A 72,089-nucleotide genomic window follows, 5' to 3' on the forward strand; every position below is an offset into this window, starting at 1 on the left:
GGCAAAGCTGCTAAACAAGTCATCTTAACAGAAACATAAGAAACATCAAACATTACTTCATCCTTGAAGTCCTTTGATATATACATGTATAAGCCAGCTTGTTATGATTACATCCTACCTCCTTGTTTCAGGCTTCTTCCACTGGCCTGCTGGAAGCATCATCAGCTCTCACCTTGAAGATGATGGTGCATGAGTCGCACCTCTTGAGGAACACGTAGATTATGAAAGCAAGTAGAAAGAGGAGGCTCCCGGCAGCTCCTCCTTTAAGAGCCAAAGATTGGCCTCCGATGGTGGAGTCCTGGGCAGGCGGGTGATTGTTGTAGCCGTCCATAACTCAACTAGTTAAAACAATAAAAAGGAAACGATTAAAAGACAATTAGTAATGTTCAAAGTGAGATCAGAAATCGATAGGATGCATTACCTAATTGAGGCAAAAGCAGACCGGTTAGTAGAAGCAAAGAGTATAGACCAGAGAGGGTGGCACAGAAGAGAGGTCATAAGGTCTATCTATATTTATAAGCCTTGGGTTAGACTCGGCAATAACCTGTAAAAATTGCAAGCTTATGTGCGAATATTTTATTTTATTTTTTTTAAGGGGGAGACGGTCTCCCATGAATAACAACGAAACTTCCGCTGAAACTGGACTGATGATATGGAAGTTTTTTTAAAAAAAATATTAAATAAGTTAAGAGGATTTTAAAAAAAATATTAAAAAAAGTAGTGTAAATTCAAAGTTAAATAAAATAATTATAGGATAAATTTATATAGAATTTAAACTTGGAAGCATAATTATATTTTTAAGATGATAATTTAATTTAATTATATGTCAAATTAAAAAATTAATTGTATTTAAAAGTCAATTTTGATCAAATCAAATGATTTAATTATATTTTAAATAAGTTAAATTAATTTTATTAGAGATTTAATCAATAAACAATTAAGTTTGAAAACCCAATTTAAACTTAATTTAAAAAATTAAAATGTTAGAAAAACAGTTTTAGCTTTTATAAAGTTAATTAGTTGGAATTAAAAATAAAATTATAAGAAAATTAAAATTTAAAGTTAATTAGATATTAAATATAAGAAATTTATAGGGAAGAATTTTGTTGAAAAAACATTGATTGAGATTGGGAATAAAATTAAAAATTCAATAGTTAAGAATTAATTTATATAAATTCAAGATTAGGGTTGAAAAAGACGTAGAAATTTAGAAATTTAGCAACTTTTCCCATGATGGAGATAGAGAAAAGAGGAAGGCCCCATTAAACTTGGAAGCATTGCTATCATGTCGTTTTTGCATCTTTTTGCTCATTGCATATGAACGTCTCTGTTCTGCGCGTCAAATCCTACATTTTTACTTACATGTCTCTATATCATCCTACCATTGTGTTCGGTATTTTATTTAAAAAAAAAATTATGTTTTTTAAAACATTTTAAAAAATAATTGTTATCACTGACATTGTTTTTTCAATGCTTTTCTCTGGTTATCAAAAAGCAAATTCCAAGAACAACCTTGACTCCTGCTGGCAAGGGAAAAAGGATTATACTGTTGCATTTAATTTGAACAAGAATAAAGATTACATTATGTTTTTTTTTTCTTTGAGAAAATATGTATTTCTTCAAAATGAATGGAAACTTTCCTCCCTGGTAAAAATACAATATATCCACGATAAAAACAAAAAACAAAAACAAAAACTACCATACATTTGCATTCTTTTTTCTCTAAAAATTTATTCATTTTTGCCTCTGAAATGCTCTTTTATTTTTTTTATTAAATTACAATAAATTAAGAAGAATTTTATACTGTTGGGGCCATTCCTCATGGGCCCTCTCACTCAAAGGAGCCCGATGTAATTCTCCTAGGACAGACTGAGCATGGACTTGTGTGAAGAGAGCCCAAAGGTGATCAGTTGAGGGATTGGACCATCTCAATGGCCTGTGTAAAGGAAATTCTATTGATAAAATTATTAAAGTCTTAAATCTCTATAAAAATTTTCGGATTTAAAATATAAAAATCATCCAAAAGAATTCATTTCTTGTTTCTATAAAGAAGAAGAATTTTCAATCCTTTAATTATTAAACTTAGATTGAATTAATGGATTAACTAACTTGATTTGAATTGATTTTACAATTAAATTAGATAAAATTTAACCTGGTTAAATTTATTTAATTTAAAAAATCAATCCATAAAAAATTAAAATTTATTTTATTTTAAAAAAAATTTAATTTATTGCAACTTTCCACTACAACAAGAATAAAGATTACATTATTTTTTTTTTCTTTGAGAAAATATGTATTTCTTCAAAATGAATGGAAACTTTCCTCCCTGGTAAAAATACAATATATCCACGATAAAAACAAAAAACAAAAACAAAAACTACCATACATTTGCATTCCTTTTTTTTTTTCCAAAACAGATTGGATCTACTGGTCTCATGATCCAGTAAATTTAGGTTCTGTTTTGGTATTGTAGTTAGTGTTTGGTTTTGTCCAAACATAATTTATACCTATTTTGTTAAGAATTTAATGTGTGATTTAGAGATAAACCTACTAAAAAATAAAATTAAATCATATATTTTGTTAAAGCTAAAAATTATTACTTCTTATTACTTTATCCAGTATTCCACGAGACAAACTCATTTTTTATTGTTGATAAAGTTATGGCTCGATAAAAATAACCCCACCTTTCTACACTAACAAGTAATAATTTTAAAAGTGGTTACTGAAGATTTATATAGTTATTAATTTTAGAATCCATATAACTAATTGTGATATATATAAACTAACCTGAATATTCATGTTAATCTATAAAAAAATAACGATTTCAAATATATCTCATACTTGTTCTTAGAGTATGTTTTGGTCTCCTAGTATATATATATATATATATATATAGTTATAGTTATAGTTATGTAATTTAACATCATAAAAAAAATGTTTTTTTAATTATTTTACTATCAACAATAAATTTAATTAAATATCTTTTAATTTCACTGTAATTTTAATTTTAATTTTAATTTTAACTAAATATATATTTTAATTTAACTAACAATAAATAAAAATAAATTTTTAATCTATTTTTTAAAAATATAATTATAAAAATTACTATAATATCAAACATTAACTTAATAATTACACCAAGTATTAGTGACACGTAAGGCTACTCGTCGTCTAGCGAGTCAAAAACATTAAAAATCTCTCTTGCCCACTTTCTTTCTACTTTATCCAATCTTCATATACACGTGTTTATTATATAAATGACTACCATCCATATACACGTGTTTATTACATGTGAGATTGAGGTCCATTACATGTGAGATTGAGGTTCGATTGTCAGTGTGATTCAGCACTTTTCAGAAATTTTTGAAAGTATTTTTAAATTTTTAATTATTTTTAAAAATTTTAATTTTTTTTAATTTTTTAATATTAAAAATAAATTTTTAAAAATTAAAACAACCTTTACAACACTTAAAAGTCTCTTGACTGTCAAATTATCCAATACACATGTTTATCCGCTGCATCAAAATTTTAGAGGCTATTCAACTGTAAATATGGAATTGGTGTTCTATTAATTATTTTATGAATTTCACTCTTAAAAAATAAATACACATAAAAAATAAAGTAAAATATATAATTTACTAAAAATGATAAAAATATATCTCCCCTAAGAATTTTATTTATTTTTATTAAGTGGACTCTAAGATATAAATAATAAGATTACTTTAGTTACTAAAGATTATAAAATTTATTTGGATCAATGTGTGATGCCCAAAGATTTTTTAATTTTTTATATTTTCTTTATAGAAACAAAATTAAAAAGAAAAAATTTAAGAATTATTTAAAAAAATTTGTTCAAAAACAACTGTGATTTTTAATTAAATATTAATGGTAATTAGTTTAACTTTGATATTATCAACTCATAAAAAAACTCAAAATTTCTATTTTTATATTTTGAAGTAATGAACTCCCAAGATATACTGAAGAACCAAGCCGATCCACGCGAAAGAGCCTCGGCCCCTAAGGATTGCTGCGGCTGGCTTGTATATGGACGGAAACATCTAGAATTTGGAATTTTTGATGGGCATGTTGTGCTCCATTGACGGCGTTGCTCTGTTAATTTCTTTCATTCTTTCTTGGGGAAATGGTCTTGATTTCCCACTACTGGGGGTTGCGATTGGAGGCTATGCCTTTTGACTCAGTCTGGCCGACTTTTGCCTCGTTTTCGTTCTTTTCTTTGCTTTTTCAGCTGGCATTCAACGTTAAGAATCGGCACCAGTACTCATAAATTTTGTTTTGTTCTCTGCATGTGTTCTTATATTATTGTTCTGGGGAGTGAGAGTGATGATCATCTGGTTCAGCTGATTTTCCCCCCTTTTTTTATCTTTGAATTTTCTTAATGTTTTATTAATAAGAAAAACCACAAGCCCTTTGCCACCGGAAAAACCCAAATCAAGAATTGATACAGGACAGAATATTTAAAAAGAGAGACAGAGAAGGGACGACGGGAACATACCTTAGGGTTGCAAATATATGTAAATAAAGACAAAAGGATATTGCATAAAATCTTTTTATTTGATGGCTGTGAACATTTCTATTCTAGTAGTGTTCAAAGGAGTGCGTGAGTTCTTTTATCTTGCCACATTTATTGATTCTCTATGGCCTATTTTACATTAAAAATGAGTTTTGTTAGTAAGTGCATAAAGTCATTCCCAAAGATAAACAAGCCTCCTCCTATGCTCAAATATCATATTAAGCATCCATTCGTTATACTTTTTCAAATAAGCTTAGTCAAACTCTCTCTCTCTTTTGTGAGATAGTTCAGGTAAACTTTTTTATATATATAAAAGGCATCACTTTAAGATTACCATGTACTTCTTTACCATTCACTGTAGATTAGAACAAGATTTTATTTTTTAATATTTTCACTTTGGCTATTGAATTTTTATTTTATATGATTTGACTTTTTTTAGCTTAAATTAACTCTTAATTGTGTATTATTTTAGGGGGAGAATTCAATTAAAAGCTAAAGGACTGAAGTGAAAATCTTAATTAATATCAGGGGCAATTTAAAAGTTTTATTGAAGCATTCATTTTAATCCTTTATATTTTTTAGGTATAAGGTGACTAGTCCCTTGAATTTTAAGACAATACATTTTGATATTTAACTTCTTCTTTTTTCAATCCTTTTATGTTAGGAAGAAAAATAGAAAATTATTAAATTCCAGCCTAAAGAGAGAAAATAATCATTGAGGAAGACTCTAACTATCAAAATGATTGATTTTTGTGTCAAAATATTTCATATGATGAAGAGGCTTATGTTTATATTTTTTTTTTACCTTGAAAACACCTAAAACAATAAATTTGAGTTCAGGAAGAATTTTTGTTTAGGGTGAATTTCAAGTTTTTGGCTTTTTGGTGGTCATGGACTAATTTAACAAGGTTTATAGGGTGTTTTTTAGGTGTTTTGAGTCAAAAATTAGTTGAAAATGAGATTTTTTATATAAAAAAACAACGAAATGTTTTTTATAGCTACCATAGTAGTTAGATTTTGGATTAGACCAAGCAACGCATCAAAATTATTAATTTTTTTTGCGATATTTGGGGTAAACAACGCGTTATCTATCTTATTAACCTTTAAAAAGAAAAGGCTTGCACTTGCATTTGGTGTTGTAGGCTTGAGCATGGGCTATTGCATCATTAGGTTAGGCACTAGGCTTGACTTACTAAGCTCATGGCCTGTCCTAGTTCTTTTTTTTTGTTTTTTTATTTTTTAAAATATAATGCATTATTTATGTATATTTTTTCAAATAAATTTCCTGTTTATGTTTTAATCAGATTATGATTATTTTTAAATGATATTGAGTATTTTTAATTTTTAGAGATATGGGTATGATTCATCTTTGATTTTTTCTTGATTTTATATAGATTAAATATTTTTTTAATATTGATTTTTTATAAGATTTTTCATATGTGCAATCTTGCATTATTTTTTTTTAATTATTTTTCCATAAATTTTATATCTTATGTGCAGCCGTGCAGCCTTATATTTTTTTATATAATTATTGTTCAATAAATTTTATGTGTGTTTCAGTTTCTGTTACAAAGTTTATGTGTTTTTTATTACAAATTTATTTTGATAGAGAAATTTATTAAACATGACCAGATAAATTACATGTGTTGTGATATGAGATATTTGAATCTTTATTTTTCTCTTGGTTTTCTCAATTTAATTTTTATTTATTATGGATGAATTTTTTTAATTACTTTACACAATAGTTATTAAGTTGTTTAATTAAATGCGTGCATAAGTTTTTCAATTTTGTTATATATATATATATATATAAACTTATGTATATATACATAATCTAGTGGAGAAAACTATTTAGTCAATATTTGCTCAAGAACATTTAAAGGTTTTAGGTGCTCTTAGGTTGCTTTCTCTTAGAAAAAAAAATTTACCTTCTAAAACGAGTGTTTGGGACATATATCATACTTATTTTATATATTAAGTCTAGACACACAGATGAATACATAAAATATCTTTGCAAATATTTAACTATGTTTTTTAGATCATTACAGTAATAATAAGTTGACAAGTATTTGTTACTCTGTACTTGCTAACATGTTTTAGATTTTAATTCTTACTTGAAAGTCAGGCTTTTATACTCCTTTTGTTCATCATGCCACTTTTTATTTTGAGTTGCTCGAATAATATTTACATTAAATTGTTGTCTTTTTACATTTTACAATTTCATTCTTACATGAAATTTAAGACACTTTAAGCAATTTTTTTGCATGTTTCTTATTTGTTGCTTAAAAGCTAAATCATATACTTTTAATGTTATCAGTTCTTAATTGCATAGTTATCATATTCAACTTAGTTCAAAAAATAAACCCAGGACCCGGGTGACTTGAAGCCTTGACCGGGTCTATTTTATTAAAAAATCAGGCGTGTAATTAGCATGGAGAAAACCATTCTACCCATCGAATCAATTCAAAACTCGGATAACCCTGCAAAACCCGATTTATTTTTTAAATGTGTTTTTTTCATAGCTAGAGATCTTTTTTTCACTTTTTTAGCTAGTTACTAACTCATATTAAAATTTGCTATATAAATACTAAAAGAATGTTTTATTTTTTTAATGTTAGATTTGAAGCCCATTAATATATATACTTTATGTTTACAAGAAAAAAATTAGGATAAAAATTTTTTTGGTTTAAATATTTCAAATTAAAAGAATAAAATAATATATTCAATGTAAAATAAAATAAATCTTTTGAAATAGTTTTTAACTTATATCCATATAAATTATTTTTTAATTTTTTATATAAAATATTAAAATCTCATATTTTAACTTTTCTAAAATGACCTAAGCTAACTAATGTGACCTAAGATCCGGTCCTTTGATTGGATTAATTCTCGAATTAAATTTGACAATTATGTTTAATTACATACTTGAAAAACATTTTTTTTTAATTATATTGTAATTAAAAACAGCATATGTTTCTAGAAATATCCCTTGACCACACACAGACAATATATCTAGTTGCATTGTTAATTTGGTATCATGCATCATCAACTCTATATCAGTTATGATATTTTGCACATTTCTCTAGGATTATTGTAAATATAACAGGGCAAAATTGACCATGCATGAGTCCAACTACATTCAACTGTTTGGGTCAGGCTGGACAGTTGGAAAAATCTTTTAATTAGGTTTTTTTAAGTTTTCGTGTGATTTCAAAAACCTAGATTTCATTTTATTTATTTTCATTTAACATCAACAAATATCAAGACTGTTATCAATTTCATCGCTATATCAACATCTTTTATGAAGTTTTTTTTAATTTATTTATATGGATGTCCGGATCAACTTATGCGTATTATGACTAATCCCACGACTCACTAAATATCTTGCAAGTCCAATGAGCATGTAAGGTACCATAGGATAACAGGCATGTACAATGAGATTTGAACCTGGATACAGAGAAAAAGAACAAGTTCTTCGCACCATTAGACTAACAACTCAACCACCTTTTTTTTAATGATAAATATGCCTCTCTCTCTCTCTAGGGAAAAACTACTTTTTTTTCCTTGTATTTACATGTTTTAAGCATAATTGGTCTAAGATTTTTTTAAGAAATTAATTTATTTTTTGCTTAAAATTTATTTTCTTGTTTCAAATTAATCTTTTTTAGTATTTTCAAATATTCTTTAATATCAAAAATAAATTTTAAAAATTAAAATAATATTATTTTAATATATTTTTAAATAAAAATATTTTAAAATACAACCGTTTTTATAATATGAAATGAGATTTCACATGCCACCATCCCAGATTCCCAATATCCAAGTATATATTGTCAAAGAAACTTTTGGGTTGCAATCATAAAAGAAAGAAACTAATTCTTAATTTCCGTTTATCTTAGTCTTCGAAATTAGTGGCTTCTTTTTTATTGATGACTATATTGTGGATTTTTCCGCTCGAGCAATTTAGAATTGTTGTGGGTTTTTTCACTTAGCAATTTAGAATTGTAACCGTAGGAGAGAAAAGGAAGAGAGAATGTGAAGACATGGGACATTTCAGTTATCTATTTATCCAGATGATAATTTAAGTCGGCTTTCTTTACCGATATATATATTAAAAGCTAAACAAATCATACTTGAGTGATTTAATAAATCAATTTATAATGAGGTGAAACTTTGCTAAATTAACTATAAGATTTTTATTAATTTTATTTAAAATAATATTATTTGAGAATTTTTTTCAATTTAAACAATTTTAATTTAGGATAGATATACGTTGATTAGATAACCATGAATTCAAGAGAGAGTTTCAAACATAAATCAAATCAAATCAAATCAATTAATAAGAGAAATATAGATATTTTATTGCAACCATGAAATACAAGTTTGAAGAATCTCCAGCAAACTGTCAAATCCCAACTGTCCATGCAGCCATGCTGCTAGAAGAAAAAAAAAAAAAAAGATCATGACAGACAATTGAAGAAGCACAGCTTCATAGACACACACACAACTGTCTGTGCATTTCAGGCTTCTTCCACCGGCCTGCTGGAAGCATCACCAGCTTTCATATCGCAATTCATGGAGCAATTACGGCTCTTGAGGAACACATAAATTATGAAAGCAAGAAGCAGAAAGAGGAGCCCCCCAGCAACTCCTCCTTTAACAGCCAAGGATTGGCCTCCGGTGGCGAAGTCTTGGGCAGGCGGGTAAAGGTTGTAGCCGTCCATAACTCAACTAAGTATAAAAAAGAGCGATTAAAAGACAATTAATAATTAATGTTCAAAGAGAGATTACAAGTAGATAGGATTCATAACATTATATCATTACCTGATTCAGAAAAAAATGCATGAGTTTAGCAGAAGCAAAGAGTTGGAGGGATTGTGACTATTGTATGGTAGGGAAAGTTGGCCAATTGAGGGGTTATAAATAGCCATTGCTTGACTGTATATCACGCGCTATTATATCTTCAAAAAGCTAAAGTGCCTAACTTTTCGATCGGAATAACGTTTTCATTTTTATATATTTATAAGTAAAGAACAACGAGGTGTTTGTGGCACTCCTCAATAAATACTTCCTCGATTTTGTACGACACAGAACAGAAACACTTAAAAATTAAGCCAATCCACACGAAAGCATAACAAATAGCTGCTGCGGCTCCCTTACATATGGATAGAAACATCTATATTTTGGAATATTCGTCGGCATGATTAGCTAGCTGTAGTGGCAGTTTTGCTCTCTTTCTGTCTCTTTCTTTACGGCTCCCTTGCGCGTGAATGGGTAACCTCTAGATTTCCCACTTGACTGGTCTGAGCGATTTTGTTTCGGACGAGTGGAAAATTTGGAGATTTTTGCTTGAGGTTGTTGGACTGCCTTTTGATTCAGTTTGACTGGTTTCCGCTGTCGTTTTCGTTCTCTTCTTTGCTGGTTCAGGTGACTTTCAACGTTAAGAATCGGTGTATATCAGTGCTCATCGCCATTGTTTTTCTTCTCTGCATGTGTTTTTTTATTACTTTTCTGGAGAGTGAGGTTGATGATTATCTGGCTAGAGAATTTTAATTATTTTTTAATTGGATTTGTGAGGATTTGTCGGCTCTTTCATTTTGGTTGGTGTTGCTGGCTGGCTATTTGTCTTGCTGTTTCTTGTCTGGTCTTCCTAGTGCTTACTAATAATTTATTCTTTGGCCCCTTTTTTCTAGAAGATTTCAATTCAGTCCTTGCAAACTGAATATTTTTACCATTTTTTTTCTCCTTCTGAAATATATCTTTTCAATGAATTTCACTTGCTTGTGAATTGAGATCTTCATCCAGTTTCTTTTCTCCAAAATGTTCTACACGGAAAACAATTATTCATTTTTATCCCTGTAAAGACAAATTATTTACCTTTCATCCGGTCAACTTAGTATAAAATTCAATTTTTTAAAAGAAAAATTATATCATTCTAACTTTTTTAAAAAAATATTAAAACTATATGTTTTATATTTACTCAAACCAACATTTATCAACTAAGTGATTCATTCAAGACTTGGTCTGGTGATGTGCGGACCAGGTGGAATAACTTTGTCTCCAAGTGTTGGTGCAATAAGGCTATCTGTCGCCTAGCAAGTCAAAAACATACCCTCACCCAGTCGCCCTCGAGTTCTTGGCCCCATGATTGATTTATCCGTCAAACTACTGTGTACACGTGTTTATTATGGGATATTTAAAAGAGCTGATAATAATATTTTATTTAAAAAAATTATTTTCAACATTCATATATCAAGATAATTCAAAAAATAAAAAAATAATTTAAAATTTAAAACTTAAAATTTAAAAAAACATCATTTTAAATGCATTTTATTTTTTCATTTCAAAAATACTTTTGAAAAAATTAAAATTTATTTTTTTCTTTTGCTTCGAATTTAAAAAAAATATTATTTTAATATAATAATATTAAAAATAATTTTTAAATAAAAAATATTTTAAAAAATAATAACAATTTTAAATTTAACCGTCAAACTACCAAATACATTTACTGTTATATATAAGATCTAACTGTCAAACCACTGTATTCACCGCAAAAGAAGAATTAAATGCCTTTACATACATTACGAGCATGGGGTTGTAGATTCGGTCCACACATTCATCAACTTCATTTAACTTTCAATCAGTTTGTAGTGTGATTTTGAGTATTTTTTAATGTTAATATATATATTAATAATATTTTTTATTTTTTAAAAAATATTTTTAATATCAGCATATTAAAATAATAAAAAACATATAAAATATATTTAATTTTAATAAAAAAATTAAAATTTTTATAAATGCAATTTGCACCACGTTCCTAAACATGCTTTTCATCATATTTACAAAGTATTTTATCAGATATATCAAATGACATGAGACTACCTATATTTAATAATAAATATACCTTTAATCAAGCAATTTTGAGTATTTACAGTTTTTTTAAAAAATTTTAAATAAACTATATATATATATATATTCAAACTTGCCATGATTTACAAAATTTATTTTTTAATAATTTTTTAATTCAAACCATAAGTTGTTTCACTGATAACAATGTAAAAAATAAAATCATTAATTATTTACATGGTATTGTTTAATTTTTTTTAACATATGTGTTTAGATTAGCTTATGCATGTCTTAACTAATTTCATGGATCCTAAAGTTAATAACTATGTAAACTTTCAACAACTCTGAAATTTATGAGACTCGAATCGATAATTTTTAGATAACAAATTTAAAACTTGACTAATTATTATTTATATTATAGATGACATGTAGTTTCATAAAAAAAAATATTATGTAATTTTACTTCTCCTTGTAATTTAATCTCCCTATTTTGTTTTTCATATGAAGTATTTTTGGATTGGAAACATTTTGAGATAATAGTCTCAGTGAAATTGTTTGAGAAATTAAACCATGCCTAGCAAAAAAGTTTCTTATATGCCTAAATATTTCATTTTTGTTTCATCTCATTTTTGTACATATATTAGCAAATTTTTTTCTTCACTTGAACAATGTCAATATTTTTATTTTATTATATATAATATTCTTGAATTAATTTATACATGAATAGTAAGTGAGCTACTAACTCAGCTGACAATAATCAAGTGGTAAAGATTTAATTAAAATTTGAACCATATGACTAATATTTTTTTAATCTATATGTAAATATACAATCATTCTCTTAAAAATGATTACTTGTCCATTAGATGGATATTCATGATATTAAAAAAATGCTCTTGAACAGAGAATATTTTTTTTTATCGGGGGTAGTATAATGACTGAAATGATATTAATTAAATCTGTTATGCTTAGTTTTATGGACTTTCACTAATTTTTACTCACTAATTTTCAGGAGTAGTATATGAGTAGAGAATATTCCGGTAAATAGTACTTTCACTCACAAGCAGCTATGGTAAAAATCTTTATTGTTTTAGCTGCGGTTAATGTAATTTTTTCCTTTATCCATGTCAAGCACTGATATTAATATTTTATCAGATATAATAATAATTAAAAAAAACTATAAAACATGTGACGCGCTCGCCAGTGCATGGAAGGTGCCCTCGCTCTTCAGGCGACGGGTACATTGTTTTCTGATAATTAAAAATATTCTTCCATGATATTTTTAAAAGAATTGTCATGTTTTTTTCTTAGTTGTGTCAAGCTTGTTAGTGATGATAGTTCTATTTGTCATCAATAAGGTTTTTTTTTTTCCTCTTGAATTCCTCAAATATTACAGTTTAATGTTTTTTATTATTAATATTTTAACTTTAATTTTAATTTTTTCTTATTAACCCCTTTCCTCCCTTATTTTTCATCATATTCCATCATTTTTTTGTTTAATTAATTTTTATTTTCAATATGATTCTTTAATAAAAAATAAAATTTATTTTAGTTTTAATTTTGATCAACAAATTTTTAATTGATATTTTTTTATTTTAAATTAATTTGTATAATTATTTTTTTTTTCCAAATTAATCTTTCAACATTTCATTAGATGATAATTGAGTTTGTGGTTTTTTTAAATAAAATGCTTCAAAGGGTCACATGTCTGGAAAGCTAACACAAGTTTAATTTTTTTTTTTTACTTATGGTGTTTTCAACTGAATAATTTTTTATTTTTTATTTTTTACTAAGTTATTTAAATTTTATGACTTGAATCCAGAACTAGCTCAAGTTGATACATTTTTTATTCTCTAAATTATAAGTTTGTTATGCTAAATCGTATTAGCTTAATTTTTTTTCTTTATCTTATCTTATTTTATTTTTCTATATTTAATAATAACTGAGTTGTATTATTTATTCTTTTTATAAATTTTTTTTCCTAAGTTGTCGTTGACATTTTTTTTAATATCATCTATTTGATATCATTATTTATTTTTTATCACTCGATTAAAAAATCAATTTATCTATCTTTTATCTCTAACATGAATCGCAATTTTTTTTCCTTTTTAAAATGCTTGTGGGCTCCTTCAATATTATTTTTAACATAATAGAACTTGCGGCTAGTTTATATCCACTCGCTTAACTATTAACTATTAAAAATTGAAGCGCTCTCGTGGTGCATGGACAAGAAAAATTGAGAGATTTAAAGCAATAAATTATATATATTAGACCATATCATGTTCCAGCTGGGTTTAAATTATGCTTCAAAGCCCACGTACACTTTCACTGTAGGCCAGGACATTATATTGTTTTTTAAATTAATATTTCGTAGATATATTAATTCATTAAAAAGGTAGAGAGTCAACGATATAACTTTTGGAAATGAATGTGAAATCTTGTTTTTTTTGTTTTAATGTACTGATATTAAATATTTTTTTAAAAAAATTAAAAAATATTATATATATATATATGTATATATATTTAAATATTTTTAAAAATAATCACTACTACATTTCTAAACATCTTCTTAATAATTAATATTAAATAATTTTTTTAATTATTTTGAAAATATTTCATAAAATATTAATTTATAAACTTGTAGTGTAATCATTTGGGGTAAAGAAACTTTCAATTTTTCATATTTAGAGGTGTGAATTTGGATAGCATGTTTAAAACGTAAATCTTAGTTAATTTTAAAACAGTCTAGGTGCTTAAAATTTATTAACAGTTCAAATTAAATTAGTAAATAAGAGAGCTTTTTATATGATCTTTAAAATAAACTTTAACCATTTCAATTCTAATTTTAATGAAATTCATAGTTCAATGGTAAAATTAATCTTGTCATTGAAAACGTAATTATTCCAGTGTTTTTTAGGAAATTAATTTTCTAATAAGAAATTAATTTTTTATATTTTAAATTATTTTAATATATTAATTTAAAAATAATTTTTTAAAATAAAAATATTATTTTAATACATTTTAATATACAACATATTTCAAAAAGAAATCGAAACCACACTTAAATTTTAATTTAAACAAAATCTTCGCACGACCGTGTTTCCTACCCTGCATCAAAATTTATCGTGACTCTCTTACCCTTCTATTCCAATCATATTACTCTTGTAGTGCCTCGTACTCTCATCTAAAGAGCTTAATACCGACCCGTCGGCAGAAATAGAAAAATCATCTGCATAAGGTTGTGCATCGATTTTTCTCTCTGCGAAGCCCTAAATAAAAATAATCGCAAAGTCAATAATTACGCTCTGTGAGTTTTCTGAGGTATTTCACTGCTAATATTCTTCAATTTGTTGTTGTTGCTGTTGTAGTTGCTGTTTCGTAATTGCAACAAACTACGCACAATCTTTTAATGAAAAAAATATATAATCGCGGAATCTCTTTCTTTATTATTGGTTGAATCCCAATTATGTTAATGTGATTTTGTGTGTTAACTATTTGTTTTATGAATTAAACTTGCTTTCTTTTTTATGGATATTTTTCAATTCTGTTTATTCTTCAAGTTTTCACTGAGACAGGCACTGCCTTTTGTTACAAATTCGTCGAAGTTTTATTTTTTGACATCCTTCCCTAGGGGAAGATAAAAACTATGTTAATTTCATCCTGGGCGTAAATCCCTGTTTTGTTATGTACTTTTTATAATGAAAATTGATGTTTTTTATGGAGAAATTTATGTTCTGATATGGGGTTTTGTATTGCATTGTTGGAGGGAATACAGATTATTGAAGTGTAGTGTCTGTTGGGAGAATAATGTCATCTGTATCGAGTCAGCCGCAATTCCGTCTTACCCAACCGCCATCTAAGGTGTTGCATTTGAGAAACTTGCCATGGGAGTGCACTGAAGAAGAGTTGGTTGAGCTTGGGAAGCCGTTTGGTAATGTTGTTAATACCAAGTGTAATGTTGGACCGAATAGAAATCAAGCTTTCATTGAATTTGTGAGTGTAATTGGTTTTCGTTTCTTGTTGGTTCTTGAGAATTTTTTTGTTATTCTTAATATTGTTTGGTGGTGTTCTTTTAGGCGGATCTGAATCAAGCTATTGCGATGATATCGTATTATGCATCATCCTCAGAGCCTGCTCAAGTTCGAGGGAAGACAGTTTACTTGCAGTATTCTAATAGGCAAGAAATAGTGAACAACAAAACGACAGCTGATGCTGGTGGAAATGTGTTGTTGATTACCATTGAAGGGGCAGATGCACGCCTGGTCAGCATTGATGTCTTGCACCTGGTAAGAAATTTGTAGTTAGAAGAGGTAAAAACGCATTCTCCTGAGGATGTTGTCGATTCTGTTCTTAGGTTGTAGTTTGTCATGCTTTGGATAGCTTTTGTTTGACATGAATTGAATGGATCAGCAGGCCCATGTCAAGGGAATATCTTCGATGGCAGCTTAGTGCTTTGGGAGAAAGAGCGCATGTGTGTTTGTCTCCTTTCTCCTTTCCTTAACACTGCCTCTTTCTTCCCTACTTTTCATCCTCAACTTCCTATTCCTACCATTAAAATAGTTTAGGATGTTGCATATCTTTTCTCCTTTTCCTCCCCACCCTCTACCTTAAATATCTGCATGATCTGTGCTGGTTTAGAGTGTTTTTTTCTGGTTAATGATGCATAGTAGTTTATATTTTTGTGTATTCAGGGGGCGAGTCTTTGATTTATTCATGACTTCTTAAAATCATTTTTGAAAAATTAGGATTTTGTATCAAGTTTTATGCAAGATTCACATTGTTGATTTGTTATCATCAGATGCTAACTATTTATTTTTGTCAAATGGAGGATAATATCACAACTTTTCATAATCTAAGAGAAAGATGCATAGAATGCTAAGTTTTTGTTTATGCTGGCCGATAGAAGCAACAGTTAGTTTCCTTGGATGAAGATTCATAGATCATATGCAAGCATTTTTTTTTTTCTTTTGCATTCAAAGTTATGTGGTACTGGTTTATGGAATGTAGTTATTAATTTGATCCCTTGAACTGTATATTAGTTTGATATTCTGAAGTAAAGCAATTCATTCTTCAAAATGTTGGCACAAAGTGAAGTGGCCAACAACCATGCAAGTTTGCACTTTGTTTTCTATGTACATTTGGTCTTTTACTTTTCTACGTCATTGGTTATTCTTGGGCTTTATTGAGATGGGTATTACTGAGTTTCACAGTAACAGCGCCTGTAGGATTTCCTTAACTTCTCCTTGGAAGTTCTAAAGAATTCTTAGATTCTAATTTTAATTATGATCTCAATGTTATGTAATGCATGCATACATGGCAAAATTGCTGCTTTTCCTGTTTCTATTGTAGAATTTTTATTGTTATTCTTGATATTTTTTTATTGCCAGACAGATTTTGGGTCTTAGTAGCCTTCTTAGCTCGAAGAGTGTTTTGTGCTAATCTAATTCTTAAAAGAAAATTTTCATTTATGCAGGTATTTTCTGCTTTTGGGTTTGTTCATAAGATTACCACCTTTGAGAAGACAGCTGGGTTCCAGGTCTGTATTCTCAAGCTTATAACCAAATTATCATTGTCTTTTGGTTTCAACACAAGCTCATTCTGTGTGTGATCTTTGCAGGCGTTGGTGCAATTCTCTGATGCTGAAACTGCCTCTTCTGCAAAAAATGCCCTGGATGGAAGAAACATCCCTAGGTGACAGTTGTTTAATTGTTGACATGGTATTTAGTCTAACTATTATCGGTGCAAATGAATTAAAAAAAAATAGACACCTGTTCTGCAATTTTAGGTTACTCTCTCCTGGTCTATGTTTACAGAATACTTTAGATGTATTGTCAACTTTTATTAACCTATTTATCTTTGACACACCATTATATCCCCGAGAACAACGTTTCCACTTAAAAGTTGTCAACTTGGGCCAGGAGTGAACATTAAAATGCTTTGTAGATATACCTGTCCTTGTTATATATGCTTTATTTTTGCTTAATGTTTCTCTTAGTTTGAACTGTCAGTGGCTGATGATCTAGTAACTTCTCTCATCCTACGTTTCAGCTATCTGCTTCCTGAACATCTTGGGCCATGTACTCTTAGGATCACATATTCTGCGCATACAGATTTGAGTGTAAAATTCCAGAGCCATCGAAGCAGGTACTTCCTGGGCCTTTTTTCAGTATCTTGGCAGGTGCAATTATTTTACATGCAAGGAGTTTTGCTTCATAAGCAATGTCTTGTTAGTTGCTTCATGTTGTTGTGTAGTTCTTTTTGTCCTCAACACTAAAATTTCATCTCATATTTAATCTGTTCGAAGCTTGTATTCTTCATTATCATCACTGTTTTCCTAATTTTCTGCATTTGAAATTTTGTTGATTCAGGGACTACACCAATGCAAACCTTCCTGTTGCACCATCAGCTATAGATGCAAATGGAATGGTAAGGCACTGTAAATTTCACTTAACACATTCTAAGAAGTGGCAGTCAGTTAATTCCATATAATTGCTAGCCTTGTGAATCTCTCTAAATGTACTTGTGATTTACTTTTGGTGAATTTACGAAGGTTGCAGTGGCACCATTTCCTTATTTTAGCCCAGCCACCCTGTTGCATACCATGGGATTTTACATTTGTGGTTAATCATTTATTGTCCTACTCTTGACATTTCCTTAACATGAGCCCTCTGTCATTGTTTTTATTAAATTCATCCTTGTACTCTAGAACCATTAGGAATCTAGTCTCTCTGTCTACCCCCGTTAGTAAAGGCATCACTTTTCTGTTATCTGAGACCAGTGTCACATAGAGGAAGCACTAAAATAACTAATACCGTCATGATAAATAAATTATATATTTAACGAGGGGAAAAAAGCAAAAAGCAATGCTTTTCAAAAAAAAATTAGACTGCATAAAAAGAATCGTTATAAGAAACAACTGCACGAAAACAAAAAAGACTTGTTTATCCTCATAAACACATACCTTGTTGTTGTCTCTCTACCTCAAATTGCCATCACTGCCTTCTCTCACCTCACTTGATGTGGTCTTTTCATCTTATTGTGCCTATAAGAGATGCCCTCTCCTGGATGCCCTGTTATTTTATTTTTTTACAGCCCTTAGAATCCTAATTCCATGGTATTATAGTACTGTTTTATGCCCTTTGTACATATGGTGTAAGTGATTTTTGAGTCCAAAGTTTTCTTGGGCCAAATTTCTCTTTTACCATGCCTCATATTTCTCTTTTTTCAAACCTATCTGCAAATGCTGTCACATAACTCTCCCTTGATTCTTTTTTTCTCATTTGATTCCAACCCCCCCCCCCCCAAAAAAACAAAAATACCGAGAGAGAAGAAAGGAAGAGAAAAAGAAAGCAAACTAATCAACCTCCCACCCACATGCACAAAAAATTACAGCCACACCTAGGTCAAAATTCAATACAATTATGATATGAGACAATATATACACTCCAAACAAATATGACCACAAGCACTCCCGGTAAACAATGCCTAAGAGTTTTCTCTTTTCAAGCAATGTGGTAGAGCCAAAAATATACAGTTGATTGTAAGCCGTTGACATATATCTACATTTTTTTTTCATTGTTTGTAATAAGCACAGGTTCTTCTTTCTAGTGAAAAAGGGCACTGCAACTTCTGAATAGCACTTGTCACCTATTTTACTTATATTTACATTTAGGCTAACAGGATTCTTATAGCACAGTTCCCACATGAAATGCATTAGGAAAAACAAAAGTTCAAATCTGCTGAGCGAGTAAATGTGGCATCTTGGACAGTGAGTCTAGAAAATAAAATGATGCTGAATTAGACAGAGAGAGAAAAAAAATGAAAAGCAATTTTTTAAGCTGTCAACAACGTTGATTCTAAATTAAAAACAAATTCTCAACCAGTACCAATTCATTTTGGTACGAAAAGTGTTTATTAGAAAGCATAATGAATACCGGATACAAATTATGTCTGCATTAACTGCAAAAGAGAATGAAGCACCCTCAAGCAGTATCCCAGGGTTGGGTAGTCAAGACTCAAGAGCTCAATCATTTTAAGTGATGTAAGTGATAAAAAGAAGCCAAGCAACAATGTTTTTGTGGTGTTTTGATGGCCTAGATTCTGTGGGAACTACTGATAGGGATGGCTGTGGTGTGTACGACAGCAGGCGGTTTATTTTGGGCTGCAATGGTGGTTATTTAGGTTGGGCTGAGGTGGTACACTGGTAGTTGAGGATCTTCGTGTATTTCTATTTACTGAATACATGTTTTAGTTTCTGTCTTATCAACTTACTAAATTTATCTGATTTAATTTCTTTTATTTGGTTATGTTTTCTTTTCTAAATGTATAACTTCTTGTTTCTTTATTTTCCTCTTACTTTATATGTATATATTTTTTTTGTCATTGCTTATCTTTTGATACCTGCCTTAAAACTAACAGAAAGGTAACACTGTTAATAACCAGGGTCGACTGAGGGACTCAATTTCTAACATCCCTTGGGCGGTGTTTTGCTTATTGTCTTGGGATAGAAAAGATGGAGACAATGGAGGCAAAAACTTTTTTGGTTGAAGAGGCAGAGGCAAAATAATTCTGTCTTTGTGATAATTTTAGAGTGAATTCCTGTATTTTCAAAACAAGAAGTATAAGGATACATGTCTTATCTACCCTCACTGTCTCCGTCTTATATCTTTTGATACAGTAACCAAACGCTACCTTGAGTACAAGGATGAAGCTGATAAAAAAAAAATTACGGATCACTTCAAGAAAATTTCAATGAGTCCAAGGATGAAATACACAATTATAAACATCAGATGGCCTTATTTTCATCGTAAGATGCTTGTGTACAACTTTTTCTCTATGCACAGAAGCATATAGTGACAATTTAACCTTGCCATGGTTTTCAGATATAAATATGTTTTTTCAATTCCATGTACTTCTGTTAGCACATGCAGGCGTTGATATCAAAGTTGAAAACTTCAGTTTGACTTTTTTTTTCCACTGCAGTTCAGCATGGGCCTTGATGGGAAAAAACTAGAACCTGAGAGCAATGTTCTTCTTGCATCAATCGAGAACATGCAGTATGCTGTCACATTGGATGTTTTACACATGGTATAAACACTCCTTATAACAGTTGTGGAAATTCCTAGTTCACCAAGCCATCCTCAGTGCTGATATTTTTTTCCTTCAATGCTGTGCTAGGTCTTTTCTTCTTTTGGTCCTGTCCAGAAGATTGCCATGTTTGATAAAAACAGTGGACTTCAGGCTTTAATTCAATATCCTGGTATTGTTCAAATATCTAAATACTTTCGTTAACAGATAAGAGTAATTATCAAGATGTCAAAAAGTGTAATTATCAGGATGTCCCAAATCTTTTTGCTCTTGAAACACCTGTTTATACATGCCTGGGATTTAACAGTTGCATTTCAGAATTTGTTCAGGGAATGTTTCCAACAGCTAACTTTGAGAGTATTTGAGGTTGTGGCTGTGTAGTCATAAAGTAGGTTTGAAGTCACAAAACTGCAATTTTTAAGGTGGTTTGATCACCTTTCTGTAACATGGCATAAATTTGTACCACTATTTTTGAAAACCCAATTTCAAAACATTTTTTTTTCAAGGACATGGTAAATAGTAGAGGTAAGACTTGATGAGTTTCCATGGACGAAACTCAGGTGTTTACCATAATTTTTTTCCCATTACATATTTTTACTAAATATGGATGAAGATTATAGGGAAGAATTGGCATTGGACTATCCCTTCTCTTTTTTGCTAGAGTTGGGGGAAACTGTTCTTCCTTTTCTTCATGATTTTTTTCCAGATTTTGGAATCCAGTATGAGTAGTAAGTTAATAATCTTGAATGCTGCCTTAACGAAGTTGACTTGCAGATTTATTGTTACTCTACACGTAATTCTGAAGATACTAAATTGCTGTTGCCATGGGCTGCAGATGTCCAGACAGCTGTTGTTGCCAAGGAAGCACTGGAAGGACACTGCATCTATGATGGAGGATTTTGCAAACTTCACCTTTCATACTCACGCCATAATGATCTTAGTATTAAGGTAACCAGCTATGCCTTGGGAATATAATTTCGTTTTTGTGCTCGCTATAATAGTGAGCACATTCTTATAAACTCACAGTGCTCTTTTGTCTAATTGTTTTAATCCTTTTGAAAGAGCTGGGAGAAAATCTGATTCTAGACATACACGGAGATGTTTCTTTAAGTCTTTAGTTTAAACAGCACGGGCTGTATTATTCAAAACTTGGTACATTGATTACAGGTCAATAATGATAGGAGCAGAGACTACACCATTCCCAACAATGTAATGGTGAACCCCCAGCCTTCAATTCTAGGGCAGCAGCCAGTTGCAACACATGGTCCTCCTTCTCATCTATACACTGGAGCTCAGTTTGCTCCAACTACAGAGCATTCAATGATTCCTCAGCCGTTTCACTCACTCGCTCACGTCGGACGTGATCACTCTTTTTGTTTGGAGGATCATTCGTTCTTCACTCTCTTGCTCCGCAGGGAGCGCAGCAAGGTAGGTGCATATTATCATATAGAAACAAGCGAAGCGTAGCGATTCGTACTACCGTCAAAGTTTCGCTAACCGGCAGGCAATAGAGCCCGCCGATAGGCGCAAGCAAGCGTAGCGAATCACATAGATAAGCCCCTACCTGCCAGCTCGCGGATAGATAGGGCGAGCGAAGCGCGAAGGGGATGGATGTCTGAGCGGTTGAAAGAGTCGGTCTTGAAAACCGAAGTATTTTTAGGGATACCGGGGGTTCGAATCCCTCTCCATCCGCGAAGTCATCAGTTCTCTCTTGCGTTATCTATAGATAAGAACGAATCGGATCGACTCGACTGATATGATAGATGGAATGGGGAGCTTGTCTTATGATTTAGTTAGAAGTCTCCCTTTCGTTATCTTCTGCTCCCCTTGGGTTTGGGTTGGAGAGGGGGATTTGCTCTTCTAACTGAACACGTTATTAAAGATGAAAAGGAACGAAGTAGCTCAGTTCTTACGCTTTGAAGATTCGATAGGTAGAGTAAAGCATAACGCTAGCCTTCCGTGATCCCAGTCGCATTCGATCTTTCAGAATATCGTAAGGACTCCACTAAGCCCAGGCTATGATCACTTCACACCAAGCCGGCAGCTAGAGGGATAGGGTACGGGTCTTTCTAATGAATTTACATAAATAAGAGAGAGAATAGCTAAGCCTTCTGATGAGCCAAGATCAAAAACTAGAAAGGGCATTTTGGTAGTAAAGAGAGAGCCCCGATCAGTAGATAGAGATGGCCTTTAGCAAGAGGCGTGACCGATAGTCCAAGGCACGGAGTTGCTCGTATAGGGGTTTACGACAGACCTCGAAGAGTAGTGGGTTGTAAACAGATTAGAAAGAGTCTGGGTCTTTGAGACTGACCTTGTCAGGAGAGGGGCGAAGCAGCTCGACCATAGGGGGAGGGGTGGTCACTCGTATAAGTCACAGCCCTCCCTTGGGTCGCCTTCTAAGATCAAAAGCTGGAGAATCCTATGTAGTTCGTTCCCTTACGGCTGAGACTCTGGAATTCAAAACCCTCGCCTGTTGGCTTTCGCTCCCGGCTTCCCTATCGGAAATAGTATTCCAACTCGTTTTCGTACGAACGTGATTTAGTTGCCCAAGCCCTCTTTCTGCTACGAAAAAAAGGCACCTTCTTAAAGGAAAGTCAGTCGAGACCCACCTCTGGACTACGGACGAGCTGCTTTCAGAACCGCTTAAGCAATAGATTTACCACCAAAGTGACAACTGAATTGGGCGACTCGAAACCTGTCTCCAACCCTCATTAAACATTATCCGTCTTTCTATCACTAGTAGGTCCTGGCGAACCTGCTTTTGAAATAGCTCGACCGATAGGGAAAGGGTTACATCCGCGAGAGGGTAAGCGTGTAGGGGGGAAATCACGAAGACGGGCCACACATACTTGGCTTTACGCGATAGGGCACTTTTTTAAGACTTTCACCTTTTGAAGCTCACTTGACAGAGGGGTAGCAGGGGCTTTGGAATCACGCTCTAAAGATAAGGTAATAGTTCCATACAAGGAGCGATAGATAGCTCGACTAGAAGGAAAGGATCTTTGGAATTTCATAATGGATACGAATCAGGTCTTCTTCCCCTCTTATCTTATAAGTAGCTATCCTTATGATGAGCCAAGGAATAGAATGGATCGGTAGGAATGATCAGTTGAAAATGACGCATAAGATAAGTCAAGTTCACCGGCTTTCAAGCCTCTTTGCATGATTCCATGTAACTGATTCGTACGAGGCCTCAAACAGGGGAAAAAGATCTTCGTATATATGTCACTGAAACAATCTGTTCTGTCTCTGTTTTATTTTCGGATTCCGAAGATGAGCCGGCCAATCCTAACATCTTTATCTGAGGAGCCGGTCGACGCAGGGGGACCCAACCTCAGATAAAGATGTCTCCGACGCGACTTTCTCGGCAAGAACAACTTTTTCTATTGTGATTTTTTTGGCAAGAGACAAAAGAGAGATTTTATATCAGTCAAAAGCGGATACCGCCCCCCATGCTCCCACGGTCCGCTTACCGAGGTGCGGAGCGGGCCGGGGCCAGAGCAAGTCACGTTGGGGTATAGAGCCGTAAGCGCGATGGGGGGTTTCAGAGGACGTGCTCGTACGGTTCATAGAAGGGTATGATAGTTGATTGTTGGGAACTTTCACTCCTCTATATTCGAAATATGCCTTTCTAGGAGCATTACGATCTGCAGCTCAAATGGTCTCTTATGAAGTCTCTATTGGTCTTATTCTTATTGTGCGCCTTGTGAGCGCGTTTGGATCCGCGAAGGCAATCGCTCGGATGTTCCCCTAACCCAACCCGGGAACGAACCGGAGGGAACCGCAGCATGGGGAATGTCCGCGTCTCGTCGCAAGGCGTGTTTTGAGTTGTGGGTCATAGGGCGGGCAGCTTTTTCTGATCAAGGGCCGGGGCACAAGGGTCCTGGTACTATCCAGGTGCGAAGAACCCCGGAGGTGACTGCAATGAGCAGAAATCTCACTCACCGGCCTAAACGACGAGCAAACACTCGAACGTGAGAGCAAGGGATCGCCCAACGAATGGACGAACTCCAAGGAGGGAGGCAAAAACCATGCTTTCAGAGAAGTGGCGGTCCGAATCTTATCTGCGAGAATAACTGACTAAGCCGTGCCATAAGGCCCATTCTCCAACTCCAAACGGAACGGGGCCAAGCCTTTAGGTTGTTTAAGGAGGTTGGGTGACAGATCGGCCATAGGAGTACTCCGGGGTATAAACCAGGGCAACAAATGTCGAGCATACGACGATGCCGCCCGTTTTCATTTCATGGAAGTCCCCGGCAGAGGAAAGGGCTGTAGGTGATGACACGCTTTGCTTCTTATCTGGAGAGGGGCGCTGAAATCGTTCGGGTCGTGCGTGGCAGCTAGTATAGATTCATAAGGGCGGGCGGCCGCGGGACCTATTCTCTTAACTGGAGAGGTGGCAAGGCTGAATAGGAAAGGGGCCGACTGATGAGTGCCTTTTTATTTTAGCCTTTAGAACTTTAGAAAAAGGCTCTCATGTGAAGCTAACATGGCTGGCTACATACAAGTATAGCCAAATCAAGATGAGACGGGACGGACGGTCAGAGGCCGCCGCGGGACTACCATAGGAAAGCAAAGCCCGCCCCCGCTAGCTAACATAGAAAGATATTCCCAGATAACAGTAGTCTGTCTCTATGTGAGTCTCTTCCCGACCAGGCCAGGCCGAATCGGGCCACCACGTCGGGATGGGAATGGCTCAGCCCACATGCATCATTTGATGAAAGCACTCCAGTCGCCTCCTCGAAGTGGCTTGTCAACCACGTTTTCCCTCCCTAAAAAGAATGTTCCAAATGCCCTTCCTTGGGCAAGACAGCAATGAGTAGTTCGCTCCAGGACTCCATTCCCTCGAGAGCAGGATGCCGACCGAGATGGAGCTGGGAGCCAACCTAGACTTTCCTGGGGCTTGCCCCAACACCTAAAGAAAAGGTGGGCGCCGAAAAGTACGCAGCCCAGCCTCTTCAAGAAAGCTTTGCTTGGTAGGCGCTGCCTACTCACTCAGACAATGCTCTGAACACGAAAGTGTGCAGCCCCCTTCTCCCGAGTCACAGGTAGCGCCTAGGAAAGCACGGACGAGCCACATGCAGGGAAACTTGCACGTGTGGTTCTGGCCGGGGACTCCGGTATACTGTACTAATATGTGTGGGTCCCCGTAATTCGAGTGAGATTGTCATGGCGCAAAAGCAGATATGGTCTGGTATTCCCTTGTTCCCTGTATTGGTTATGTTCTTCATTTCTTGTCTAGCAGAAACTAATCGAGCTCCGTTTGATCTCCCAGAAGCGGAAGCTGAATCAGTTGCAGGCTATAATGTAGAATATGCGCGGGATGCGATCCTTAATAGTCCACTGTTGGCGGAAGCCAATGTCCCGGGGTCCCGGGGACTCATTCTGACTGAAACAAGGGGTGGGTCTTTACCAATTTCTAAAATATTCGATTTAAGGGAAGCCAAAAAGAGCGCCTAGCGCGAGCTTTATTGAAAGAGGCCCCGTCACTATAGATGGGGCGCCCCTTATTTTATTGAAAACTCAAGGAAAGCTTTTATATGTATTCTTGCGCTCAAGCATGCGATTCGAAGAAAGCAACAAGCGAGAAAAGCCCTTTCTATTCTTGCTTGTTTAGTAAAGTCACGCTTTTCATTTTGTTAGGAGTAGGTGCTATCTGGGGCAGGGCACTCCTCATTCTTCATTCGAAACTAATGAATGTCCGGTCGGGGGTTTCTGCCTTATTATCAAAAAGGGAGTTGGGTAAAGCAAACTCCCTCCTTGGACGAGCACGAGGCTTAGTCAAGTAGAACCGGGTTGCGCTGCTTTATGCTCCGATCGAAAACAAATCAATGGGGCCATGCCGGTACGACTGAATATGCGTTAGAAAGGTCAATCCCTCCCCTACGACACCAAAAAAAACCGGGCCGAACTTCTAACAAGCCCGCCCGCTTACATAGAACAATATCGTGGCAACGTAGACCTAAGTGGTATCATATTGGATCCTTGGGAACCATCACAAGGACGGCCGGCCTATATTTGAACGAGAATGCCGTGTCGTCCAGCGGAGCCTAGAAGAAGGTGACTCGCGCAGACAGCTGACTCTTTTTCAATAGAAAGGAATAGCCAAACCAAGTCAGCTGTCTGGTCAATCTCAGAGATCTTATCGGCCGGCAAACTGGAGATGGACGACCACGATCCCGACCTTACCAGCACCAGAGGTGTACTAATCAATGAACCCCCGAAACCTACTTTTCTGACAAAATCAACCAAGCGTCACGACATGTTGTTGATATTGATTGAGTTTGAGGGACTTTCGCTGACTGAATTCATCCATAAACCCAGACCCCCGTAACCTTCGTAACCAAAGCGTCACGACAACATTCAAAGGCACCTTTTGGATTAAAAAGTAGGGGGGCGGAGGAGCACGTAGGAATGCCGACCACTACTTAAGCCACTTGTGGCTGAGAGAAAGCGAGCCGTCGTATAGGTTGTTCGGAGCGTCGAAGAAGCGAGCCCCTATCAGAGAAAGCCATTGCGCGCTAGCCTAGCTAGCTAGCCTTTTTCAGCTCAGCTGGCTATTATGTTAGTTGTAGCCCGCCTTCCCTCCTTCTCTCATTTCGGAAAGATTTTGCTTTCTTATGATGACCTGGTCGAGGGAGTACGATACATCGGTGTAAAAGATTGAGTGGGACCTGTGAGGTTGGTCACGGGGCAGCTGACCGAAAGGAAAGCGGGTAGGCAATTCCTATTTCATGATTTTTCTTTTTTTTCCGGTATTCCGCTCCACGAGCAGAGCGAATGAACCCAGTGGGCTGTGGTGATGTTAGAATTTGCACCTATTTGTATCTATTTAGTGATCAGTCTGCTAGTTTCTTTGATCTTACTCGGTCTTCCTTTTCTATTTGCTTCCCCTAGTTCGACCTATCCAGAAAAATTGTCGGCCTACGAATGTGGTTTCGACCCTTTCGGTGATGCCAGAAGTCGTTTCGATATACGATTTTATCTTGTTTCCATTTTATTTATTATCTTTGATCTGGAAGTAACCTTTTTCTTTCCTTGGGCAGTCTCTCTCAACAAGATTGATCTGTTTGGATTTTGGTCCATGATGGCCTTTTTATTGATTTTGACGATTGGATTTCTCTATGAATGGAAAAGGGGTGCTTTGGATTGGGAGTAATCACTAGTGATAGGGCATAAGGGGAGAGGACAAGGTCAAGAGCGATGCCTACTTTGTTTTTTCAATCTAGAATGGATACTACTATCCGTATCGAGCTGCTTTACACCCAGAACCATGCCGATTGTTTTTTCATTTTATTTGGTATTATTTTAATAATCTTTTTACTGAAAAATAAAAATTTCAGAAAGGAAACATGGTTGGCACGGTGCCTCCACTTCACGCGGGCCAGGGCCCGCCCAGTCTGGTGCTCCGGAGGACGATGACCCAGAAAAGGTGCGTCTTCGGAAAGACATTCGTAAGGCTCTGGAGAAGCTTCTAAAATTGTTTGCGCTATTGTAGTGGCATGGGGTTCTGTGGTAAGTACGGGGCAGAACTCATTTTCATTTCTTGGGAGCCCGAAGATGAGTTTTCCTATAATATCCGCAAATGCGGATCCGGGGCTTGCTCCGCTTTTTACGGAAATATATGTCTAACGAGGCGTGGAACTCTGCTGACATGAACGCTCACTGGATCCATGACGTAATACGCCGGGATCCCCCATCATCTACATGACTTTTTATACCATCGTCTGGTTTTTGGTGATGGCCTTTTTTATCTTATTCGTATTCTAATCTTCACTTCAGTCTTCTCTGAATTGGAAGAAAAAGAAGTGAGTGAAACGGGAAAAAAAGATGATGAGAAATCCCCCCGGACGTACTCATGGGCAGCGTGAGGAACCGGGTAACCAAAGTCACGATCAGAAAGGTTGACATCCAGACCATGTTTCTGGAAAGCGCTGGTTCGAGCCCAGTTCGTGACAAGGCCTTTTTGGTCATATAGAAGGATAGACGCCCCTCCTTTCTCGTTAGACAGATGACTCCCCTATTTTTTTGCTGGTAAATACGGGATAGGATCGACTCTGGCAGCTGAACTTCTTTGTCTATTTATCTATGGCTCTTGTGCTAGTGCCCATCAATCTCATTCAATCCACCAATCAACGTGTGGTAGCTCCGCCATCTGCAGCGAAGGAAGGATAAGAGCGAACGATTCTTATTCTACTTACAGCCCCTCTATCGAAGCAGAACAAGTAGAAAACGGATGCCCCAGTTTTTGGGGATTCTATTTCGATCCAAACCCGACAACCCACATTTACATTTATATACGAAATTAGAAAGACCCCTTTTTTAGTTTCGTTTTGGCAGACTGAATACCAATCTCGCGTGGGTAAGAAGAAAGCGGTGAAACTAGGCGCTTCATTCAAAAAGGCGCAGAACGGTGCAGGAGTTCCTGGAGCTGGAGGCAGGGACAGCAGAAGGGTGAGATTCTTTCTGAAGCTAGGATGGAGAGGCGGGAGGTGGGAATCGAGCATTACTGGCGGCGAGATCGGAGTAGCACCTGGTTGGGGTAAGGAGATCAATAGCTATGTGCTATGGAAGCGGGGAGGAACTTCTTTTCTAATAGTTGTTTTGTAGATTAGTAGTTTAGATTAGTTGGCCTGCTGAAGACAGACCGAATAGAAAAACAGATGGTTTGATAGTTGCACATTCGCTTAGTGACTGATCCAGTGCCGGGAAGGAGAACCCGATACTAAGGCTCAAGCACTACCTAAGGGTAGGCAACGAAACAAACAGGAGCTTGAAACTCCACTACTAGAGAGTGTTTCCTATAACCAACCTACCTTATTCCTGTAACCAAACCTACTACTTTACACTAGTACTTTTTCTAGTACCAGCACGGGGAGAACCTATACCTCAAACTAGTTCCTATCCCTCTTTGCTTGAAAGACTACTGATTTTGCTAAAGAACTAGCTTGCCCCTGACTAAAGGCTGGGAGATTATCTAGCTATTTAGACTAAGGGGAGAGCTGGTCTTTCTGTTAGAAAGGGTAAACATAGTAGATACCTTTTCCACGTTAGGAAATTTGGAAGAGTAGTACCGATAGCCTTAGTACGAGTTGGACCTTTCTTATTCTTAGTCCTCTTATGACTCTTATACAAGCTAGCTCTCTTATGCGCTTGCCTCGGATTACTGGTAATGTTCTTTAGGCCCTTCTTACTCTGCACTGTCAGATCAAGGGAAGGAATGAGAAGAATAGCCTTTTCCAACTCACTCTTATCCTATTAGTAGAACTGCTAGTCTTCTAAGCCTGTTAGTTATTATGCTAGGTAAAAAGGGGAGCTGGAGAAAGACCAGTTTTTAACTACTGTTAGCATGTTAGCTCGCTAGTAGTACTGATAGAATAGATTAGGGACTTCTTAAATTAGGAAACTCTAAAGTTGGAAGAGCCAAAAAGAAAGAGCCATTCGATGCCAGAACCGGATGTCCTTATGCAATTGGATAGACTGGAAGAGATTATCCTTTTACAAACAAGAGATGCTTGAACTTCAACTAATTCCCCAGCTGCCCTAACCTTTTCTGTCTGTGCTAAGAAACTAAACTCACGCCCTAGCTGCCTTTTACCTAGCGCCTCGCTGAGACTGCTTCACGAGACTGCTAAAAACTAACTTGACTTGCCCCAGCTTGACGACTCCTTTGATTTGCTTACTAAGCCCTAGCTTACTAGAAAGAAAATGGATTTCAATTGCGGCTTGAAAAAAAAAAAAGAATAGAAAAAGAGACCACGAAAGGGCGCCATCTTCGAGACCACGGCTGAATCTTTGTTTAAAAAGGGCCTACAACTTTGACTTTTCTTCTCTTCCTTCTCGTGCTTTTTCTTTTCTAACTATCAAAGAGAATGTGAAAAGAAAAGGGAGTTCGGGGGTACTAAACAAGAGACAGACTCTCCAAAGCACAAGCCGAAGGCATATTTTCTATGGAAAGCAAACACAGGCATCTCAGGCTTGCCCATGCTTACCAGACCGTCACTTACTAAGGCAAGACTTCTTACTCAGCCTAAGGGTAAGGGTTCTCCTAAGACAGAATGCTTTGCTTACTCCCCGGAGAAGAAAGAAAGAGATATTCATTAAACAGATCAGATGAACGACCAAAGTACGATCGACTGAAAGGAGAGGAACGTAGTACCTTTCGCTTTGTAGACTACGCTCTTACCCATAGGTCGAGCCTGGAAAACTGAAACTGGTTTGAAATCCTGCTCTGGTTCTTGCACTTGACTTTTTGTTGGGTTCGTAGTCAAAGGCAGGAAGAACAGACAGAAGAGAAGAAGCTAATGGTACACTTTTTCGTTGGTCGCCTCTTTCAGAGCCTTCAGCTTCGGCAACTAATAACCATAGTTAGTGGCTTCTGGTCTATAGTCACTGATCTCGAGTATGCCCTCCGCCTCTCCTCTTTTTCTTGGGTCTATCACCTCCGCTCACTAATCTCTGTCTCTTTCGTGTCTGTCTTCCGGTTGATGATGAACTTGTTGTCTTCTTAGTCGTAGGTGTAGGTGCTCTTCTCTTATTCGTATGATAAGTATATGTAAGAGTGACTTGAAGACGCAGGCTTTTTATTTTAGGTCTTCTTTCAAATCCTGCCCGGCTTATTTTCGCTAGGCATAATAGTAACCACCTCCCTCCTCACCGAAACTGCGAAGGGACGGTACGTACACAAAATGGCGGCTTACCGCAAGTCCCTTCGGTCTATCTTTCTTTAGCTCTGGTGGGCGTGGTTCTGTAGTTCTTCTGGCCTTTCTTCATGTCGTAGCCTTAGCTTATCGATGGGTCTTGCATTAGATACATATAGCATTTTCTTTGACTCATGCCTTGGGGAGTCACTAAGTCTTCGCTACATGCCTCTAAGCTGGGAAAGGTAAAGAGACTAAAGTTCCAAAAGTAAGGGTGAGTTTACGAACACGACTTCCCTCTCTTAAGCATATCGCTATTAGGACAGCGCTGGGATGAAGGCAGCGGTATCGGATGATTCTCCACTCTACTTTACTTCCCTATCTTGACTTGGAAAGGTAGGAGGTCTCTCTCCCAAACTCTAAAGAGTTTGCGATTTCAACCATAAATGATCAATGGTTAGCAAGAAAGCATGAAAAACAACTAAGCTCCATTCGTACCTGGCTTTATATAAATGACTACTTATAAATTGATAGATCAGAATAGCTATTTTAAATAAATAAAAGGACTAGCTCTACTGACTTTACTGAACTTTTTCCAAGAGCTGGAACTCAGGCTTCTCTCTCTGATCCGCTAGCTTAGCCTACGTAAAGGAAGGTACGAAGTCTTCCCCACCCTAAACTAAAAGAGTGAAGGGAGTACGGAACCGTCAGCCCATCCTAAAAGGATGGATTATCTTATATCTACATAAGTCCTATACTCTATAGCGACTTGGGCACTGACCTCACGAGTCTAACTTGACTTGCTAAGCGAAGCTAGAAGGACTTAGGTGAAGCCCGAAGTCGACGCTTAGGAGTGTGCGTTCCCGATAGTACTAGCCGGAAATAGTCGAAGAGATTCTCTTCGACCGCGGGAGAAAGAATTTGCCTTGGATTCGATGAATATGAGATTATCCTATTCCTAGAGAGAAAATGGAAGAATCTTCTTTCCATACTTTTAATTCATAGCAAAGATCTTTTCTGAAAAGAGAAATTTTCCAGTACAAAAGGGCGCGAATCAATGGCTATGGCTCTAGTACCTAACCCTAGAAAAAGGCCATTCAATATCAGAATCCGGTCTAAAAGAGCCGATCTTCACCCCTATTTCATGTTCCATCCCTGACCCAGCCGACAAATCACGTTAGCCCGAACCCGCTTTGGTTCATTAAGATTGTTGACCCAAACCTATAACTGGTCCTGGTGCAGTTGCGTAATGGAGACTAGCGGCACTCGATGGGCAAGTTCGGAACCGACGTTAATGATGTGAAGAAAGACACAAAGCAGAGATCAAAAAGTCCTACCTAACCTATAGGTAGAGGTAGGGGCCGATATGGGAGGGGAGGGAGGTGCATTCCTAACCTGGGTTCACGCTACGAATTCCAATTACCCACTTGTCGGAGGCTGGCGGAGCCCACTGATCTGTTGATGGGTCACAGAGCGGATTCCACGCCCGGAACCGTCAGACTAGCATGGAATAGAGCCATGATGCAGTCCTGTCAATGGGGTTGGTGATTCCGTCCCTGACGGGTGGCCTTTGAAGGAATGTTGTAACTAACCGTTTAAGATTTGTAAGAAAAAGCCCTTCTTTCAATTGGTCAACCTAGACCGGATTATCCGATCTGAGATTTAGAGAGGGCCCTACCCTAATGTGGCATTCTTGTAAGGGCTTTCTGATAACCTTCCACACTATAGTTGCGAACCGATCACAAGGTGGATTATTCTATGTCAATCGCTGTCTTTAGCGTATACGATGTTGGTTCTCCTTCGCGATGTCTCATTCTTAGATTTTTACTATTAGCTATAATAGTGCGAGAGAAGGCCTATTCAGGGAATCCGTTTTCGTCCATGTAGCTAAATGGCATGTTGAAAGCCGAACTAAACCTAGTCTTTCACTATGGCCGATTTGCCACTCACGATAAGCGTCCCAATCAACGAGATTCTAATAAGAACCGGTTTGACCTGCTTGTTCGCTAAAGCCCGTCACGTCAGGCTAGCGATCTTTTTTCAAGAGATGAGCGGTATGGTATGGTATAAGGCTCGACTTCTTGCACCTTCTAACATCTCTTAGCAAAGACAAGACCCTCACCCCGGGCTTGTACCATGTCTCCCGAACAATCTCAGTACATATGGCGCAAGACGATTCCACATATCGAGGTCGGAATGGGATCGGGTGTTTTCACGTCTTACCGTAGTGCCCGGTTTGTCTTGTTTCCCGATTGATGAACAAGAAGGAAAATGGAACTATTGGATTTTGTGACTCGCCCCCGGCTACGTGTCCTCTTGACCCTTCGCCCGCCCGCCGCCAGTGGAAGCAAGCTAGCCTCCTGGTTGCCCCTTTCTTTCCCCTTTTCAAAATAATAAGGTAAGCATTCAAGCCCAGCAAGAAAAGGCCCGTCACTATAGATAGGCTAACGCGCCTTGTATTTCTTATCTTAGAAAAGCAACCTTTCGCGCAGCTCAAGCTTACTTACTAAGCAAGCGTAGGCTTGGGCTCGAAAGCAACAAGAAACGGATGTTGCAACTTGCGCGAAAGCCGTTGCTCCTTTTCATAGAAAAGAGCAAGCTACCTTAGCGCATCCGTTTTCTTGCTTGCTTGTTAGCGCTCACGTTTGATTGTATTTAGGCTTTTAGAAAGCACCGGGCTTTTCCCAACTTAGGTTAGGTTTAGGCTGACGCCCCTAATTAGTCATGATTTGAAGAAAGCTGAAAAACACGCTACTAGCGCGGCTCGCTTCGCTTTTGTTGCGGAGCTCGCTGCTTTTCATTTTGTTAGGAGTAGGTGCTTGCCCTTAGTTGGTTGGGGGAAGAGGGATTTTCCAAAGGATTCAGATTCAATCCAGCCACAGGTTCCCCTACGGCTACCTTGTTACGACTTCACCCCAGTCGAAGACCCCACCGTGGTATGCGCCAATAAGACCACCAAAAGCCTTTGTAGCACTAGTGGTACACAGAAGTCATGGGTGATCATTGGTCCGATGCTTTGGGCGAAACCAATTCCCAGGGTGTGACGGGCGGTGTGTACAGGGCCCGGGTACATATTCACCGCGGCATGCTGATCCGCGATTACTAGCGATTCCAACTTCATGTTCCCGAGTTGCAGAGAACAATCCGAACTGAGGCAATCTTTCCGGATTCGCTCCGCCTTACAGCCTTGCTTCCCATTGTAATTGCCATTGTAGCACGTGTGTGGCCCAGCCCATAAGGGCCATGCGGACTTGACGTCATCCCCACCTTCCTCCAGTATATCACTGGCAGTCCCTCGTGAGTGCGGCACGCACCTTTTTCTTTCTTTCGGAGCCGTTTTGGCGGGGCGTACTAAACCCACTACGTACCACACCACCGGGCGGCTCGCCTGAATGCCGAGTCTTTCTCCGCCGCCAACTCGACGTCGTCGTCACCTGCAAGCCATGGGAATCTTGCTATCCCGATGAAAGCTCAAGAAAAGAGCACTCTTGTAACTGGCAAACCATTAATTCTCTATCTTTTTCTAGATGTCTTCGTCACATTGAGTAACCCTTAAAACTAACAAATCCAAAGACATCATTCAAAGCTTGCAAAAACACTTCCCCCTCCTGACAAATCCAAAGACAGGAGTTTGAAGGAGACATGCCAGCAGCTTATAGAACCTTCGCCATTGATTTCTAGAACCAGAACTTACTTCAGTTATCAATAACTACATAAAAAGCCAATTTTATCTCTCCATTCCCTCTCTCAACGATTCAGCTTTTAATTTCTCGCAACCCCTTCTGGGATTTGATTATGCCACGCCACTTTGGACAAGCCAAAACACAGTTGCTCATATGATGTAGAATACTCACCATCTCTTTCCTTGCTCACATTTTGCTCAGAAGATGACAAGAAGCTTGTCAATTAATGTGTAGTGAGTTCACAGACCAATTCAAAACTGACCAAACACTAGGGAAATGGTCTAGAAATAAACATGATCGTCAAATAATCAACACAGATGAGGTAGGAGAGCATTTCTTTCTTAAAATCAGGGTCTGGATACATGGAGAGACGAGACAGGCCCTCCATCGGAAATAACTTCCTTGATTCTTGCATCGTCACATTTTTCAAGCAACGAGAACATATATTTGGGGAAGAGAACTGTCTGTAAAGATTTTGGGCCCAAGATGGACATGAGTACCTGATAAAATGCAAGAAACATTTTAAGCACAGAACTAAACTGAAAATCTGAAAAGAGTGAAAAACCAACCATCTGCAGAAACGTGTTTTGTGGACAGAACACCAGACCGATAAGAAATTAGGGTTTAAAGGATAGATTAGTGGGTGGATTAAAATAATTGAACATGATTAAACAAATTATGGTGCTTCCTTAGTTTCGATTTGAGGTTTTTGTTTTTCAAGTTTTTTTTAAAAAGACATGACTAATTCTTTTCAATTAAAAAAACATTAACTTTTTTACATTAAAAAAATTAATTTTAACAGTGGGATTGGAGAGGCCATAGTCTAGCTCTAATATCAAACAGTGACAACAAATTACTCTAATGACTTGAATATTATGCGCAGAAGAATTAAAGAGTGTGTTTGTTTTAGAGTTGTGATCAATTTTTCAAAATGTTTTTAATTTAAAAAAATTAAATAAATGCTCTTACATGATTTTCACATTAAACAAATTTGACCTCCAAAAAAGCAAATCATGGGAAAAAATGGCAATGCAAAATTGATGTGATATAATTAGAGGGGGTAAAAAAAAAAATTCATCCCTGATCCCTGGAGATAGTTTGAGTTCCAACGTCCAAGGTCAACCCAAAGTGAAAAAAGAGACCAAACTAATCATAAGTAAAAGTAGAAAAGATTGCAGTCACACAAAAAGACGGCGTCAATTTCAGTCAAAATCCAATTCCAAGCTCAGAGATAAGATAACTTTCCTTCCTTTCCTTTCCTTTGTGGTTCTCAAAACTTCCCCCTCTCTCTTCAAAACCATAGAGAGGGAACCCATATTTTTTTTCTTTGATATAGATTTATTCATAAACCCTAAAAGTTTCATCGTTATCAACAACAATGGCTATCACTTTACAAGCTACCCTTCTTTGCAGACCTTCATTCTCTCTCTATTCTCCTTCAAAACGACGCAGCTTTCACCACCCCATCAACTCCTCTCTTTCTCTCTCTAAAACCCCATCTTCTCCTTCTTTATACCTCCGACTCCGCCCTTTCTTAATACCTTGTACATTGCACCCTGACAATGCTGACCCTGTTTCGGAAACAGTCCCTCCGATTTCAAATTCCGATAAAACACTAGAGGTGGTGGATGTAGTGGAGAGCAATGAGAGTGGAAAGCAGGAGGAGGAAGGGCAGGGAGGTAACTTAGCGGAGGAGAAAGAAGGTGGTGGTGGGGTTTATGATAGTAATGGGAGAATAAGAGTGGCGGTGTTTTTAATGGGGTTATGGACTAAAATAAAAAATGGGTTTCAGAAATTGTTCATGTTAATGGGTTCTTATTCTTCTAATTGGTTTAGTTTTAGTTGGTGGCCATTTTGGAAACAAGAGAAGAAATTAGAGAAATTGATTGCTGAAGCTGAAGCCCATCCTAAAGATGCTGAAAAACAGACTGCTCTTTTAGTTGAGCTTAATAAGCACAGGTTTGGCCTTAGACTTTGATAATTTTGTGTGGGTTTGTTTTGGTTTGGTGATTTGAAGTTAAAGTTTTCAGCTTTGGTTTCTGTTTGTTTTACGGGAGATTGATAAAGGAAATGAATTTGATTGGTTTTTGTTGAAGTTATGAGCTTTAATATGTTTGGTTTCTGAGAAATTGGTAAAGGAATTGAACTTTGTGGTGTTTGTTATATTTTCGACTTTGCTATGTTATTTGCTCGGTGAATGAGAAATTGGTTAATTCACAATTAAAATTACTGGGTTTTTTTTCCTCTGGGGTTTCGAATTTTATCTGTATGGTTTAATTAAAATTACTGGTTTTTTTTTTTTCTCTGGGGTTTCGAATTTTATCTGTATGGTTTATGAGAAATTTATAGAAGAAATGAATTTTATGGGCTGTTTGTTTAAAGTTTTAAGAGTACTTTTTTGGTTAAATATACTTTCTTCTTTTTGGATTCTTAGAAATTGATTAAGGAACATGTTAGGCCCTTTCTTGTTAAATTTTAAGCCTTCTGTTTTTAGTTTAGTGTTTGTGTGATTGTTGAAAAATAGGTATGAAAAGTGAATTTGATTGTCTGTCTTTGATTTGCTGATTTTTTTTAATTTTGTTTTTTTGGCAGTCCTGAGTCTGTGATTAAGAGGTTTGAACAAAGAGACCATGCAGTGGATAGCAAAGGAGTTGCTGAGTATCTTAGAGCTCTTGTGGTTACTAATTCTATTGCAGATTATCTTCCTGATGAACAATCTGGAAAGCCTTCCAGTCTTCCTGCTTTGGTAGATTAAAGCACATGTTTGTTTGTCGTTCCATTAGTTGGATATGAGATGTTTGATGCTGCAGTTTTCTGCACTATATTTGATCGATTAATGTTTAATCTGTAGTTGCAAGAATTGAAGCAGCGTGCATCAGGGGACACAGATAAGCAATTTATGAACCCTGGCATATCTGAAAAGCAGCCATTGCATGTGGTGATGGTAAGAGTTAACTGTAAAAATGATTGTGCTGGCAACCTTGTATATGGAGCAAGGTGGTTTAATACTTTCTGCTTTTGAGTTTAGAAGATAAATGTGAATAACTTGTTGTTTTTCTTTCTTATTTTCCTGTTGGTTTTTGGCAGGTTGATCCAAAAGTATCCAACAAGTCACGGTTTGCTCAAGAGCTTATATCCACTATCTTGTTCACTGTTGCAGTTGGATTAGTTTGGTACGAGGTCTTGCATTTCCTCTGTGCACTTTGTTTCACCATTCCCATCTCTATTTCTCTACCTTTCGGATACGGAATTCATTTTTCAGGATAATGGGTGCTGCTGCGCTTCAAAAGTATATAGGGAGTCTGGGTGGAATAGGAGCTTCTGGAGTTGGCTCAAGTTCTTCTTATACTCCAAAAGAGCTGAATAAAGAAGTTATGCCAGAGAAAGTGAGTTTTGAACATTTTGTGCTTGAAGTATTTGAGGGTGTTTTTTAGAATCCTGCTACCTTCAGTTACACGATAGCTTCTTCTTTTTTTTGTATATCTTTAAGGGGTGGATAGTAGATCAATAGAATTTGTTTAACTTGTTGGATGTGTTCCTGTTCCTGTGTCTCTTAGCAAGGGAGATAAAGCAAGATTAGATGCATCAAGCTGGAATAGTAGGGAAGAAAAATAGGAACTTTGGTTTAGTGGTGAAACTTTTATCGCAGACCAACACTTACTTGATTGGAGAATTTCGCAGACCAACACTTACTTGATTGGAGAAATTATATCTTGGAAAGCCATATTCATTTATTGTATATCACTCTTGTGTTTAACATATAATGGTTGGTCTTAAATTTTATTTGCAGAATGTTAAAACCTTTAAGGATGTTAAAGGTTGTGACGATGCAAAACAAGAGCTTGAGGAAGTAGTGGAGTATCTAAAAAACCCAACGAAATTTACTCGCCTTGGTGGGAAGTTGCCAAAGGTTTGTGCAAAATATTTTTTGTTATCATATGTACCGTGTGGTTTCATGTACTTTGTATGAACCCTATAGCGTGGAATATACTAGTCATAGTTCATATATTGGCCTAGAATGATAGGTTTTGTGTTCCAATTGTCATGAATAAGTTCAATCATTTACCTTTCTGTTTCTATTCAGCATTCACACTCATTTCTGTACATGGGAGAAATAAATTACTATTATCTTGTCTTCTTGTTGTCCTTTTCTCTATCTGTAAAAAACTCATTACCGTATCTTTTCTTGTTGTACTTTTCTCTATCTGTAAAAAACTCATTACCAGAGACGTTTTACTTCGTAACTTGAATTCCTGCTTTTATTTATGCTAGCTTGTTTCTGAAAACATGAGTTTAACAACATTCCAATGCAGGGAATTCTTTTGACTGGAGCCCCTGGTACAGGAAAAACATTGCTTGCCAAGGTAACTTTTACTTGTATATTTTTAAGATGGGTTTTTGACTTGTGCATTTCTTGTCCTTTGATACTTGATACTTTGTCTTTAGCTGTTGACCGCTTTTATTTTCTGTTATTGAGCTTCTATCTTTGAAGCTTGTGATGAATAAATAGCAACCCTTGTGTCATTTGATCATAAATATCAAAATGACGTGTTGAGAGAAAGTATAGATTCTTTTGGATGCTCGCTGGAACAAATCAACCTTGTCATTTCCTATGTTCAAGATTGTAGTTTACAAAATGTCCTATTGGATGCTCATCCTTTTTTGAATTTATGGTCTCGAGTACTAGTCATCTATGCTTATATTCTTGTACTTCTTCTGATAATTGTATAATCTTGAAACTCAAGGCCATTGCTGGAGAAGCTGGAGTGCCTTTTTTCTATAGAGCGGGATCTGAATTTGAGGAAATGTGAGTCATCTTTTACCTTATATAGATTACCTCATTTACTTGTAATATTAAAAAGAGAATTTACATAGTATCTTATGCCAATGCTGTTTTTTCTTTGGGAAAACAATGTAGCCAAGTTCTTTTATGCTCCAATTATCAATGGTAAATTTTTTAAGTGGAAGAACAAATTTAAATTTTTTACTGCTGATTAATTTCTGGTAGAAGTGGAGAATATGATAGCTATCGTACTTGGCAGCAAGAATTAAGAAAAGATGCAGTAGGGTGCTGGTGAGATGACCCTGCCATGTTCACCGACTGTTGTCTGTTGAGTAGCACTCTATGATGTTTGAGTAGCTGATGCATGTCTAGAAACAGCTAGAGATGAGTTGGTTCTTTCACTTGGTTGTGCTTGGTAGCAGTCAGTGAAGCGCTGAAGAAATTGCTGGTGGAAAGAACAAGAAAGAAGTGATTTGGCTTGTATTTTTGAGAAAAGCTGCAGCTTCAACATGTTAAGTTGCAGAAGAAGTTGCTGGTGTAGAGGATGAAGTGACAATGATTCGGCCATGTATTTACGAGTAAAGGCTGCAGGGAAGCTGCAGAGTCTGCTTTTTAATGCATAAAATTGAGTGATGATATTGGGGTAAACTGCCATGCCATCATGGTACTTTGATTCTCCTGGAGCACCTAATGGCTGATCCAACAATAAAGTGGCCACAGCATTCTGGCAACGTTTTAAATGGAACAATTGTATCAAGTATGGATGGTTTCTTGGACAGGAAGGCTGCTGGATTGTGGCAAAGATTGTTTGCATTTGTTAGGGTGTTTTGCATGATCTGGATGAGGGTTTAACAATTTTTGTTGGTGTCTTTTGTGGGTTTGAGAAGGTATATAGATTACAAGATTTTAGGAAATGTGCTGTTACTGCAATATCTTCGTACATTTGGATGGAGATGGGTGCAAGGTTTTCTGATGATCTTCATATTGAAGCAGTTGTTGGGGGATTGGATAGTCTTTTTGGTACCTCTCTAGTGGATGGATATACAATGGGATTGGAGTGCTTTGTTACTTTGAACTAGATTGTTGTTTCTTTTCACCTTTTGGAAGGATGTCTAATTCTCGTATTTTTGCTATTGAAACTCCATCTTCTAATAAGATTAAGCTTGCTTTAAGGAGTAATCCCATCCTTCAGCATTCTCATATTAAAAAAAAAAAGAGTCTCATCTTACTTTTTGTACTGCAGGTTTGTTGGAGTTGGTGCTCGGCGTGTAAGATCCTTATTTCAAGCAGCTAAGAAAAAGGTTTGTTGTTCTGTGATGTTTTTTGGCAGTCCAGTAGGGGAGAAACAAACAAAAGCAGAGAGAAAATTTTAAAATCATCTAGGCAGCCATTTGTAGGACTTCTTCTCTTTTGGCTGAACAAATATGCACTTCTGTACATGACATTGCATTATGTTTCTTTTATGTTTTCATGATTTCCTAGACGTACAAAATGGGTCTTCAACAGGCACAGACAACTCTCAGGGCATTTTCTTGAAATAAAGGAGTTCTTGTTATGATATTGGAGATCTGTGCACAAAGAATGTGTATAAAAATTGGTGTTATCCTTTTCCCTGTCTGCTTGTCAGCTAACTGTGAATAATCTATAGGAATATAGAAATATACAAATTGTCTGCTTTGGTTTAATGAAATTTATAGCTAGCTGTATAATGCTAAAAAAAAAGAAAAAAAAAGAAGAGTCTATAATTCATTAGGAATATGTTAGTTTCTAAGAGAATCATCTATACCTCGACTTTAATTACATCCATGATTGAAACTTTGTGAAATCTGAGCTGTATAGTGATGCCTTAATGCTGTGCTTTTCCTTTTTATTGTATGATTAACACCATTTTTCATTTTGTAGGCTCCTTGTATCATTTTTATTGATGAAATTGACGCTGTTGGGTCAACAAGGAAACAATGGGAAGGCCATACAAAGAAGACATTGCATCAACTACTTGTTGAAATGGATGGTTTTGAACAAAATGAGGTATCTATAGATAAGCTTGTAATATAATGTGTCTCTTCACTGCCACCTTTCTAACCATGTTAATTTTTCCTCTGCAGGGAATAATATTGATGGCTGCAACAAACTTGCCTGATATTCTTGATCCAGCTTTGACTAGGCCTGGTAGATTTGACCGGCATGTATGTTATATTATTCTCTATTATTTCTTGGCGCTTTGAAAGTTAAAATGACATTGTGTTATAAGGTGAATATGTTTTACTGAATCATCAAACTTGTGGTTCTACTTGTAAATTCTACTTTCTAGGTTATAGAGTTTAAGGATGAGTTTCCATAAATGGTTTCGCTCAAATAAATACATGAATGATTGGACAAATCCAGAGTGTCTGTCTATGTGCTTATATGTCATCTATTTTTTATATGAATTAATATCTTTGGTGATATGACTGACAAGAACTCTTTTTAGATTGTTGTTCCAAATCCTGATGCTAAAGGCCGACAAGAGATTTTGGAGCTCTACCTGGAAGATAAGCCTATGGCTGATGATGTAGATGTTAAAACAATTGCTCGTGGCACACCAGGCTTCAATGGAGCTGGTGGTTCATTTTATTGAAGCTGCATATTTTGTTTTCTGGCAGAAGTTTATTCAATTCAACCAACAAATTTTTCCATTGCTTCTTGTTTTGCAATCAGATCTCGCAAACTTAGTGAACATTGCCGCTATTAAAGCTGCTGTAGAAGGGGCTGAGAAGTTAACTGCGGCACAATTGGAGTTTGCAAAAGACAGGATACTTATGGGTACTGAGCGCAAAACAATGTTCATTTCTGAAGAGTCAAAGAAGGTAAGTATAAATCAGTCAATAGGCAATCTCTATAGTAGTAGGTTTGGATGATTTCCTTGCATGGTTGACATTTTGCTACATATTCTTGGAACCCATCTTTTTAGTGCTTAATCTATTGGCCTAAGCTTGAACTATCTTGTCTCGTTCTAGTTCCATTTTAAGTCTGTACAGACTTGGGGAGGGGGTTTATTATTAATTTATTATCATATATTGCAAGCAAACGAGATCTCTGCATGCCATGCATAAAGTCTTCAGCAGTTCAGCTTACTTGGAAACATCCAGTTAGATTCATCACTGTTAATTGCTATTCTATTACACGTGTTTCCAGTTAACAGCATATCATGAGAGTGGCCATGCTATTGTAGCTTTCAATACTGAGTGCGCACACCCAATTCACAAGGCAACTATAATGCCCCGTGGGTCTGCTTTAGGAATGGTCACCCAGCTTCCTTCAAGTGATGAGACATCAATTAGCAAAAAGCAGTTATTAGCTCGGCTTGATGTTTGTATGGGAGGAAGAGTTGCGGAAGAGCTCATATTTGGTCAGGACCATGTCACTACCGGAGCAAGTAGTGATCTTCACACAGCTACAGAGCTTGCACAGTATATGGTATGTGTTTGTATGCTAGGGTTGCATTTCCTTTGGTTTATAGAGCTCCCAAACCACAATGAGTAAATTGGTTACATCTAAGTTGGATTCAATCAATTGACACAAAATGCAGTCTAATGCTATCTTCATCTTTCTAAGGTATCAAATTGTGGGATGAGCGATGCAATTGGACCAATACATATTAAAGAAAGACCAAGTTCAGAATTGCAGTCACGTGTTGATGCTGAAGTATGTTTTTGAATGCATGGTCTTGTTTATGGAATTTTTTCTTGTGAATCCCTGGTCATGGTTTTGGAATGATTGTGATTTGTTTGGTCCTTTCTGTAGGTCATGAAACTCCTAAAAGAAGCATATGATCGTGTGAAAGCCTTGCTAAAGAAGGTTTGTTCATATGATTCAGTATTGTTTATGAGGACGCATCAACCACTATCAGGCATTACTTTTTGTTGTTTTTTCCCTTGGTAAAATGTGCACCGGGCACGTTATGTTAGTGGAGCTAAGACAAGAGACTTCAAACGCCCCTAATATTCTCTGTCCAGCTCCTTCACCTAGAATTGTTTTGGAAAGAGTTCCTTTTGAACATTATCATATGGTGGAGAGTTATGAAACTGTCAGCAGTTAAAATCTTTCTGCTGTTGTTCTGATGTACCCTCACACCCTCACCACATGAGATTCGTTGCTGATAGTTAACTTTCTAGTTTACTAGAATTAGATCCCTTGAGTGACTGGCCATTCTTATGCTGAACCTTCTATTCAAGTTGTCCTGTCGTATCTTGAAGACTCTTGCAAGCTTAACTAGTTTTGATGATTTTGAAGAAATAGCTTTTGTGTGACTTTAGTGCTTGAATAGAGACTAAAGTAACCTTTTGAAGTTCTGTATAGCAAATTCTAGCATTCACTGACATTTTTTTTTTATTATTTGCAGCACGAGATGGCATTACATGCACTAGCAAACTCTCTTATAGAGTATGAAACACTTAGTGCAGAAGAAATAAAGCGCATTCTTCTTCCCTACCGGGAAGGACGGCAACCCGAGCAACAAGAAGCGGCGCAAGAAGAAGGGGAGCTTGTATTGGCTTGATAATCATGTAATCTAATCGACCATGGGGGAGATTCTGTACAGTATATTTAAAGCAGTACAGGTGATTATTTATACAATCCCTCTCAATTCTCCGCCTTCTTGTTTCGTACTACGATGTGCGATAGAAATTCTTTCCGTACACCCTCAACCTGACAGACAGCAGACAGTGATAGATCATGTACTGTTTTCTTACACGTATTATTTGAACGTTTACCCAAGAATTTTGAACATACAATATTTGATGTTATAGGCAGGGGGGGCAAGCTTTATGGTATTTTTTGAACTTAATCTTTAGTGCTCCACCCCTTTTACCATTTCGGGCGCATGATTTTTGCCAAGACCGCTGAACTCCTTGCTGTTCACTATCCATTTTATGTGTTTTGACGAGGAAATTGTCGCCGGACTGCCCCTCTCGACTGCTATGATGTTGAGCCGTGCACTGTTTACACATCATAGGCAGCCTCTTTTTTATTTTTTCCAATGTGATGCTTCCAAATTTAGTTTACTTGGAATCAGGCTCTATAGTTTGTTTTCATATGGGTTTTCACGATATTAAAAAAAAATATTGAAGCATTAAATAAGTACTTGATTTGATAAAATTTAATTTAATTTTCTTGATTAAACATAATTAAAACTACGAGGAACAAAATTGATATTGGAAAATTTCCATACTCTATTTTTAATTTTGTAGCCAAGGCAATTTTTTTGCTTTTTGGCTCAGAGGTTTTTTTTAAAATATTTTTTTTATTTTTAATCCCTATTTAATGAGGTTTTTGCATTTTGGTTTAGAATATTATTTTCTTTTCATTTTAGTTTCCCAGCTAGATAAAGAAAAAAGATGGAACCAAAAATAGAAAAGGGGAGAGAGAGAGAAAGTGTTGGTTGATTAGATTTCAGACATGGAAAAAAATTAATTTTATTGTTAATGAATATTATTCAATAAAAAAAATTATTGAAGTATTCTTTTGTAACAACCCAAAATTTTTTAAGATAATTCAAATGGTCATATTAGTATAAATTCATCTAAGTTTTTTTAATAAACAGAGCTTTTTTTATACAAAGACCCTACCCCCAAAATATTTTTGGTCGTAATTATCAATTTAAGGATGGTCTAAAGCTCACTATCCTCCATCTATAATGCACAATTATATACAATATACTTTATAGCGATATCACAATATTTTCTTGAACACACACACAAACATCTTCAAATTAAGTGAAAGTTATTTATTCTTTTTCCTTACATATCTTAGAGTATTTTTACTTAAGTATATATAATAAGATTATTTACATAACCTAGATAAATTTATAAATATTCTTCCTAATAATGAAATAATTATAAATATCTGAAATATGATATCATATGTCTGAAATACGATATTATAACTATTATGATAAATGAAATATACTTATAATATAAAAAAATATAATAAGTATGCTTGCATCCGATACTCCTAACTCAGAGTTAATATCATTTATGTATTTATTAATTTGTTTTGATGATTATAGCTCGTGCTTAATGTTAATAATATTCATTAGTTCATTCTAATAATTTTAGTTCATGCTTTAACCCAGTTAGAAATCTATTAATTCCACATCATATGCTTTAATGAAATTATAAATTCACTAGTGTTTTAATTCAACTTCTAAATTCATTAATTAATTTCCTTATTCATGGCTTATGCCTTAAAGTAACCTTATTTATTCACCAAACTTCATACACTTAACTTGGTTACGAGGTTCATTAACCAGTTCCATAATCATGGTTTTTGTTTTAAGATCACCACATTCATTTACTCAATTTATTTCAATATTCATAATACATATTTTATGATAACCATGTATTCATTGATCTACTTCATTTCTCGAGGCCTGTGCTCATGTCAGCCATAAAAGCAGCCATAAACTTATCGAACAGTTTAGATAATTGTAGTTTGTGTTTTACATCAATCAAATTCATTGATTTGTTTCATTACTCGTAATCTCATGCTACAAGGCATTATTTAGCCCCAAACTCGACTTAATTGTCGTGCAACAACCCCCTCCGTTGCGACCAGTTTAATTTTTACATAATAGCCATCGTCATGGTGGCCGGCTTAATTTCAATTAATAACCTTAGCCATTATTACTAGCTTAATTTTAATTAATATTTACTGCCATCATAGCCGGCTAAATTTTTCAAAGTAACCCCCACTCATATGGCCGGTGTAATTTCAATTATCAGCGCCCATCACTGCAGCCAACATGATTTCAATTAATTGCCTCTTAATTTTTCAAAGTAGGGGGACTCATGAAGCAAAATTAATTTATATTCTGAAATTCGCATCGAGTTTATATTTCATACTTCACATTAAATTTATGCAGAAACAAATAGACAAAACATTTCTTTAAAAAGATGAGGTATCCACTTCCGATGTCTCTCCTGAAGCTCCCAGGGATTGTGCTTCTCCTGCTGCAAGTCCCGCTTTAGCAGCATTACTCTTCGAGCAAAATTTCAACGAAATCGAGGAAATCCTTGACCAGGACGACCATTGGGTGGAGGAACACCAAGCACTGGCAGAGGGCCATGATCACCACCTATAAATGAAGGAAAACTGAGGGTCTCCTGGTTGGGAAGAGAAAGGGCGGAACTTGATGATAATCTTCCCATGGCATTAACATCCCTCTTCCGCTTCTTCTTATTCTCCCAGTATGAAGCAAACTGCTCTTTCCAATTGACAGTTCCCAGCGATCCTGTCCCATCTCCAAACTCCTCCACAAATTTCTGCTGCCATAGATCATTGTTTGAAGACAAGCATTGCATCTCTGAAGAAACACATTCCATTTTTGCAATATCAATGGCAGCTAGTGACTCTAAAATCTTGAGCTTCAGCTCTGTTGGGAGGCGCATCAAGCATGGCAGAAGAACCTGACCAACCTTCTTACAAATATCTATCAATAAGGCTAAACAAGGCCATCCTTCAAGATTTTCCACAACTCAATTTTCATTTTCAAGATACAACATGTATGACCTATCATTTCAATTCATCCCATCATTCTTTCCATCTGTCCACACAAAATCTATAGTTGGCGCAACTTTATATATATATATATATATATCCAAACATGCACGATATAGCTCAGATCCAATGCCCTAAGCTTTGGAACATCAAAACAATCGTTTCAAACATGTTTTTATAACCCAAAAGTTCTGGAAGCGTGTAACAAAGTGACATTACCAAATTATTAGAAGTTTGCTCTTCTGGAAGACAAAATCCATCCACTTGTGTCCAAGATATAGAATTGGTCCCACTAAAACCAGATTCTATAAAAACAGCATGGACTGCAATGTCCAGGAACTTGTAACTGTAACCATCATCATCCATTTCTTTCACCAATAGCTTCCTCATGAAATACAGTTCAGAGAACCTCTTGCCGCCAACATCTGCAGAACCAGTATCAATATCCATAGCTTCTACACTGGTCAATTCTAGTGTTTCTAAGGTTTCTCCACTCGGAGCTTTCGAATCTAGAGATCTATGTCTTCCAGTAACTGCATCACTCGTATCGGATCCTCCAATCTCATGCGCTCACCATTCTGTCCTTGCACAAGCATATCTAGAGAAATTTCAGATTTAGTTTCTTGAGAATTGGCATCATTGGCATGAACACCAGCATGCCCACGTGCAAACAAATCTTGGTTTTCGAGCTTATTAAAACCAAAAACTTCAGACTCTGGAAAACTCGTCAATTGATCAGGCGTAGGCTCTTGTACATTACCTCGATGACCTCGAGCCTGTTCTCTTACAGAGGAACTAGAACCTAAACACAGCAATGGGATTGACAGAGAAATAAACAAGGTCACCAAACGTAATTCCAAGAGATTGCAAAGAACCTCTGGCGAAGATGCGTTGAACTCATCCTTTCTATTAAGAGACAAATATGAGCCTGCGGAAAAATATTGCTCGAGAGGGGTTGTCCTTTAGTTGCTGTAAAATACACGAAGCGGGCACTTCCATTTTCACAATTTCTTTAGATTGCACAGATCTCAATCTCAGTTTCATGGCTAAAACTGGTTAATCAATACAGAATAATTCTGAGATTAAACTACCAAAAGCGAAAGACGAAACACAACAGTCCTAAATGACAAGAAAGCTCGCAAAATATGAGAAAAAGACACTGATTTTCTCTGACTTAACCTAGTAATAAAATGTCATTCTTAGCAGCAGATGAAAAAACAACAGGATCAAGATTTTGGGTCATCAACAGTTTCGATTACCTTGCCGTCTCTTGGAACCAAACAAGGAATTCCATCTTTTATAGGAAAAGAGACAGCAATAGAATCACTGAAGAGAGAATTTGTTTCTTTGCAATACCTTAACGGCTGTTTGGAGATTGGGCAGACAAGAATTTCAGATAGTGTTTTGCTGATTCCTTCTCCTGCTCGTTTCAACAGGGGCTTGCTGCTTAGCCTCATCCTTTTCGATGAACCCTCACTCTATCAAACCAGATCTCCAAATTCTCTCTCTGGTTAGTGTTTATTGAGTTAAATTTAGACTCATACGCTAACACCTAAAACATTCAGCGCCTAGATTTATTTATTCCGTCAATTACCATTGTACCCTTTTCCTCCAATTATTATCTTTTTGGATTTACAGGGTTTGCAAAATAAAACAGGAGGTTTATACCATTAATTATAGAAATTTTCCTCATATTTATTGGTTTTTTTTTATTATTATTATTGAGATTTACACCATTATACCTGAAGCTTACGTCTTTAGTCATCTAATTATTTATAAAAAAAATATTTGACAGCGACATATAATTCACCATTTTAACAAAAAAAAAAAATTACAATTAACTATGGGTCTATTAGACTTCCATACTTCTTTTTTAATGTTTTTATTTAAAAAAACATTTATTCAAATTTATTTAAATAAAATAACTAAAATTACTTTTCAAAAAAAATTCATTAAATATCATTTGGCTCTAATTTATTTTCTTATGAAGATTTGTTTATATTAGCAAACATTTTTTTTATACAACTCTTCCTAATTTGTTTCTTCAAGTTTAATTAAAGTTAATTATAATTCAATAAATAAAATTATGTATAAAATATTATTTTATTAAACATTCTTTTCTGATGAGATTCTTGCCCCTGTTTTTTCCTCTCTTTTTTTTCAAAAGAGTTGAAATACTAACTTTTCATAGAAGAAACAATTTTATTGCTATATAATTAGCAAAAATGGAAGAGCTCTTTGCACGAACGAGTATCTTAATATCTATCTTTGAGCCGGCACACTCTTTGATTAGTGTCACAAACTTCTTAACATTTATTAATAGATATAATTTTTTATTTATTTTATTAAATGCATTTATCATTATTTTGATTTTCAATTTTTTTTTTTTAAATAATGTAAAACTGGGTAGGAGGTCTGCGTTGCACCACATGCTAGACCAACTCTTTCCTAGCACAAAAAAAATATATACAAATAATGCTTAATGCTTTTATATAAGTAAGAATAATCTAAGACTCAAGTAGTTGAAAAACACCAAATGCACTAGAGCATTAACTCGGAAAGTAAATTAAATAAAATACTATAAAGTATATTCAATCAATTTATATAATTTAATTAAAAAAATTAAATTCGATAAAGATAAAATAAAACTCTAAGATAACATATATCATTTTCAAAATTATTATAAAATCACATAAAAGCAAAAAAAATAGAACTCAATCTTTAATTAAATAAATATTGAATGAAAAAAAAGCTTGAATGGATTTGCCAACTAATTAAATTACACATGTTGTTAGAAAGTGATTCAGAAAACAAACCAAATAAAATATTATAAAGTGAATATTTAATATTTATATATAACTAATTAATTTAATTTAATTTAAAAAAAAATAAAGAACAAAAAAAATCTATGGCAACTCATGTGATTTCAAAAATCATTGAAAATTCTTACAGAAAAAAATGGTCACATCTCCAATTAAATAAAAATTAAATGAAAAAGGGTGTGAATTAATTTGCTAAGCCAGTCCAATTTTTAAAACAACGGGTCATATGATCTTTATATAAAAATGAGCTTAGAGCAAGATAAAAATTTTAAAAAAAGGTTTTTTTAAAAAAACCAAGCTAACTCAAATGAATATTTTAATCTCGGGTTAATATATTAAATATGTTAAAAAATGAATTTGAAAAATAAATATCAATTTAAATCCTATATTTAGATTCAATAAAAAAAGCTCAACACCTAGTTGATTTAATGTTAAGGGATGGATTTGAAAAAAAAATATCAATTTAAAATTTTAAAGAAAAAAAATAAATAAGGATAAAATTTGATGAAATTGTAATAAATAAATAAATTTTAAAAATTATCACAAATAAAAAGAAAGCAATAGAAAGAATTTAGATCAAATTTGATATCTAAAAAATCAAAAGGGGGTGAAATTGTAAAAAAATCAAAATTTCTAATTATTTTAAATAAAATAAATAATAATCAAAAGAAAATAAACCAAATTAAAAAAAAAACAAATTAAAGAGTTGTCTTAAAAATGTAGAGGGTCAACACCAAAATTAATTAAGAGAGAACGGAAAAAAAGATCATTAACACCAAATTGATGACGCTTCAAGCACACTTATTGTCTAGGAGTGGAGAAGTCGTCTTGATGATTCTGTTATCGCCCTGAAAGTTGATATTCAACTATTAAATGATGATGCACGTATTATCTAAAACTAACAAACATTGTTCATATGCTAACTTTATTTTTAAAAAATTAATTTTTATGCTTATGAAGTAACCATCTACTCTTTGATATAGCATGAGAATTACATAAAAACTATTATGAAAAGATAAAAACATAGCTAAACCACAGCTTTCTTTTTTTTTAATTCAAAGAGCAATGAAGTAAATTTATTTAGCTAAAACAAAGAAAAGAACTAAAAAGCCCTTTATATTTTATTTTTTTTGGCCAGCCAAGATTAAATGAGTAATTTCCTATGCATAAGAGTTAAAACAACCAATTTATCCCAACCAGCTTGACAATGACCAGTGGCTTCCATTGAGATATCAATACTACTCTCATTGCTTAGGCCATTGATTTTTGGAATAAGAAGCAAATCAGTAAAAACATTGTTTCAATCCACAAATGATACTCAAGCCATTGATTTTTAATTTTGAAATGCGGAGTAAAATAGTGAAAGCATTGTTTATAGTGTTTTCCCGATGTGTTTTAGGTCTTTGTTAATGCCTATATTTTCTTTCAGTGCTGATAAAAAGATTTGAGTCCAGACCTGCTGCGAGATGCAGGCAAGCAACTAATACTATCTACTTTCCGACCATTCCCCAGATTTTCCCTCGAAGGCTTCATCAACACTAGCGTCACTAAACAATACATGGATACAAAAAGGAATATGATTTGCTGTAACAATGCCTATAAACTGTAATAGAAAATACCAGGACAAAGCCTGAAGGACATGACACCCTTTCCATCTTAAGATTCAGCTGTTCTTGATGTTCACTTTACCACACTTCTACTGGATTTTGCACCCAAACACAAGGTAAAAACCAAAACACAAAAAGCCAACTCTTTACAGCATAAATTTATACAACCATAAATTATGCCACCGCCGCCAAAACCCCTCGATATCATAGAATGAAAACATAATCCTTCCTTTGCCTTTTAATTCACAAGCATGAGAAACTTATAAGAGTGTGGTTCTTTAGCTACTGAAGATGTCCAGCACACAATTTAAAAAGGAATAGACAGCATAACAACTACAAGGAAAAAGAGCGCAAGAGTGTCTGGAAGATGGAAGAAAGTACTACTGCTGCCAGTCGGTCTCTTGAGCCTCCTATATACAAAAGCCCCGGTAGCTTCATCCTTCACAACTGTAGCCTCCACCACATCTCTTGTCTGGAATTTTTTTACATACAATTAATGGGCTCGGTTCGGTCCTGCACTGCAAGGTGCTCTGAGACATCGGCTAGTGATTTGAGATTGCACTTGATTAAAGCTTCAACAAAGTAGCATGTTTCATCCTTCGTGTTCCCATCAGGCACATCCACCACAAAAGATTCAATCACCAGAGTCCCTGGTCGTCCATCAATGATCTCTGGATGGAGGGAAATGATTGAAGAATAGTTCTGGGGCAAAGAAGAAAGTAAAACCAGGTTGGGTTCGTTTGGGTTGACAAGAAAAGAAATGAGAGAACTTAGAAATCAAGAGTCAAGAAAGAGAACAGTGAACACGGACCTTAAGGCTTTGAATATTCACTCAATTGCAACTACCCTCCAACGAAAAATGATAATTTTTCTAGACAATTAAACTAAAGTCTTTATGACTTGTAAGCAAACAATGGCAAGGAAATCCAAAACTAGTTACGTTATTGGATTCCATTCAAGTGGAAAAATTCATGAGTATAACTTCAAAACATTTCAACCACAGAGACTGAATTTCAATTACATGGCCGTTTTGAAAATTTTGAAGGGTAAACAAATCGACTTCCCTACAAACTCAATATATGTACTCAAGAATTGCAGATCACACGGCAGAAGGTGCACAAAATTTGCAGTTTTCAGGAAGCTAAAACAAATTCACAGGAAATAGAGATCATACTTGTATATCAAGAAAAAAAGAAAAGAAAGAACGGATTCCATACCTTAAGTCTGTGATCCCCACCAACTATCCTGATGCTGAGGATATGCTCATCATCATCGAGAAGTTCCAATCTTTCAGTACTTGTGGTGGCAGGAAGCCCTGACCTAACATCTACTTCTCTAAGACTCCCAATCTCAAGATTTCCCAGTACAACACACCTGCTGATGAAAGGCTTGTACTTCTGTGGTTGATCAAATCTTCTCACCAATGACCAAACCTATTGGAATCAAAGAAATATTTCAGAAATGATTACGCAAACCAAGAAAAAACAAGTGAAGGAAATTCGTTAACAATCAAATTCCAAAGAGAATAGAAACCGAGACATTATTGAAGGACAAATCGTTCCCACAGATTTACTCACTATTGATTCCCCTTTAAACCTGCATATTCTTTTCAAAAAGGATTCTCTAATACAAACCATCCAGTTGGCTGGTAAGAACAGTGCATGAAAAAGAAATCCGTGGCACTTCCCAAGCTATTCGTCCCAATTAAAAAAATTAAAAGAATACCTGCAATTAGTTCAATTGTACTGGACCACCTTGTTTCGTATAATTCAAACTTGAGCACTTTTCTATTGAACAAAACTCAAACTTTTGGCTCAGCAGTTTCAAGATTTTTCAAGAGTCTAAACAGTACAGTTTAGAAAAGAATGGCGAAAGTCATAGCTGTACCTGACAAAGACCATAAGAAATCCTAACGCAAAAGGGAAACTAAAAAAGAAAAAACAACTGAATTTAATCAAGAAACGAGTGTTTCAGTTTGAACAACTCATTTTCACTCTTTGCATCTTTGCCTTGAAAGGGGACCAAAAACAGAAGACCAATGCTTGCACATTCCAGACGAAAAGATGTCACATTGAACTGTAAAAATTACATTCACACATCCAAAAAATTGAATACGTATGTCTCTCCTCTTTTCCTGACTTTTCTCAGCAACCAAACAGAGGTCAAACGAAGAGGTTGGTTAATCAAACACACCAAAATGAGGAAAACAACTCCGTGGTCCATACACAACCATCTAAAACAGAAAAAGAAACATAAAACATGGATCAGGACCAATCAAAGAATCCAAACTTGCAGAATCTTCACAAACAAAACACACCTGAAATCAAACCATTGAACAACATAAAGAAAGCCCAGAAACCAAAATCCAGAAAGGAAACACACACATACATATCAATACATACAACACATATACACAAATATAGAATAGTTAAAGGGGAAAAAAGATAGAAACTTTACAAGTTGAACTGGAGCTTTGATGTGCTTGACAAGAGCAGAACTACACTGATGGTCAGCAAGATCATCATGTGTATGGTGCCTTCTTATATATTCACTCTCAACACATCCTATCCCTCCTCTTCCATTACAATTTCCATTCATTTTCTCTCGTTTTCCTTGAAAACAAACACGCCCTTTATTTCTCTCTTCCTCTACTAACCATCAAAGATATCAATTTAGTAAAAATAGCCCACTTTGTATCTCTTCAAGGATGACTTTTCTCTGTCGCCGGAAGTCTTCCCTGGTCAATGGACGGTGGGAATTGTAAAGAGGTTTATGGCGGGGCGTGTGTGAGGAAATAACCTCAAGCCTCTCTATCATATCATCGCCTGAAATTAAAGTATTAAGAGGTTAGCTAAACGACAACTTCGAAATATCGTGTTATTATCTGTTGACGGAATTGCCCTTAGCTAAAATAAGAAACAATTCCTTTTCAGATTTTTACTAAAAAAGACAAACAAATCTTAAATCATTAGTGAAAAGCATGTCAATATATTGTTTTATTTATAAATCAATTCGTTGAATTATTGTGTGTATAGATTTAATGATATGATTTCATTAACATAATGTAAATTAATAATATAGTGAAACCATCTTTAATATAAAGTTGTGTCCGTCATTTAAATCAAATGAAAATATTTTTTAAATCAATTTCAATAACTTTATTTTACCCTTAATAAAATTGGAATGGTTATATTAATTATATCATAATTATGAGAATATTGATAAAAAAAAGAGTTAATTGTAGAAAATATTATTTTATTTATACATATACCATTGGATTAATGAGCTAATGAAGAATTTTCCTTGTCATTTTGGAGAAAAATGCTGTCTAGGGTTAATAAAAGCTGTCCATTTTATGGGAACATAAAGTTGTGGCATCATTTAATAAGGTATGATCCATATTGTTTATTGGTTTCACGTTTGGGAGCTATGATGTATTAATATTTATAATGCTAATTATTAGTTTGTAGGGTCAATGATTTTGCTCCCTTGACATCTTATCTTTACCCTCTTTGGATGTTGAGAGGTGGAATTAAAGATGGATTTTTCCATTTTTGTATACTTTTTAAATTATCATTTTGTCCTTTTTTTAAATAATTACAAAAGCTACTGTAGATTAATAATGCTAGAGGGTTTTTTTTTTTTAATCAACTTATAACTAAGCACATCTTTCTTTCTTTTTTGCCTTTAGTTATAGTGATTGTTTTCATAATTCAAGAGATGGTAACATTCCTAACAACAAGAAAAAAAAAAAAAACTCTTTATAAAAATGGTAGGATAATGTGCCCTTAAAATTTTTGAATATCCTAAGATTTTATCTCGTAATATAAAATTCAATAATCCCTATTTATCTAATGTATTTGGTATTATGGTGTAAGGTATTTTTTTTTAAAAAATCATTATATTATTTTTTATTTATATTTTTTACATCAATATATAAAAAAAAAACACTAAAGCATTGCCAAGCCCATGGAATTACTTATATTATTCTCTCAAAACCCTAGCACACTCACAATATTCATGCAAAGGATAAAATTGGCAAGTCAAAATATTAATAGCTACTTAAATAACATCAGTACTTATTAAATTGATCAAAAACAAAATTTTAGTTAAAGAGAGCCATCACTTAGTGGATTCATACATCCAAATTTGACAGAAAAAAAAAAAAGAAAAAAAAGAATATAAAATAATAATAATGGATTAAACCACCCGCCCGATGCATTAGACTGTGCTCACCAGCCCATTTCTCGAACATTCGCTTAATTTATTGTTGTTTCCTGGGACCCAAAACAACAGTATATTAGAAGTTACGCCTCCAAGCTAATGAAGGCGCGTGTACAACACTCTCCTATATTTTATCCTAAAGTACAATATCTATAATAGATACGGTTAATTAATTCTGAATATATTTCACCAATTTTATAAAAAAATCATATTTTAATCGGTATAACATGATGGATGGCGAACAATCAGATATTTCGATTCATTTTTGGTTCAGTCCATACTGTATAGCATTAAAAAAAATGGTATTTAAGAGTATGATGATTACCTTTCTGAAATATTTTTTATTTAGAAATATAATAAAATAATATTTTTTTTATTTTTTAAAAAATATTTTTATATTTATATATCAAAAAAATCTAAAAATATAAAAAAATAATTTAAAATTAAAAAATTAAAATTGAGAAACTCCGTTCCAAACACATTATACAATTTCAAATACATGAATATTGATTTTATTTTAAAAAAAATCAAATGAAAATTAATGAAAATTATAATAAAAGTTATTGAAATACAGTATAAAATAAAAATAGTATGAAAAAAATATTTGATAGTGTGGAAGTTGTTGTTTTTAAAAGTTTTTTCACTTGAAAATATATTAAAATAATATTTTATTTTTATTTTTAAAAAAATTATACATGCATATTAAAATAATTTAAAAATATAAAAAATTAAAATTTTAAAAAAACTCTATACCAATCAAGTTCTCAGGCAACATTAAAATACATTAACATTGGTTTCATTTAAAAGGAAAAAACTTGAAGGAATTTATTGAAAAATATAATAAAAGTTCCTGAAGAGGCTTGTATTTTTCACAATAAAAAAATAAATTATAATAATAATTCAAGTGATTATAAAATGTTTACTCCATCTTTTAATTAATCAATTGAGTTACATAAATTACTTTGAGAATTAAAAAAAAAAAAGCTTGCTTTTCTCATTTAATCAAGAGTTTATTGCACGCTCTACGAGAGAGAATTGAGAAAATACTTTCCTTTTTTCAGGGGATCGTCACTCACGCGCACGTGACAGATATTAAAGAAGCTTTTGCTCTACCCTAAGATTGAGGTACCTGTTACCCTTACACACGGTGACCTCAGCTCTTGTTACTAAGAAGGATGTAAATTACTTTGATTTAAGTAACTCTTATTGCATTTAAAGAAGAAATCTTACATAAAATGTCAATATTCATTTTGGATAAAATAATGAGGCGACTTCAACTGGTTATCCTGGTTTAAAATATCAATTTTCTATTTTTACCATTATTTATGTTAGATTTTGATTGCCTCATTTAGAAGACAATGCTAGTTTGGTCTCTACTGAAGTTGATTGGTGATTTTAAAAAATATTTTTTAATAAAAAAATTAATTTTTCAATTTTTCAATTTTAAAAAATAATCTTAAAACATATTTAGAAATAAAACATTATACATTTTCATATGTCACTTTATAAGTATTTGAAAATACAATAATAGTTGTGATTTAAAATATTTTTCATTTCAAATTATATCAGAATAATTTTTTTTAATTTTTTAAATATTATTTTTAACATCAGAGTAAAATAATAGAAAATATAAAAAAATTAATTTTAAATAAAAAATTCAAATTTTTGAAAAACACAGTTTTTTTAAAACCCATGTTTTGTCCGCACATGGTTTTGTATTTTTCCAACCATTGACTTTAACCAATAAAGTGAAGAATTGAGCTCATGCGCGTCCTGAAGTTCATGCATGTTTCAGACGGGGATACCTACTAGGGTTAAAGCATGTCTCAAATGTCAAGCAAGATCCTATTTCACCCGGACAAAACCCCATCCGGCGTATAAAAGACAAGAAAGCAATCAAAGCATAGCAGCATATAAAAGACAAGAAGTGTTTACTTTTTCCCCTTTTTTTTTATCAACATCGATATTTAAATCTCAATAAATTTTATAAATTTTAACATTAATAATCATGACTATTAAAAAGTAAATTCAATATCTAATTAATTTAGTTATTCTTCGGGGTTTTTTTCCTTCTTTACCTCTTATATATTTGATATGTACAGTGGAGTCCAGGCAACAAGCAACGAGCTATCCTCGATGTCGATGAGTTGTGCTTTTTAACGAAGCATGTTGAGAAGAGAATTTACTAATCTTTTTGGAAAGAAAAATGTTGAAAGGAGAGTTATCACAAGGCCTTGATTCGAAGGGATTGTAGATATAATGCATTTTCTACTTTTATTTTGGTAGAAAATTATTCAGTGGTGATATCAAATAAATTTAAGAGAATGCTTATTCAGCAAAAAAAAAAACTGAATAAAATAAGAATTTATTTATTTATGAGTTTTAAAAGTGTTTTTTTTAATATTTTATATTTTTTTCATTTTAAATTGATATATTTTTAGCATTTTAAAATTATTTTGATGTATTGATGTCAAAAATATTTTTTTAAAAAATATTTGAAAATTAACTACATTCACATTACCATTTATACCGTTAATTATTAGAAACAACTATGCAAAACAAGATTATCTCAATGAAAACGTAGAGCATGAATAGCTAGGCCATGAAATGGAACAAAAATTGTATATATATAGTTTCTCTTTGTGAAAAGAAAAACATCTTTGAATCTCTACTATAGCATGTATAGTTATTAAAAAAAAATGCAATAATACTTTTTTTTTTAAACAGCAGAAATATCCAATTTGGTGACTGTTTCTTAAATTGGGTTTTTGTTTTCTTAATTTGTGTCGGTACCCACCATGAACAAATACAAGCAGCCTGTCTCGAAGCATGCTCATCAAGAGTGACGATATCTTGTTGAGGTGAGATTTATACAGAGTAAAATATATATACTGGAAATTATATTATTTTGTGAAAGTCTTATATATATTTTTATATTTAAAGTGAATTGTGAAATTTATTTTTTATATCATTATATTAAAATAATTTAAAAATATAAAAAAATATGTCGAAAATATGATTGGATTGTAATGTTAAGCAGACCCAAAGTATTCAAGTACTGCCCTGAGTGAGTCGTTAGGGCTCGTTTTCAACGTCAGCTTCAGCATTGGTTTGCTGAATGCATGACTTTCTGTGATCTACGTACGACAATAAAGTTGGTTGGGAGTTATTTCCATAACTTCATTTTCGCGACAATTGTCTTGTATAAAGGCAATTAACAGGCGTCTGTTAAAAGTAAAATATTTTACAATAAAATAAAATTTATGACATCACTAAATTAATAAGTAATAGCTTAAAAATATAATAATAATAATAAATGGTGATGACAATATAAAAAAAAGAAGATGGTGGTAACATGTCATGACAAAGATAGTAGTAGTGTTGATAGTTAAAATAATTAGATGGTATTTTGAATTGATTATTGTATATAAAATTTTAAGTGTTAAAAATGTTTTTCATAAATTGAATTGAATTAAGTTTATAAATTAATTATAAAATATGCTGTGTTTACTAGTTTTGTTATAAAAACATTTATCCCTGAATAAACAGAGAAAAATCAAATGTAAAAATTATTTTATGACATATATATATAAGGGGTTATTAACCGGATATATAGGCTGTGTTATTTTTACAAAGTTTATTGGTGATTTTGACAGTGAAATGATCATTTTAACTTGAGTTCAAAAAATAAAAGCTTTGGTGGCGGGGTAGTTTAATTTTTTTTAGAGATCCATTAGTTATTAAAAAATTATTTAGGAGTTTACTAGTTTTTTTCAAATTTTTTATATATAATGAAATAACAAATTTATCCCAGCATCAATAAAATCTAGAACAGTTAAGCAATGGTTTTTTTGGTTTTTTAATTTACAATAATAAAAATACTTACTTAGCTCTAAGATAAAAGGTAAATAAAACTATTGATCAAGCAATTTTTTATTTTTTTAAATACAGTAAAAATATATTTTTATCTTTATAAAAGACCAAAAACAAGACATGCTTATTGGGGTATTTGTGTTCTTTTACACCTTTATATATATATATATATATCAGGCCCATGGCATTCTAATATTTATATATATAACTTAGCACAGCTCAAAAAACTATTCAGAGAAATAATATAATTTAAAAATAACAATATTGTTGAGATTGCATTATTTCCAATAACAAGACTTAATTCTTTTTATAATTTTTTGAGATTGCATTATAAAATAGTATAATCTAAATAAATTGTGAAGATTGTGCTGCTGGGACGGAGGAAGACGAATGTTGTACTTTCAAATGGAAGTTGTAGCCATATTCATGCACTCCGGGCGACCCTTTCCTTACTCTCATCATCATGTATGTTTTTTTATTTTAAAAATATTTATTTTTTATTTTAAATTAATATTTTATATTATTTTAACGTGTTAATATTAAAAATAATTTTTAAAAAATAAAAAATATTATTTTAATATATTTTAAAAAACAATTATAATTATATTTCCAATCCAAATGGAATCCATTAATGGGTACAGTGATAGGGTACGTAAAGGTTAAGATTGACCACTTTTAAGACAGATGCCATGCCTAGCTAGAAGGTGAGGAACCACATCCATTTTCTTGTAGAACGTGGTGGAAGTTTGCATTATTGATGAGCATGGAGTCTCGAGGGCGAGATGCATGTATCCACCTTTTTTTATTATTATTATAGCTATTCAAATCAATAATCAGCTTTTTGAGATTTTAAAATTAATTATTATATAATTTTTAATAATTTTAAAATTTATAGAATTCAAACTAATAATTTATATTTCTCCTATATTAACCCTAGAGCTTCTAAGTCAAATATATATATTATAGAGAAGGTTTTTAGAAATATAATAATGATTATTTTTAAATGTTTTTAAAGTATTTTTTATTTAAAAATATATTAAAATATTATTTTTATTTTTAAAATATTATTTTTTACATCAATTCATTAAAAAATTTAAAAAAATTCAATTTTTTTCAAAATGCAAAAACAAAAACTTCATCAACTTATTAAAAAATTTAAAAAAATTCATTTTTTTTCAAAATGCAAAAACAAAAACTTCCTATAACTGCCCGTAACTGTCTATGTGGCCACCTATCGGGGAGGTGCATGATGGTGGGCATCGATAATTTTGCTTGCATGGAGTGGGAACGAAGAATTTTAGAATGCCTATAACTGCCTTTGTGGGCTACCTACGACTAGTTGTTCCCAATTTCGTCGTTAGAAAAGAGGTGGCGATTTTGATTGATGGGTTAACTAAACTCAATTGGTGGGTCTAAATGAGTTTATAGTCTCTGTAATATACTAATTGGATTGCTTTTAGAACTTTTAGTTAATTACGTCCCTGATTGAGGGATTGATGGTCTGAGTAAAAAATCCTGAGCTGTTAAGTTCTCGTTTAGATAATGGGATCACGTTAGATTAACTAATTTTTATTAAAATAATATTATTTTACTTTTCTATAAAAAATATTAATCTAATTAAATTTAGTTAAGTTAATTATAGTATTAATCAATTCATTTGATCATCATTTGATTTGATCAGATCAATTTTAAAAATAATTTAACTAAAAATATAGTCTAAATCAGGCTCTAGAAAATGAGTTTTTTGGCTAGCTATTAGATGAAACTTGATTTAATAACCATGAATAAGAGTATTAAATTTTACTGAAAATAGTTTATTGTATTCATAATTAATGTATTGATTCATATACTAAAAAAATTACTAACTTTATTAACAACAAATATCTTCAATTAATCAAACTAAATCTCATTGTTCAATCCACAAAACTATTTTGAGTTTGTAGTTTTTGCTATTTAAAGATTTTTTAAGAACAATTTATTATTCACCTTAATTAGTTCTTTAAAAACATACTAATATTCCATGTTAGAGTACTAATTAAAGAATCACAAAATGGTTTTAAACATGATTTTGTACATGTAATTTGATCTTGAAAAAACCCACTAAGTATTTTATAACCATTCCTGACAGGTGTTAGCAAGGGATGTACTCCACCACCAGGTTTCTTTCTTCCTTTTCTTGTTCTTTCAGACATGAAATCGATTCCCCAGCTCAGATGGGCACCCACGAATTCCACAGGTGTGAGAGAGAACATAAACGATGCATGCCTTGTAATTTAATTAAGGAAAAGACAGCAATAAGTGATGGTTATTATCAAAAAATAAAACTGAGTGGAGGGATCCACAGGCTCTGTAGCCAGCGTGCTTCTTTTCAGAGCATATCGTGAATGCCTTCCTGCAAATCGACACGAGAGCTCCTTCAAAATGTGTATAAATATATATAAAATGGTTAATATTGACAGCAGGAGATGAGAATCATGAATTAGTTAGGTAACCAAGTAATTATCAAAGTAGGGATCTTAATTCGGAGGTGTCATTAGCAGCTTAAGAGAATCATTATGACTTAAACCCATCAAAAGGCATCCCACTTAAGTGATATCATGTCATTAATTTAATAATCCTCGGAAATCTTTATCATGGTGAGAATTGGTGTAGATCGGCCACTTTAAACTATAAATTAAATTCGAGGTCGTGCTATGGCGAATCTCCACAATATATATATATATATATATTACAAGAGATAGTTATCTGGCAGTGAGATATTTTAGGCCACTAAAGAGCTCTCGTGGTCATTTACCGATTAAAAAAAAAAGAGAGTATATAACTGAATCAATCTATTAGATTTATTTGCACTTATTAATTTGGTTAAAACTTGATTTTTTTTTTATTTTGAAAATTACATTGTTAACATTTTGTTATTTTTTTAAATATTAAAACAATAATATTTTGAATTAAATAAAATTAACATGTCTAATCAATGAGTATTTGAGTTAGGTTTGAACAGGTTTAATAATTTTATTTTTTATTTTATTTAATTATATAATAATAAAAATAAATATTCATAAAAAAATAAAAATAAAACTATGAAAGAAAAATGTATTTTTTACAACAACATGATTTTCTATTAGTAGCATATTTAATTTGATGAAAAGCAAAAACAATGGAAAAAGAAACAGGGAAAAACATATATTTTTAATCAAAATCCTAAATTTCTTATTCATGTAATTTCTTTTTGACAAAAACATTTTTTTATGAGAAACACTGTTTTTAAATTAAAAAATGATTACAATAAGAACGATAAATTTAGAAAAATTATAATAAATAAATAAATATTTTATTCTCATTCATTCAATATTAATAAGAAAAATATTTTAAAAATTATAGATATGAGATGAGGCTAGTACATAATTATTTAATTATACATATGAGATGAGGCTAGTACATAATTATTTTTAAAACAATTGAGAATATTGTCATTAAAAAAGCCCTAAAAACAATGGCATAATTGGAAAATGTCATAAATATTATTTTAATAAATTGATTCAAAGTTTTTTTTTATCAAAAAAAGAATATTTAAAAAAAGATTAGGACCATACACTTGGTTGTTGTTGTTTTTTTTACAAATAAATGACATGTCAATATCCACCTTTAATTTTTTTTTTTAAATCACCACTAGTATTTTATAGTTTAATTGAAATTGTAGTTGCTTATAGTTTACTTCCTAAACATAGACGAACACTAACTCTTCACTTCCTCTTCAAAAACAAAGTCAACAAAGAAATCTGATTGTTTACATAAATACTGTTATTTTTTTATTTAAGGATTATAGAGTTCTTATATTAATTAAATATTATAACTTATCAATTAAATTAAAAAAAAACCTTAGTCACCACCTTCAACATTTTCTAAATCCTAACCAACCCTAACACTAAAAGCAATTTACAAAAATTCAACCCAGTATACAAAAAAAAAAGAAACAAATTCTCACTGAATTCCCACCATCATATTCGAAAATTGGCTTTGTTGACCTTTTCCTTTTTCCTATTGTTTTGCAGGCTTCAATAATTTCCATCATTTTTGTTCTTCCCCATTTACAAATAGAAGGCGTCGGTCTATGGACCTTGGTCCCTTATTCATTTCAACCCATTCTTGAAATGTCTTTCTCTTGTCATTGTGAATGTGTAGTGCCTTCAAATTCAATTGCGAAAAGAAATTATTCTATAAAATAAAATAAAAAAAATTGAATGTAGCACCACCTGTACAACTCTTAGGCCCAAATCATAAGACTGAATTTTGAATGTAACAATCGCAGCATCTGTCCTCACTTTGATAGCAATTATTTGATAGCAAAATTGAAACTATGTAATTGAAGGGAATTTTTATAATTTGTTCTAATAAATTGTTTAGTGTGACATGCATCATATTGTTTTCTGATGGGAAAGTGTGGCTAATCCAACATTATCTGATAATGTGAAAATGTAATATGGTTGTTTTTCAAAATATTTTTATTTAAAAATATATTAGGATAATATTTTATTTATTTTTTAAAAAATTATTTTGACATTATTATATCAAAGTGATAATAAAATATCGAAAAATTTTAAGCAATGAAAAAAATTAATTTTTTAGAATTTTTTTTTTAAAATGTAAAAACAAATGAGTTTTTAGGTATTGTCTGGAAATACGATCCAAATAGTATTTTAAATCAAATTAATTTTTTTATTTAGAAATATTTTTTAACATGTTTTTGAATTGTTTTAATATGTTAATATACAAATTATTTTTAAAAAGTAAAAAAATATATATTATTTTCAGATATTTTCAATCAAAAATACTTTAAAAAAACAAAAATGTTACACTTTCAAACACTGTTGAAAGTCACTAATATATTGAGAAAGTTGATTTTTTTTTAAATGTAAAAACAAATGAGTTTTTAGGTATTGTCTGGAAATACGATCCAAATAGTATTTTAAATCAAATTAATTTTTTTATTTAGAAATATTTTTTAACATGTTTTTGAATTGTTTTAATATGTTAATATAAAAATTATTTTTAAAAAGTAAAAAAATATATATTATTTTCAGATATTTTCAATCAAAAATACTTTAAAAAAACAAAAATGTTACACTTTCAAACACTGTTGAAAGTCACTAATATATTGAGAAAGTTGACATGAAAATGAAACAAAAAGACTAAGAACTCACTGTTGTTTCCTTGGCATCGATCGTATTGAGATCCAAATCTTGGTATCCTACCCATGTATATACATCTTTCCAAGAATAACAGCTCATCTCTCAAAACTCATGTGATTGCCTTTCTCATCTCAAATTGCTTGTCATAGTACTGGAAGCCCGTTCCCAACGACCAAGCATGTTCCAGTGTCATTTGGAGACAGAGGTGGCGTGATCTTCTCTGGGGCGATCAGTACAACAAGAAGCATGTGCGATGTAATGATGTCATATTTGTGATGGTTCGTCGCTTAAAGTTCTTGCCATCGTCCTGGAGGAGTGAAACCAGGACAAGAAGATTCTTGTACTCTAGCTGTTGGTGGGGGAGAACGGGAGGTGAAGGGCTGTTGTGTTTGGTGAAGGAGATAGATGAGGGGTTGATGACAGTGGCGAGAGCTAGGGTTTGAATGAGAAAGAGAGAATGGGAATTCTTGATATAATATATATAGGGTAGTTTTTACTTTTCATTGTTTTTAAAAATTTGTATTAATTCAAGGTGTAAATTGTAATTTTTTAATTTTTTTGATAAATAAGTATAATTTTTATTAAACTATAAGATATTAAATATAATATTTCTTTATTTTTAGTATATAAAAAATGATGTGCTGATTATCTAAGCAAACAACATGTCGTTTTTTGGTTACTTTTCCAGCTATTTTTAATGACTGTAAATCTGGAGTTCGAGTTTCGACTAATTTTTTTATTTTTTTATTTAAAAAAAACTGAAGATATTAGAGTTCGTCAATAAAAAAAAATAATAACTCAAAACATTCTTAATAGGTCACCATTTATTTTTTATCACATTTTCAATGTGAAATACTATTTTCATTAAACTCTTATCTTCAAAATAAAGTTATTGACACTAAAATTATTATTATTATTATTTTTAAATGAGGCTAATCAACTATGTTCTCTTTCCTTTTAATTTTAAAGAATTAAAATATAAAATAAATAAAATTTAAAATTATTATGCGAAACACTGATAATTTTTTTAAAAAAACTCAAAAATACAATAACCAAAGTGTACGTGTACACCATCCACGTGTATTAAGAAAGAAAAGCATAGTTTTTGGATTTTATGTGAGATTTAGTTTTTATCGTTTAATTTTTTTAATAAACAGATTAATATTTTTTATATAAAACTATGTATTAATTTAATGCTTGGATTTTTTTTAATATTGCAAACACAATGTAACACCCAAATCAAAATAAATTATCAAGCTTGTAATTATATAAATATAATATAAAATTAAAATTAAAAAAATTAAAACAAATAATTATTTAAAGATCACAAAAAAAAAATAATCATTATCAAGTGCATTATAGCAATCCAAGGTGAACGACGCCCTTGACTTATCTTTCTCCTTTTCATGACAATGTGATATTTCTGTCTTTGGTTTGACATTAAAAGAATAACTAAAATTAAATTTCTCCTATAACAATTTTAATTAAAACACACCCCTTCTTACATTGACTGGGTGCATAAAAAGAAATATTTAATAATGTTTTTTCAGGACTGGCCGTAAAATTTGAACCTAAAAAAATAAAAAATAAACTGAAATATATATACCTGATAATCGATCCCAGTTCAGGAATATAAATGTTAGCAGCTATAAGGTTAAAAATCCCTACTATTTAAATTGAATGATAGGTTTAACTTAAGTTAACAACACTTGTCTCCTTAATCTCGCATGAAATTTGACAGAGGTCTCTTTATAATTAGAGTATCTTTAAATAGTATTTCAAAACAAATATACACACATATATAAATTAGAGATAAATACTAAAAAAATATTAACAAATTTAATATTGTTGGTATACTAATAAAATGTAATCAAGTCCTTTTTTATATATTCTTTCTTGTTTTTATTAATTATCTTTTTTAATTATAACCAAGGGCATTTTGGGTTAAAAAATGGTTCACTGCAATATTTTCTTAGAAATAGAGAGGGGTTTTTATCAAATCTCTCGATCTTGAGTGATGTTATTAATTTCATGATATCTTAAAAGAATATTAATTGTTATTTAACTTTTGATATTTTCATGAAAGAGAAAATAAGAGGTACATCTCAAGATGACAACAATGTCACTCCATAACTTGGTTGATATATTCATCTACTTTTATATATCAAATTTTCTTACATCTTTTTTTTTTCATTTTTATACATTAATTCTTGTATATTGATAGTTTCTGTCATATATCAGTTCACCAAGTTTTTGGATGGAAATGCCGCTTAGAAAAAAAAAACTAATTTCCAAAATATAAAGAAATTAAACTAATTTTTCAAAACTCAAAAAAAAAATTAAAATCCTATAGAATAGAGAAAAACTACAAGAACTAGAAAAATTAAAAATCTAGAAATGTAATAAACAAATTGTTTGTTTGTGGCAATGAGTGAGAAATAGACTAGGTAAGGAGGATGGGTTGGAGGCAGGGGGGCAATGGAATGGATCATCTTCACCACAAAATGGTTGTCAAAATCTATTTTTTCGAATAAAAAAAATGGAAAATGAGAGAAAAACAAGTGGTAATCCTCTTGGAAAGCCTAGAAAATAGAGCATGAAAGTGCTTAGTGGCAATGGACACAGGGAATGTCTGCTGCATAGGAGAGGCAGTGAATGGATTTCAGAGTTGTCTTGTACCAAATGGATCCGTCATATTCAATTTTTCCAGCAGTGAGATATGATTTGGAAACAATACAGTGATGGGCTTCGAGCTGAAAACAGACGAACACCTTTTTACGAAGAGTTGAAATTGTGTTTTTCATGCTCTGAGAATCTCCGATTCAATCACTGAATTGTTCTCTTACTAACATTTCTTTTCAAGAAATTATTCCATGCTCCTGATATAGTGTTACTTTTACTCACGTAAAAATAGGTTTTCCCGTCATAACTATGCATGGATTCAGGGTCCTCCTGCTTTCATAGGAACAAAACAGTACTGTACCATCTTCAACTCCAAATTATCTTATCAATATTTGACTGTTTCAGTTCAAAAATTAAAAAACAAAAACGAGTCGTAAGGGGAAAAAAGAGCAGGTAATAGTTTTAGGAAGTTCCCAAAGCATAGAAATTGAAAGTGGTTGGTGGTATTGTACATGGTGGTGGACTAAAAAGAGTTGTGAAATGATTTAGATATGAAATGAAGAAGATACATGTGTTTTTAGGTTATTTGTCAGCATTCTATCTTTAAAAAAGTTGTAGAAGTTTTTTTTTAATGAAAAAAATACAGCAATAAACAAGATCCAATAAAATTTTAAAGATGTAATTCAATTAATTAAATTTTAAATTTATTTTTTAAAAGTTTCTAATTCAAGTTTATTGTAGGTTTAAATAATTATTAATTTTAAAATTCATGAAATTAATTGAGTTACATATAAATTGATCCGACATGTATATTAATAAAAAAAATCATTAACTTCAATTTACCAAAACTAAAAAAAAAATTATAATATTAAGTGATTAATTAATTAGTAACTTATCTTTAAAAAAATATATAGATAAAAGTTGAAGAGATTAATTTTATGTGCAAATACTTTTCTTACTTTATATGAGTTATTTATTTTATTCTTTGTTTACTGCTTGTGTTTGACTCTTTATTAACAGTAAATCCCATAAAGTAACTAATAAAATAATAATTATAAAATATTTTTATGGTTTAATGTTATTTTCATAGAAAAAAACCCAACATTTTTTATGTCTACCTTTCCCTTTTGCATTCTAGCTATAAAATTTTAAAAACACTCGGACAGATTGTCGAGTAGGGGAGCCCAAAAAAGGCTTGTGGGTTTAGCAACTTTGAAGGGATAGAGAGAAAAGAGTGTTCCCAATACGAAAATGAAAGGACAAGAAGTTCCATGACAACCATAATAAATTCGAGATAGTCAAGACTCTAAAAGGAGTTTCATGTCGCATCGAGAAAGGAATTATATTTCCATAGCATTTTTTTTGGCTGAGTTTTTCTGGCTAGAAATGTGTAAATTTGTTCACATTTCACATAGAACTTTAAACATGGCCTCACATGGTGGGTCTAGACAATAAAAAGGTGCAATCAATTCATAAGATTTTGCCTTCATGCTGACCACCTAAACACACACACACGTATATATATATTAGTAATGGATTATGATGGAATGATAACCATTGTTTTGTAGATATTTTACGAGAAATTTGATGGTGTTTTTCATTAATTAATAATATTTCATTAATTAACTTTTAAATTTATTTAAAAAAATAAGCACAAGAAAATAAAAATAAAAATAAAACTTATGACTCACCTAAAATTTCTTATCATTATTTATATTGGTTTTTCTCGAATTGAGTTGATAAAGTAATCGATGCAATAAGTTATTTGTATAAAAATTTTATATTTTAGTTGATTTTAGAAGAAGAAAATGAATGAATTTTCTTTTTCTTTTTTATTTTTTCAAAATCAATTTTAATGTTCTTTTAAATACAACATCCCGTTATAAAGTAATTAGCTAAGGATATAATCAATAAATATCTCAAATTTATTAAGGGATAGAATATACCATAAATAACAATAACAGCTAGACACTTGGAATTACATGCATGCTATTAATTGAATTATATTACATATATTAATGAGTTAATCATCTATATTAAAAACATACAAGCATTTTAAAAGGCATGCTTATGTTGCAAAATTATATAATTTTTACGAGAGTCTGTCCTAGCTTCTTCTTCTTTCTTTCATAACAACAATAATAACAAATTTGATTCATAAATTTATTGTTTTTTTTTTATTCAATGATAGGAGGCTCGTATTGCATTTAAGATTGCAACTGTATTTTGAGATTTTTTTTATTGAGAATATATTAATGTGTTCACATAGAATTTTAAGTCTAAGGACACAAAGTATGGGCCTAGGCATTAAAAATGCAATATCAGTTTATAATATGTTCGATCATTAACTAAGCATACTAGTTTATAAATTATGATGGAGTGACAACCAATATAACTATTGTATTAGTACGGTGGCTCGTGTCATGCCATAGACTATATTTATTTTTATTCAAGCATGAAGAAAAATATTTAGATAATGATAAATTTTAAAGAAGTAAAAGAATTGGGTTAAACTTCAATTAATTTGATAATATAATAAAAAATAGATAATAATAATAATAAAAAAATAAATAAATATTAGATCATGTTATACTGGGCTTAAAAATTATAATTAATAAAATATTACATGATAAGATTAAAAAATAAAAATAAAAATAAAAAAGGATTAAAAATAAAATAAATAATAATTAAAAGAGTATGAATCAAATCTAATATAAAAATAAAATAAACTAAAATATAAAGGGATGAAATTTTAAAAAAATTAATTAAAAAAATGATTTAAAACATTGAGAGATATAATTGAAAATATAATTTAATTAAAAAATAATATAAAATATTAAAAGATATAAACGAAAATATAATTTACAAGAAATAACAATAAAAATAATACAAACCAAATATAAAATATAAAAGAAAAAAATTGAACGCTTACTTTAAAACATCCTCACGAAAGCTGAAATTTGATTATCGAATAACACTATTAGAAAAATACGGAGTATCCACGTACATCCATGTTACCTTCACAAGCAATCAATTTTTTAAATTAAATAATATTTTATAATATTAATTTGTCCCTGGTCAAATTTAATAATTAAAAAAAAAGAACTGAAAAGATAAAAACACCCTGTAACCTCAGGCAAAGACAAATATGATTCAAGGGCATCATAGTTATTTTACTGCATAACTAAAAAGAAAAAGTTGAAAGTACCCCCCACCTGGAGGAGTTTTGATTTTTGTCTTATGTACAAATCAAAACAAAAGATTATTACATCCCCACTTTCAATATCAATTATGTTATTTTTTTATTTTGCATTTCATTCTTGTGATAGAAGGGACTTATTTTCTTTTATTATATCTAAATTCGAGTTTTGGTATGCATGTCTGTTATTCTCATGGTGTTTTATATGTTTACTGGGTTTCTAGAGTATTCAGTGGGTTGTGGGGATTAGTTGTGGTACGCGCAAGCTGACTCAAACACTTCATATAAATAAATAAAAAATTATATTATTTTTTATTATTCAAATCCGCCGCAACAACTAGTCCATGTGAACAAATAACAAAGCAGCCTCTTAAGTTTCCTGTAATAATGTTTCAACCCCATATGACATGGCTATAAAACTACACTGAAAGCTGGAGCCGTTTTACTTTCTTTTGATTAATGATAGATTATTTTAGTTGATTTTCTAAATAACCATTAATAAAAAAATAAAAAAATTATATAAATAACCATTAATAAAAAAATAAAAAAATTATAAATTTTTTTACTAGAGTTTGCCCTACCCTACCCTAGCCTCACCTTCTTCTTTTTTTCTTTTCTTTTTAGTGTATTTTATAATGTTGTTTTTACAAAAATAATAATAATTGAAAATACATTAAATAATTTTTTTTTAAATTTTATTTTATTTTTAAAATTAGCATACCAAAACTATTCAAAAATATATAGAAAACATCAAAATAATTTTTTTAAATTAAAAATAATTAAAAAAACATTTTAAAAAATATTCAAATGAAAAAAAAAAACACATTGTTAATATCCACCTTAACTTTTAGTGATGCATGGACATTTTTTTGTTTTATAATTTTTTAAAAGTCACGGGTTACTTCTCTAGAGCTGGCATGTATAATCAATAGGTATACTTTGTCAATTGTTCCCTTTTATATTTTTATATTATTTATTTATTTTTATAATTTTTTTTTATATATAATTCAAGTTATTAGACCAATTTATATATATCATGACTAATTCTTAAACCTATTAAATATTCTACAAACCTGATAAATAAATAAAACATTATAAAAACAACAAATATACATATAAAAAATTAAATTTGAATGTTGGAGAAAGAAAACAAATCCCTCTTATTATCACTATATCACAAACTCAAGGGCTTTTGTTTAAATACCATGCTTAAAATCAAATCTAACTTTTCACGAAGGAACATGCAATATTATTAACATACTAAATTGAAAATTAACTCTTGTGCTAATTATTTATTTCTTTCATTGTCTCCTCACACGTTAAAGATTATTGAACACAATGCTAGCCACTAAAATCATCTAAAAAAAAAGACAAAAAATGAAGAGTTGTTATCACAAATAAAAATAAAGGTTTCAAACTATATATCATATTTTCTGATACAAAATAGCTA

General features: G+C 32.9%; 3 protein-coding genes, 2 long non-coding RNA genes, 1 other non-coding gene and 1 pseudogene across 7 annotated transcripts; 3 read left to right on the forward strand and 4 right to left on the reverse strand.

Annotated features, from left to right (window-relative positions):
* Window positions 1-14,548: 14,548 nt before the first annotated feature.
* Window positions 14,549-21,928, forward strand: LOC105111781 (polypyrimidine tract-binding protein homolog 2-like). The gene is made up of 12 exons (XM_011007231.1): window positions 14,549-14,695; window positions 15,150-15,367; window positions 15,451-15,660; window positions 15,788-15,845; window positions 16,848-16,910; window positions 16,992-17,065; window positions 17,423-17,518; window positions 17,743-17,800; window positions 20,357-20,461; window positions 20,552-20,633; window positions 21,297-21,409; window positions 21,629-21,928. The coding sequence occupies exons 3-12, from the start codon at window positions 15,626-15,628 to the stop codon at window positions 21,926-21,928; spliced, it is 984 nt and encodes a 327-aa protein (XP_011005533.1). The 5' UTR covers window positions 14,549-14,695; window positions 15,150-15,367; window positions 15,451-15,625.
* Window positions 21,929-22,066: 138 nt separating this feature from the next.
* TRNAS-UGA (transfer RNA serine (anticodon UGA)) lies at window positions 22,067-22,153 on the forward strand. The gene has a single exon. It is a non-coding gene; the product is annotated as a tRNA-Ser (tRNA).
* Window positions 22,154-23,505: 1,352 nt separating this feature from the next.
* On the reverse strand, window positions 23,506-34,552 carry LOC105111765 (uncharacterized). Its single transcript, XR_839652.1, has 2 exons — window positions 25,586-34,552; window positions 23,506-24,158 (listed from the first exon to the last, which is right to left on the reverse strand). It is a non-coding gene; the product is annotated as an uncharacterized LOC105111765 (long non-coding RNA).
* A 1,464-nt stretch (window positions 34,553-36,016) lies between these two features.
* LOC105111767 (ATP-dependent zinc metalloprotease FTSH 11, chloroplastic/mitochondrial-like) lies at window positions 36,017-44,418 on the forward strand. The gene is made up of 17 exons (XM_011007218.1): window positions 36,017-36,743; window positions 37,377-37,530; window positions 37,636-37,728; window positions 37,872-37,957; window positions 38,047-38,170; window positions 38,575-38,694; window positions 39,098-39,148; window positions 39,530-39,591; window positions 40,811-40,868; window positions 41,470-41,595; window positions 41,673-41,753; window positions 42,038-42,167; window positions 42,265-42,413; window positions 42,742-43,023; window positions 43,162-43,251; window positions 43,351-43,404; window positions 43,949-44,418. Exons 1-17 carry the CDS (start codon window positions 36,163-36,165, stop codon window positions 44,102-44,104), a joined length of 2,397 nt encoding a protein of 798 aa, XP_011005520.1. The 5' UTR covers window positions 36,017-36,162; the 3' UTR covers window positions 44,105-44,418.
* On the reverse strand, window positions 38,242-38,568 carry LOC105111766 (uncharacterized). The gene is made up of 2 exons (XR_839653.1): window positions 38,474-38,568; window positions 38,242-38,440 (listed from the first exon to the last, which is right to left on the reverse strand). It is a non-coding gene; the product is annotated as an uncharacterized LOC105111766 (long non-coding RNA).
* Window positions 44,419-46,393: 1,975 nt separating the features above from the next.
* LOC105111768 (F-box protein SKIP22-like) lies at window positions 46,394-48,662 on the reverse strand (annotated as a pseudogene).
* A 3,049-nt stretch (window positions 48,663-51,711) lies between these two features.
* On the reverse strand, window positions 51,712-54,350 carry LOC105111769 (abscisic acid receptor PYL8-like). Of its 2 annotated transcripts, XM_011007220.1 has the most exons (4): window positions 53,990-54,057; window positions 53,110-53,765; window positions 52,750-52,965; window positions 51,712-52,234 (listed from the first exon to the last, which is right to left on the reverse strand). In XM_011007220.1, exons 2-4 carry the CDS (start codon window positions 53,167-53,169, stop codon window positions 52,016-52,018), a joined length of 495 nt encoding a protein of 164 aa, XP_011005522.1. In that variant the 5' UTR covers window positions 53,170-53,765; window positions 53,990-54,057; the 3' UTR covers window positions 51,712-52,015. The 2 variants fall into 2 exon arrangements, with proteins under 2 accessions (XP_011005522.1, XP_011005521.1); XM_011007219.1 differs by lacking the exon at window positions 53,110-53,765 and having other exon boundaries at window positions 53,990-54,350.
* Between the last annotated feature and the right edge of the window lie 17,739 nt (window positions 54,351-72,089).

The sequence above is a fragment of the Populus euphratica genome, unplaced genomic scaffold, assembly GCF_000495115.2.
Source record: "Populus euphratica unplaced genomic scaffold, PopEup_1.0 scaffold475.1, whole genome shotgun sequence".
In the NCBI taxonomy this organism is placed as follows: domain Eukaryota; kingdom Viridiplantae; phylum Streptophyta; class Magnoliopsida; order Malpighiales; family Salicaceae; genus Populus; species Populus euphratica.

What these genes read in the sequence shown, in the direction of transcription:
- LOC105111781 (XM_011007231.1), top strand. Translation starts at nt 15,626, where the DNA reads ATGCACGCCTGGTCAGCATTGATGTCTTGCACCTG. An exon ending in GATGGAAGAAACATCCCTAG is followed by an intron (nt 17,066 to 17,422) that starts GTGACAGTTGTT and finishes CCTACGTTTCAG; the next exon opens with CTATCTGCTTCCTGAACATC. An exon ending in GGCTTTAATTCAATATCCTG is followed by an intron (nt 20,634 to 21,296) that starts GTATTGTTCAAA and finishes CATGGGCTGCAG; the next exon opens with ATGTCCAGACAGCTGTTGTT.
- LOC105111769 (XM_011007219.1), bottom strand. Translation starts at nt 54,130, where the DNA reads ATGAATGGAAATTGTAATGGAAGAGGAGGGATAGGATGTGTTGAGAGT. An exon ending in TCAAAGCTCCAGTTCAACTT is followed by an intron (nt 52,966 to 53,989) that starts GTAAAGTTTCTA and finishes TGATTCCAATAG; the next exon opens with GTTTGGTCATTGGTGAGAAG. An exon ending in GTGGGGATCACAGACTTAAG is followed by an intron (nt 52,235 to 52,749) that starts GTATGGAATCCG and finishes TCTTTGCCCCAG; the next exon opens with AACTATTCTTCAATCATTTC.
- LOC105111767 (XM_011007218.1), top strand. Translation starts at nt 36,163, where the DNA reads ATGGCTATCACTTTACAAGCTACCCTTCTTTGCAGACCTTCATTCTCT. An exon ending in GAAAAACATTGCTTGCCAAG is followed by an intron (nt 39,149 to 39,529) that starts GTAACTTTTACT and finishes TTGAAACTCAAG; the next exon opens with GCCATTGCTGGAGAAGCTGG. An exon ending in AGTCACGTGTTGATGCTGAA is followed by an intron (nt 43,252 to 43,350) that starts GTATGTTTTTGA and finishes TCCTTTCTGTAG; the next exon opens with GTCATGAAACTCCTAAAAGA.